General features: G+C 31.5%; 5 protein-coding genes across 9 annotated transcripts; 2 read left to right on the forward strand and 3 right to left on the reverse strand.

Annotated features, from left to right (window-relative positions):
• Positions 1-2,433: 2,433 nt before the first annotated feature.
• On the reverse strand, positions 2,434-6,662 carry LOC101223110 (G-box-binding factor 4). Its single transcript, XM_004140916.3, has 4 exons — positions 5,636-6,662; positions 5,446-5,517; positions 3,959-3,988; positions 2,434-3,141 (listed from the first exon to the last, which is right to left on the reverse strand). Exons 1-4 carry the CDS (start codon positions 6,395-6,397, stop codon positions 3,061-3,063), a joined length of 945 nt encoding a protein of 314 aa, XP_004140964.1. The 5' UTR covers positions 6,398-6,662; the 3' UTR covers positions 2,434-3,060.
• Positions 6,663-10,432: 3,770 nt separating this feature from the next.
• LOC101214553 (UPF0496 protein At3g49070) lies at positions 10,433-11,709 on the forward strand. The gene has a single exon (XM_011660088.2). The coding sequence runs from the start codon at positions 10,534-10,536 to the stop codon at positions 11,575-11,577; it is 1,044 nt and encodes a 347-aa protein (XP_011658390.1). The 5' UTR covers positions 10,433-10,533; the 3' UTR covers positions 11,578-11,709.
• A 3,502-nt stretch (positions 11,710-15,211) lies between these two features.
• On the forward strand, positions 15,212-30,844 carry LOC101214796 (sterol 3-beta-glucosyltransferase UGT80B1). Of its 3 annotated transcripts, none has more exons than XM_031887472.1 (16): positions 15,212-15,486; positions 15,616-15,677; positions 17,067-17,283; positions 17,368-17,516; positions 17,612-17,854; positions 18,316-18,427; positions 19,790-19,960; positions 24,852-24,942; positions 25,876-25,933; positions 26,054-26,231; positions 27,315-27,445; positions 28,089-28,191; positions 29,433-29,509; positions 29,748-29,795; positions 30,089-30,238; positions 30,374-30,844. In XM_031887472.1, the coding sequence occupies exons 4-16, from the start codon at positions 17,451-17,453 to the stop codon at positions 30,578-30,580; spliced, it is 1,635 nt and encodes a 544-aa protein (XP_031743332.1). In that variant the 5' UTR covers positions 15,212-15,486; positions 15,616-15,677; positions 17,067-17,283; positions 17,368-17,450; the 3' UTR covers positions 30,581-30,844. The 3 variants fall into 3 exon arrangements, with proteins under 3 accessions (XP_031743332.1, XP_011656634.1, XP_031743333.1); XM_011658332.2 differs by having other exon boundaries at positions 24,879-24,942; XM_031887473.1 differs by having other exon boundaries at positions 15,222-15,486; positions 17,010-17,283.
• Positions 30,845-34,966: 4,122 nt separating this feature from the next.
• Positions 34,967-39,140, reverse strand: LOC101203074 (tubby-like F-box protein 8). Of its 3 annotated transcripts, XM_011658334.2 has the most exons (6): positions 38,991-39,081; positions 38,425-38,495; positions 37,274-37,714; positions 36,871-36,958; positions 36,048-36,180; positions 34,967-35,930 (listed from the first exon to the last, which is right to left on the reverse strand). In XM_011658334.2, the coding sequence occupies exons 3-6, from the start codon at positions 37,619-37,621 to the stop codon at positions 35,201-35,203; spliced, it is 1,299 nt and encodes a 432-aa protein (XP_011656636.1). In that variant the 5' UTR covers positions 37,622-37,714; positions 38,425-38,495; positions 38,991-39,081; the 3' UTR covers positions 34,967-35,200. The 3 variants fall into 3 exon arrangements, with proteins under 3 accessions (XP_011656636.1, XP_004140966.1, XP_031743283.1); XM_004140918.3 differs by lacking the exon at positions 38,425-38,495 and having other exon boundaries at positions 38,991-39,140; XM_031887423.1 differs by lacking the exons at positions 38,425-38,495; positions 38,991-39,081 and adding an exon at positions 38,664-38,984.
• Positions 39,141-50,948: 11,808 nt separating this feature from the next.
• Positions 50,949-53,195, reverse strand: LOC101215033 (WAT1-related protein At1g43650). Its single transcript, XM_004140965.3, has 7 exons — positions 52,934-53,195; positions 52,779-52,841; positions 52,576-52,692; positions 52,232-52,475; positions 51,973-52,131; positions 51,482-51,633; positions 50,949-51,350 (listed from the first exon to the last, which is right to left on the reverse strand). The coding sequence occupies exons 1-7, from the start codon at positions 53,137-53,139 to the stop codon at positions 51,194-51,196; spliced, it is 1,098 nt and encodes a 365-aa protein (XP_004141013.1). The 5' UTR covers positions 53,140-53,195; the 3' UTR covers positions 50,949-51,193.
• Between the last annotated feature and the right edge of the window lie 18,894 nt (positions 53,196-72,089).

Here is a 72,089-nt window from a genome sequence, read left to right on the forward strand (position 1 = left end):
GCATTTTTATACCATTATTTATACTTTCTTTCTTTTCTTCTATTATTTTAATATTTGAAGACTCAAAAGTGACTTTGACCCTTTTCCAAAACTTTCAAAAGAAGATGAAGGAAAAACACAGCATGGTTTAGATGAGAACACTAGATTGTATTATGTCATATCACAATGAACAATTCTAGATCAGTAAAAGATATAAATAAGTCTACGAGAATTACCCAATTTAAAAAGCAAACTCAAAGTTGGCAAATAGGAGAGGATGCAATTGGGCCTTCAACATATACTAGAACATCCCTGGTAGCTCAATATCTAGCTCTTGGGGTTGATGTTTCAAATGGAAAAAGCAACTAAAATTGTAACTCTGTAGAGATAAGGAAGACCTCTTAACTCCACTATAAGTAGAAGCTCAATTCCTCTTAACAACAAAAGTTTAATTTCATATTGCAAGTTTGGGGTTTTGTTATGATTAAAAGAGCTAGCCAGGTAGGTAGGAATTAGCATGTGTGTTTTGTTGTTGTTGAAATGAAAGAATGTAAGGCTGAAATGATAAAGACTCATTTGAACAATGAACAAGTATTGTTTACGATTGGGTGCCAAAGAGAATTAGGAAGTTTTTCTTGGTGTTGGTGAGTTTTTGGCCATATCTAATATTGAATATTGAAAAGAAGAAAAAGAATAGATAAAGTATCTCTGTGTATTGTGCAATGTGCAATGTGCAATGTGCAATGTGCATGCTCTTAGAAACTTGACCCAACTACTGCATTTTTTTAAAATATAAATCATTATATATGCATACATACATACATATATATATATATATAATAAAAAATCATTATTAGTGTATAATAATAAATCCTAAAGTTAAACTATCTGTTGTCACCATTTCTGACACATTTTATTCTTCCCCAACAAAGTAGAAATTGCAGAATAGAATGGTGACAAATCAACTAATTCAATTTCCCTCAAAAGATGGGATTTCCCTTCCCATTTCCTACTCTTCTTTTCTTCTTCTTCTTCTTATTATCTGTAAAATAAATAAATTGTAATTACAATATTTAATCATGAAATAATAATAGTATATAATCTTAGAAAAGTTTCTAATTTACTTTCAAAGGTTATACCTAGTCTATATATATATATACAATAAGTTTCTTGCGGTTACCAACTTCTTTTAAAATTTTGATATTAATATTCATAAAAGTCGATAAAACAACCTAACAATCTAACATCATTTTCTTTGAAGAATAAAGGATAAAATAGGAAGAGGAAGAAGTTTTATAAGAAGAAAAAATCTCACATGAAGAAGTGAAAGTTGCTAGATTATGACTAACTTTGTTACAAACTTATTTGAACACGATCTTCTATAGATTTTCGTCCTTGAGTTCTAAAGATTATGATCAAATTTGTTCTCTTCTATAGAAATTTTACCAAACATTTACAATAATGAAAGTGAGAGAGCATCAACAAATAAACTTAGGATAATATAAAATTCTCATAATTCAAAAGTTTGATAGCTTTGCATTGAAGACATGATATCTATGCATGAAAACAATATTGAATTTTGAAGGTGGTTGTAAATTTTTAATTTTAATTAATAAAAAACTAGTGAAAATCCAATATATTCTTTTTCATTTGTTGTTTTTGTTTTGTTATAAATGATTGATTTTCGTGCCACAGCAATTGACCTCACTTTCTACCCTTTTTTGCTTCTCATAAAACACACACACACACACACACATATATGTATCTCCTAAATGTTCTCCCTTTTGACTCCTTTCCATGTTTTTCATATAATCAAAAAGTTGTAATCAAATATATATATGTATATATATTAAAAAAAGAATACCTATGTGGATACATCCAACCTCTAATTTTCAATTAATCACCACATTATGTATTTGCTTTCACTGATTGTTTCCTAATTAACAATTTCATAGTTCAAACTTTAAAGGTTAAAATAAACAAGACCTATATGATAATGATGTGATATAATTAAAACATATATCATAAAAGTTATATAGCATAATTTAAGCATGCACTTATCTAGGCTGTTTTATTTAAATAAAGTTAAATAAAAAGATTGAAACCCGTAGTAAATATAGAGGAGATTTTGTCTACTATTTTTATAATTGAACCTTGATAAAAACAATATTTAAAAATCAAAATCAAGTTACCACTTAAAAATTGAATTAATTTTCTTTTAATAGAAAAAGAAAGAACAAAAAAGGATCAACAAAACCAAACTATCATTTGAAATTGAGTATAGTAAAATATATGTTGGGGGTTAAGAAAATGAAAATGTATCACAAAATTAAAGGATGAGAATAAATAATGAAATGAAGTTAGGGGGCAGTATGGTAAAACATGAAATTAAGACATCAATGAACAAAAGAGTAATTCTATTATTATATGCTCTAACCTTGGGACTTAAACATCTTTCAAAAATATTAATTCAACTACTTTATATTAAATGAAAATATAAAGGTACCCAAAGCATTCTCCAACTGCTTAAAAAAAGGTAAGAACTTGGAGGAAAAGTAGAAATAACTAATAATAAATAATATATACCTCTATTACCACCACCCACCAACACTATTCTAGCAAGTATGTATTAACAAAACAAGGAATAGTTTTGTCATATGTTGTTAGATTTCCACTATCCAACAAAACCATATAAAATTTCTAAAACTCGAACTCAGCTTCTTCCTCTATTTACTCCTCCCTCATGCATTTAGAAAATAAGAAAAAAAAATGTGAGACAGAGACTAAGTTGGGCATCTCAAGTTTCTACCTTCTTTTATTTGCTCTGATCCACTTTGTTGTAATAACACCTATAAATCATCTGTTTTTTCATGTATCTTGTTGCTGTTGTTGTCGTCTCTGCCAATCAGTTCTTTGATAAAAGGATTGTAGTTTATATTCCCTGCACTTTTCCTTTCATCACCGAAGAATATGTTTTTAAGTAACTGTTAAATACTCTATTGCCTATCTCTCTCTTTCTGTTTCTTCTTACCCCTACTGCTTTCGCTATCGGCTGTACCTGTCTCGTGGAAGATGCACAATTCACCATTGCATGGAATTAACTCGCCGAATCACTCGTTGGGGTCGTCGCTTTTCAACCACAGGAATCACCTTGTCCATTAGCTGCACCAGGAAAAAAAATATATCAAACCAGCAATAAATGGAGTGATGTAGTTTAACTTTAAACTTAGTCCCCTAGACTGAAAACTGAAACGTCGAGCAAACTGATGAATAACCGGTTTGTGAATATATGCATAAAGTTGTTTTCTAAATGCTTAAAAACGCTTTGTGTACTTAAGAACACGCTTTTAGAGACATTCAAAAAGTCACTCCAAACGTATCAAGAGCACATATGTCAATGAACACCTCAAAGAGAAAGAAATACTAGGTTTAATACATTCTTGCCAATACTCACATCAACGACATGGACATCATTCGGATTGAACCTAGTGAACTACAATAACTTACATCTTCAGTTGCCAAAAGAAAACATTGATTTTGCAACCCTAAAGTTCTTTTTAACAAAAATACAATTCTAAAGAACATTAGACGATGGAGAATAGAGATTGTCCATGTAGAATTGTTTGTCACTTCCAACACGTTACAACTATATGTAATGCAATCAAATATTCAATAAGCCAATATTTGATGAACTTCAATTGATTCCAGACCCAAGAGGACTAAATTTAATGACGTCCTCGGTAACAGCAAAGTACACTTCAATTAGGTTGATGAAATTCAAATATTGATCAAAGATTTCTCACCAACGTGGAGCAAGAAAATCAATTACAACTGTTCTAACAAGACATCTAGATTCCAGAATTCACAGTACTCTACCTTTTCTAAAAGAAAACAAGAAAGACAGCACAAGAGAACTGAAAGATAATACTCAACGCACACAGCAATAATAGTTATTAGGATCGGAATTTAAAACCAATACCTGCTTGAGCCTCTCTTTAGTCCTCTCGGCCTGCAAAAGAGAGAAACTTTAAATGCTACTATATAATCAATACAACTGAAAACAGACAATAGTGCTCTGTTTACATAGCTACAAGATTGTCACTCTACAACCACTCTGCACAGAACCATAAAAATAATATGAAAGAGGGAGGCAAGACTTTTTTTAGTACAACAAATAAGGTAGGAAGATTTGAACCTCTGATCTCAATAGGAGTGTACATGACAGTTATAGCTAAGCTATGCCACAATTAAGAATTAAATGTTAGAAGTAATAATCTAAACACAAAGTAAATAAGTTTGTTATAAAATTGTTTGGGTGGCCTTTGACTCGTGAAGGTTTATATAGCACTCAGTTGTGAAGTTGAGCAAATTTCAACGGTAGTCCAAACCCCAAGGTTCATGCAAACATTCACTTGCACAACCTAAACAGAGACTGCAAATCTTTACTTCCCAATCCTAGCCTATACTAAGTTGGATCCTACTCATCCACGTCTCTCCTTTCAGAAATTGGTTATGTCCAGTCCTCTAGAACTTTGAAATAACAGCACACATTATAAGAGTTTTTCTGTTCATTACCTACATATCAAACTAACAAATCACCAAATTTTAATCATACTTTAATTATGGCTCACAAGTACACAGCAAACAAAGAATGCTCTCGAGTCTCCACTCCAAATAATAATTTTCATCCATATGACCCAGCATTAGTCCAATTCAAACAATTGATTATTCACTATGCATTGCAGCAAAGTTATGGCTCAAGATCTAACTTGGAGGTAACATAAGAAAAGAGGTTTGATGCACCCAATCGTAGTTAGATGCACAAGGTAACTCAAATTACTTAGTAGTTTTGTTTAACAATAAACTGCAAGGATGATGAATTATTTGATTCAATAACGTGACAGAAAATCATTGCACCAACGAATTAAAATTATATAACAGTATATTGGAAACTAAGAACAGGGGGTTAGAGTGGAACTGATCAGGAGACTTCAGGGAGGTCTGAAGGCTTTTAGGGAAGAAGCTTATCGTGCTTCAACTATAATGTGGTTTTCCGAAATGACCCTATAATTCTTTTGAATATGCTCCTTATTGGCCTCAACGTTCGAGAATGAGAAAGTGGTCTTGTAGACCTTCATCATCAAAGTTTACTTTTGGTTCATTTGGAATGAAAGAATCAAATGGAGGAAGAAAAGCTAAGGGTCCAACATATTATAAGGTCTCTCTGGATCAAAATAATGTATAGCTTGTAACTTGCATAAGAAGAAAAGCAATCTCTGACACGACCTGCATTGGAATCCCACTTTGAGGTTCTCCATGACTTTACAAATTCTCAAGCAACTTTCTGATCCCACAAGCGATTAAAACGAATGCAAGCATTAACAAAAAGATCCCAAATCCATAGAAAATTGCATCAGAAAGACGTTCTCATATCTATAAATGAATATCCAAAGAAAAAAGGAGTACCTTTTCCCTCAAAAGTTGCTCATTCTCCTCTTCTAATCTCACAGCTAACGACTCTAATTCCACTTGATAAGCCTGATATCCCAAAACCAAAAAAGCAAAAAGTAGACATCAAACACATTAGCAGACCAAAATATAGAATCAAACAAGTAGTGGGAAATGAAAATTATTTAGAAAGAGAAGATTCAATCACCTGCTTCCGTTCCCTAGACCTTGCTGCAGACTCCCTGTTCTTGATCATCCTCCTCTGTCTTTGCTCTGCAGCTTTATCTAAAGGTTCCAAAGCAGCTCGACCTCTTTTACCTCTCCCCCCACTTCCACCACTACCAATCAAATCAACCCCATTAGCAAACCCAATAATGGATCCCTCAATCTTATCCAATGCCTGGAATGTGGTGGAAGGAATTGGATCAAAAGAAAAAATCCCACCACTGAGCCTCTCAGTCTGAGGGAATTTAACATCCTCAACAGGCACAGCTCCAGATTTCATAAGAAAATCCTCAAGGGTTATGATCTCATTAGCAACCTCCTCCTTCAATTCCTTCCTCTCACCAGAAACAATCTCCCTCCACACATCATCCACAGTTTTAGGGGGAGGTGCAACAGAGGAAGAATTGTGATTACTATCGATGACGGCAGAGGAATTAGTGGTGGTGGGGGTGGTTGTATCGATGTGAAGAGAAGAGGGGTTAGGAGAATCAACAAGAGTAATCTGAGCATCTAAGAGAATAGAGGATTCAGTGGGATTAGAATCGAAGGCATTAGGAAGTAAGCCATCGACGGTCATTGTATGGGGTGGTGGATTACGAGATGGAGTGTCATAATTCCTCGAATGATTGGAGAGAAATTGGGGTTTTAAAAGGGAAGCAGAAGAGGAGGAGGAAGAAGAAGAAGAACCTCGAGATAGATCCGAATTTCGCGAATTGGAAGAAGGGAAGAGCTTGGATGAAGCCATGTTGGACGTCAAAATAGGCAAGGAAAAAGGAGAGATTCTCTCGAAAGTCGAGTAGGAATGTTGTAGAATTTAGTGGAGGAAGAAAGAGTTTTGGGGAATTGAGAGAGGGGGAGGTTTAGTGGTTTATTGTTGTGATGATGGGTGTGAAGTGGGAGAGACGAGAGAGCATTGGGTTTGGAACAGAGAGGAAGAGAGAAAGATGGGGAGTGAGAGCGCGTGAGAAGTTGCAGGGAAGTGAAGGAGGAAGATAGAACCGGGAATAGCCGGTTGCCGGTGAATGAGGGGCTTTATAATAAAATGAATATATTTATATTTTAATGTATTACGAAGTTTCTAGAGGGTTTAGGGAAACTCTAAACCTACGGCCGGCCTCCACTGCCCATCACCCAAATGCCCCTTTTTTTCTTGTTCTCTTAAAATAATAACATTTTCCATTTTAATACTTCTTAATTTCCACTTATTTATACTTGTTTCTTCTTTATGCTTTAAAAAACAATCATTTTTTTTACTATTCTAAATCAATCTACCATTAGATATAGTTGAATGCTACAAATGAATGTTCTTTAATAGCGTACTGATTCAACTTAGGCTTTGATCTACTTCTATCTCTCTCTGTAGGTCTAGTATTGATTAAGATAAACTTGAGCTAGCCTAACATTTTAAACATAAGCACGAGTCCATAGTCTAATGCATGGATCTTAGTCAATAAGTCGAAAGTGAATTCGATTTAGATTCAACCCATCAAATAAAGAATAGTCAGAGGTATAACCCTCTAATCATTCAAACTTTTCAACTTTCCCCACCATCATCTCTCATTGCTTATAGATGAAAATTAGTTCGTTGTTGATTTAATTTTTAAAAATAAACATATATGGTTATGCTAAAGATACAATATTCCAATAAAACCAAAACCAAAAATAGGGGGAATAAAGAGACATTTAAACCTTCATGCCTAACATTTTTCTATAAATACTTTTAATAAATTACAAATATATATTTGCACATCAAATTCCAAAATCTGACCTCATTACTAATAAAGTTTAAATTATTAGTTTGATATTCTATCTAATAATTGCTTTAAATCGGCGTTAAACTTTTAGATGGCAAAAATAATAATAATAATAAATAAACTTAAATGAACAAGTAAAGAATTTTGTAAATTTCTTTTTTTTTTTTACTCATGAGGTTAAAATTTTGTAAATGTAATTAAAATTTATAATTATATCACCTAAAATTTATATATTAATCAATTTTAGCTTCTTACACAAAATTTATATGAGAATAGTCTGGAATTTACTTTACACGACCAATTTGTAAAATCAACATTTGAGGAAGTCTACACATGTTGAAAAAATAATGTACGGATGATTTTCGAGGACAATTGTGATGAATAATCTAAATTAATTGGTTTATAAAAATTATAAGTTCCATGCGATATTGATCAAACGAAATTTAAAGGAAGACGGACCAAAATTAATATAATTATTAGTCTAGAGTTCTAATTTACACATTCCAAAGTTACAACTTTGTTTCTCAAATTTAAAACAGTTTTCATTGTTCCAAATTGACGAATCTATCTATTTGTTTTTCTGACAAGCGCTAGATGACAATTGTGACAACGTAGACGATGTTTATCAAAGAAACAAAGGGATTAGAAGGAAAAAAAACATAAAAAGAAAATGTCCACAAACAAAAGATGGATTAACGCATTAATTATCATGCCAACATTTTACTAAGCCAACTAAATGTTGAGTATAGACAACAAAGACAACTTAAAATTCTTTTTCAAACATTACGAATTGAGGAGCGCTTAATACGACACGTTATGAACTATATACGACGAAAAATGCATTTCACCACCGGTATTTATAATAATTTTGTCCTAAGGTTTGAATTTTCAATTTTACAATTTGTCGAACATTTTAAAATGATATTAGAAAGAAGGAAGAAGTTTTCATGATCGTTCTATGAGACTAATTAATATAGTTTAAAATTGAAGATCAAGATATCCTGCCCTCAATTAGTACTCATTCTTGTTTTGACATTTTTGTTCTTCAAACATAAATGAAAAAGACTATAGACTACAACCCACCCAACCATACTGTATTAACAACCAACACAATCTTCATCTCGAAATACCCCAACTTTTATTTTCTTTCATCACTCTTCACTATTCTTTCTTTACATCTCAGATACTTTATATATATATATATATAATTAGGTCTAGTTTTGGGTGTGTCGTTTTCAACTAAATAATCATAATTAATAGTCATAATTAAATGCCTTGTACAACTTTGCTTTAATTAGGCCAAACTTTACTAATAGCTTATGAAGTCTCTTAGAAACCTTCCTAACACATAATACATATTCAAACCACACACTTCAAAATTCTTCTTCCCCCTCTCTCCTTTGCTTCCTTCCTAAATTCCACATTTCAAATTAGGACTTAGAGTATAAGTAATCAAATACTCCATGTCTAGAATACAAGGCTCAGCTTAGCTTATTGCTTTGTTCATATTATTTATATATAAACTATATTATTATAAAAACCTAATTTATTTTACATATATATTTTTTTAATAGTAGCTCATCTTTCGAGTTTTATTGGTTTTTTCAACGTGAAACTCTTAATATCTAAACAACATTAACAATTGAATTACAGTAATATATATGAAATAAGTCATGTATTAAAAGGAAATGAATTGAAGGATGGTAGATGCAAATTTATAGTTACAATAATTCAAACATAATTCGTTGAAGGAAAGTAAGAGATGGAATTTAGAAACACTTTTATGTTTCTGTTTTTAAGGGTGAAGCTTATGAAGTTATTCAACATAAATAAAGACAAAAGATGTGACCACAAAACTACAAAAGGAAATCCAACTTATGCAGTAATATTTGATCAACACCCTCAAAAACTGGAGGCTTCTTCGCCAAAATTTAATTTCCCTAATATTTGTTGATTCAACAACGAACATCTCTCTCAATTCTCAATTTAATTGCTCCCAACATAAAACTATCATTTCAAAAAATAATACTTAAAAACTTTCAAAATAACCATTATTTGAATTTAATTACATATATACATACATACATACATACATCTATACCATTATTAATTGTATTTGAAAAAAGGGTCAAAGAAAGAATCTACTACTAGGTGAAACTTGTTAACCTCTCGTCCACGAAAGATTGTGCTTCTATGAACTAGATTATTGACAATAAGAACTTCATATGGTGGATTATTGCAAATTCATTTTTACATAATTTGGGCAATTCAAACTCACACAACATGGAGATTTTTCCAACCTAAAAACTTTATGTGTATATATATATAAAGAAAAAAGTTATTGCAACTTTTGTAGACATTTGTTTTATAAAAACTTTTTGTAGCCATTGATAAAATTAAATATTTTAGAATACAACGAGTAGTGAAATATTTTAGAATACACAACCAAATATTATCCCATATAAATTAAAATTTTCTCATACAATTCTAAAGTTAAGCAAAATTTATTCTCAAAATAACAAAAAAGTTATTTTAAATAATAAATCTTATCAAAATATTTACAAGTATAACAAAGTATCTCAATATCTATCATGAATTTTAATAAATCAAGATAGATTACTATTTGCACCTTATCATATATTTTGTTTAAATATTTTTATTTATTATGCTATATTTAAAAATCTATCAAATACGAGACAATGTTAAAGAAACTCAATAAAATATAATATATAGAATTTTGTCATTTGTTGGTTTTGTTTGTAAATGTAGATAATTTAATTTTTTACTACTCTTAAATAAAACTCGAATGACTTTATACTTTTGTATTTATTGAATTTTAATTTAATAATTTTTTTTATTGTTATATTAAAAATGAGTTTTGAGACTAAATTTAAGATTTAGGGAAGGTGGAAGAGTAAAAAGTTCGAAAATAAAAAATGAAAATGAAGCCCCAAAAACATAGAATCATGATGAATATTCATAATTAACAAAACAACATTAAAAGCTTAAGGGCTTCATTATTGTTTCTTGCAAGGTTGATATTCCATTATATATAAACAAGTTTCATTTTTTTTGTATACTAAATACACACAATTATCGGCTTGTGATCCCATCTCAAGTTTCAATAATGTGGACAAAATTTAGCCCTTCAAAAATCATTAATACTACCAAACTTTCTCAATCATTCTTAGAACAAGAAATTATCAGAAAGAAGCACAAAAAAAGCTTCAATGTTGATGACGAATACCTTTGTACATTGAGGACCCAATCCTTCGCTGAATTCTTCATAAATCCTGAATCGCCGCCCTCCTCCGCCTCAACCGCCGTTGATTGCTGCTGGAGATTCTCGGAAACAATCTTGTTGCAGCCTGGTCAGTTAGAACCCGCTCCTTCAATTCTCGAATCCTCGTTTATTCTGATGTTGCCGGAGCTTAAAGGTCTGTTCACCGATTACTTCAATCTCAGTGCCAAAGCTTCAAATCTCTGCACTCGTCTTCTCTCGAACTTCAAATTAACTCGATCTACATCCCGCTGCATTCAAGAATCGCTCGATTCGATCGAGAAATGTTTTTCGTCAGAGACGGTTGAATCGATCGCCTCTAACGTTCTCGCATTGAGACCGCCATTTTCCGATCTGGAAAAACGCGATTTCGCGTTAATCCACGACGATTACACGGCGATTTCTCATCGACTAAACTGCACGAGGAAGAAGGTAGCGAGAAAAATGAGATGGATGAAAATCATCGATGGAATTACCTGTGGATTGAACGCTATTACAACTCGCACTCTGACAGACTTAGTAAAGGCAGCAGATGGAGGTCCAGGAGTTTTCGGGAGAAAGCTTCTCCGTCATGAGATGCTTCGAAATGGGGGTCTTGAGAAAGTAGGAGAAAAACTGGAGGCGGCGGCGAAGGGGAGTTATATACTGAAGAGAGAGTTGGAGACGACGAGTAGACTGGTGGTACGGCTGGGGGACGCGGTGGATAATGGGAAGGCGATGGTGCGGTTGTTTGGGGGAAGGAAGAAGGAGGATAAATTTGGAGTGGGGGTGGCGATGGATGAGGTGAAGAAGAACAATGTGAAGATTAGAAAGCGAGTTGAAGATGTTGAAGAGCATTTGTGTTTGTGCATTGTGGCCATTAATAGAAGCAAAGCTTCTATGATTAACTAATTGTAGAAGACAACAGAATTAGGGATTTGTTTGAGCGGGAAATATTTAATCACTTTTTTATCCAATTCGATATGGAATTATGTAAATATTTATTAAAATGTTGATCTCCATCGATATTATTTTTCTTTTTTTCCTTTTTCTTTTTGTGTTCTATGAACATAATAAAAATATAAACTCATCCTTCCTCTCTCCATTTTAAATTTATGAAAATGTAAAAATGTTAGTAAAAAATGAGATTATACATTTTCGTTTGTTAATATCAAACATTTCTCATATCTTTTATTACGATATTTAGAATTTAAAAAATCATTAATGATTAATCAACAATATTTTAAGTAAAAATAAATTAGATAACTATTTTGATAGGCTAAACAAAAAATCGAAATGATTTTATATTTTTCTAAAATCAATTTTAGTTTAGGTCAAACATTATCCTTTGAAGCAAAAATGATTTTGGCGAGAAAAAAAATAAAGATTTTGACGAGAGAAAAAAATGATTTTGACCATCTCAAAAGCACTACCAAACACACTTTTAATAAGTTTTTGTTGATCTACTAATCATTATAGATCTTGATTGCAAATGCAATTAGATTACCTTTTTTATCACGTTTATTTGGATAGTTTGCAAGCTTAATTTGATTACCCTTTGAAGTTGTTTATTATGCATTGTCTTGTATCGTTGTCTTGTTACCTTTACTATTATGGTTAACGTTTCAGGGTCAATCAATAACAGAAACAATAATTGTGATGATTTCTTAATTGAAAATTTGTTTAAAAGTATCTAAAAAACTAGCGAGTCTTATGTAATTGTCAAATATATACAATCATATCGATCACTTTTAGCTCATTGAATGAATAATATTTGCTAATTATAAAGAGAATGTTGGCTCCATTAGGATTACAGAACACAAATAGCACAATAAAAAATTTAATCAGATAAGGTTCACTTTTCAAATTACCTTTCATTTAGTAGATTTCACGTAACATGAAGATGATTTATAAAATCAACTTTAAATTTAGCAAAAAAAAAAAAGTTGATGCCAAAAAAATTGGATCCACCATAGAATTTTCTTTTTACGAGGAGATTCGCTCGAGTGCCTGCAAAACAAAAGAAGGTAAACGTGGACAAGAAGTCTAACCACACACTCTGACCCCCAAGCCAAGTTAAAAAATTTTTTATTTGGTTTCCATTGGTGCTCTTCTAAGGCTTCTTTTGATCTTCTCTTGAACTTACCTCATGGATCCCATTTAGATGCCTTAGCTTTCTCCATGAGTTCTCCTCTTAAGTTCTCTTCTAGGTTCATTGGAGCTTCTTCGATCCTACCTCGTAGGTCCCATTGAGTTGTCCCCTACACGTTCTTAAGCTCTCTTCTAAGCTTGTTTAGACTCCCCTCATTGGTCCATCGAGCTCTCACTAAGGCTTGCTTAGCCTCACATTATAAAACTATTGAGCTACCACACTAAGTTTTCTTAGGCTCTCCCATGGACCATCAAGCTCTCACTAGACTCACTTAGGTTATCCCATATGTTCTCTTAAGCTCTCTCTTAGGCTCCTCTTGAGCCCACCTCATGAATTCTATGGAGTTGTTTGAGGTCTTTCTTGTGGGTGTCCCTCTCGAGCTCTCTCTTAGTTTCATATGAACTTTTCTTGTATATGCTAAAATTCATCCACAACAGTAATAATAATAATTATAGTATGTTATCTACCAATTTATTATTTTTAGGTTTAAATATTACTTTTGTGCCCTTACTTTCACTTTCATTTTATTTTTTGTCACCTTCTTTCAATTGTCTCTATTTTCCCCCTATTACTAGTATGTTTTCCAAAAGCATTAGTGATTTTTATTTCGAATTCTATTAAAAAATTACTTTTCGAGTGTTACCAAATAAATATTACATTTTTTACAACAAATTGTAAAAAGTAATTTAAGAAAAAAAATTAAAATTCTCAAATAAAATAAGCCATCAATTTTTTTAACTTTATAACTAATGACACAATAAAGTGAACTAGTGGACAAATTGAGCTCTATTTTCTTGAGATTGGTGGGACAAACATTTTTATTTGATTTTTCTCATAAGACATGATTGCTCATTACTCATTAATGTGATGAACAAATGAAGGTAATGTAATAAGGACAAAATTTTAATATATTGTCCTTTCACTTAACAAATGGCACGTTGTTAGATTTTTGTTTTTGATTAATTTAATAGGCCCACCACAGAATTCTAAATAGATATGATTTTTCATTTAAATTTAAATTAGGGTAGTACTATATATATATGTATATATATATGTAAATATGTAAATAGCCCACGTGTAATGTTATTTATTATTTTTTCAATAAAGCACCAATGCTTTAAAAGGTATAGTGTATTATTATTATTATTATAATTAAATACCAATGCCATCAAAATTAATGATTCTCAACTGTCGCAGTTTGCCACCACACCTCACCTTTATATATCCAAACAAGATAGAATTCATTGCCTTCAAAAAAAATTATTGCTTAAAAAAATTATGGTCCAATCCATGATTTAAATGATATTAGAAAAGGTTAGTCTAATTTCGCTACAATAAAATTCACTTCTCATGCATGGGAAAAATGTCACTCAAACCATGTTACCCTATTTGTGTGATTAGAAGTTTTAGTAATCAAAGTTGCACATGTTGTAAAACCTATGATTTAGAGACACATGTAAGATTTTTAAAAAAGATCAATGTTATCGCTCTAAAATTTTGGTTAATTTTCATAAATATAACGGTAAAATATGTACGCTATATATAACCGAATGGAAAACGCATGAAACTGACTATTTCTTTAAAAAAAATACAGGTTCCTCCTTTCTTTCATCATCTTTCTTATTTTTCTCTTTTGCAATATTCTTTCCTTTCATTGCAATTTTTTTAAATATTTTCATTTGTTCTTTTTTTTATTCTTTCTTAAGCAATTTTTTTTCTTTAAATTGCGTGCAACTACCAAATATAAAAGATCGTAAAAAAAATAACTATTCAAATTCAAACGATTGTATATCAAATTTAAACAAAAATAATTTGGATATCAATTAGTTACAGGACATTCTTTTTTATTTTTTATTGTATGCTTGTGAATTTTTTCATTTTCGAAAATGTTTTATAGCGTATGAATATTTTCCAAACCTTAAAATGTATTTGTAATTGTTGAATGTTGTCGAGGTAATTTATTAGATCTTAAAATCTAAACATGCATCTGTGAAAAAACAAAATACATACTTAGTTGTTAAAAAGGCAGTTTCATGAAATCCAAAGATTAAAAAAAATACAAAAAAGAAGAAGAAGAATTTAATGGAATGAAAGCGGTAATTAATGGATTATTTCATGTGAACTTAGAGTAGACTTGGAATAATTTATTATATTCTAAAAAATTACTATTTAGAGAAATTAGAACGTTTTCAATTACCGATTGAAGAAAATGAACCATTAAATTAGACGGATTCGATAATGTCCAGAGAAAATTTTGTGTAGAGTTCTTATAAAAAGTTGAGGGTTTAAGAGATATGATTATGGTTTATGTTAAAATTGTATGAAGTGTTGAATCTTAAAATAAAAAGAATATGGATAATGCGAAAATGAAAAAGAAAAAACAAAAAGGAACTTTCTACGAAGAAAAAGTCTTAACACAAAAATTACGAGTCCATAGGTTCAAGAGCAAACGATAAAAATTGAATCTCAAATTTCCATTCCGATTCACTTTCGCCGACATTTCAGTTTTCATTTTTCTCCTTCCAAGCACAGCGCCAACATTCAATAGTATACCCAAATTATGATTCACGTGATCCATTTCAAAGATTAATAAATTACGTCTTTCAAGTTTATTGGAACCATAATTTCAGTACCACAGACGACCCACCCAGAACGCCAGATTATCCCCCGTCGGTGCCTTCAATTTCTGTTTCTGTTTTCTGTTTTCTGTTTAATCCCTTTACCCATTCTGAATGCTGACTTTTTACGTTCAACTGGGTTACTGTGCTTAATCCCTGTTTTTGTGCTGCTTCTCGCAGTTTGTTTTCTGGGTATCTCTCTAATTCGCTGCTCTTGGGAGTTTTGATTGGCAGTGTATTGGGTTAGTTTTCTTTTCCCTTCTTATTGGTTTTCAACGTTGAAGGGACTCTTTAAATGTATTTGAACTTTGGTGTACGCTTTAGACGAAGATTGTTTGCCTTAAGTGCGAATAACCCATGTTATTCTCTTATGTTTTCAGCTCAAACTTTGCTAAATTTAATGATTTGGGACTTAGGAATGTTGCTTGAGATTTTTTGTAATGTGGGGTTCTTCTATTTGGGTCGTTCTTAAACCATATGCTGATATTGAAATTTGAAATTTGAAATTTGAGAATTGACACAATTGGGTGAAATAGAAGTGAAGAAGGGTGTGTCTGTGGCCTATGGTGTACATAGATTTTTACTTAGTAAGCATCTGGATTAAATTTTTTACTGAGTCTATATGGATGGTAGCAGATGAAACATATCCGATTCAGTTGTTATTAACTTTTGTGATCTTTGAGTTCAAGAATATTGGTTCCTTTACTTGAAGAGGTTAGTGTACAGCAATCTCAAGTTCTACTGTTCTTTATGGTTTACATGTATTTTGAGCATTGAAACTAATCACATTGGGTATTGGAACTACTGGTTTTGGAATTTCTTTTGAGTTTATATTTTATTGTTGGTTGCTTTTAGTTCATAACATTTTGATAAGTTTCCTCTTGTAAGTATAACTATAAGAAATAATTTACGTGAATTACTTGATCACTCTTTGATGAAATTAGTTTGTTATTTATACGTTGAAGTCTCAGTGTATAGTAGGAATCCTAGGTCATTAAGAGTTTTGTTATTTTTGTTTTCATTTATTACATTTATTATTATTTTTTAATGTATCTATAACTTATCTCATTTATTTTCACCGTGCTTTGTTAAGTTATAATATTCAGATGCTGAACAATTTTCATGTTAGTGTAACTGTAAATATATCAGCATCATGCTTATTCATGAAAATAATGATTATTCCGGGATTACTTGAATTTTTTTTGTTTGGCATCCAATATTTCAAACATTTTGTATAACACTTTTCTATGGTTGATCTTTTCTATCGTATCTGTTAAAATCTTAGGGCACCTGATAGCAGTAGCCGAATTTTTAATTGAACTGGTTTAAATCTCAATGTTGTGCCAAGAATTGGAACTAAATAGTTTAGGTTGGTTGTGCCTCCAAGAACTTGCTCTGTTTTTTGTCCTATGGCAACATCTTTTAGGGTTATCTCCTTTCCTCTATCTCAGTAAAAGCTTGATTTCTTATTTACAAAAAATGGTTATCTTGATATCATACTTTGATTGTCTGAGATCTGTACTTGCAAACGTTTGAAAAATGTTGCATTATTGTTATTTCTATAACTCTTGCAGTTTAGACTACTAGTTGCAATAGGTTGAGATGGAACAAAAAATGGTCATGTTTTGCAGAGTACTGCAGCATATGGAGGACACAGGCAATAGATTAATTTACTTTCACATCAGTGATAAAGAGATGCACGATAGGTCATTTACTTGATTCTCCAGAAAAGAAATCTGAATTTTCTCCACATGCAAGGAACTAACTACTCCGTTGCACTTCAATCATATTCAAATGACTGTGTAATGATCAACCATGATGTGAATAACATGTGTCCAGAAATTGGAGGTTAGATTGCTTGGAAAGCCGTTTTCATCATAATTTGAGAGTGCAAGATATCCCGTTCATGGAATTGTGTTATGGAAATTGTAGGTTAGGAAGAGTGTGCTAGTGCTTCTATCAGCAGTGGAAGAAATCTACTACCAGAGGAGGAGAACGCCACCTTTTTCAGATCCATGACAGAGTGGATAGGTACACAGAGGCCTGACCTAAAATTTGATGAATTGTCAGGGGACAAACAGGTACTTACTTGCTCTTTTATTATTCTTTCTTTTTGCTCCATGTTCCTTACTCTATATATGATTTCACTGTGATGCTTATTATTTTTGGCTGGTAGAAACAACTAGTTGCAGATCTAGTGAAGATACAACGTGATGGGACTGTAGAAGTTGATATAGAGAATGCCCCTGCTGCTTCGGAACTGTTAAAGCTTCATCCTACCTTGGAAGGGTCATCACCCATAGTTGATGACGTTGTTTCTGAGTCCAAAAAACTGATTCCAAGGTTGAAGATTGCAATACTTGTGGTTGGAACAAGAGGAGACGTGCAGCCTTTCTTAGCCATTGCAAGGAGGCTTCAGGCATGTTTGAAATATTTCACTAGTTTTCACTATTGGCACTTTATTTTATTGTCTCTCTGTTTCACTTCAGCATATACTTTTGAACTCTTGATTTGGCCATCACCCAACTGTGGTTGTATATTGATCTTGGAGATGAGAGTGAGTGTGCAGATAATTTGTTTTACTGGATTTTGTTAAAGAATATTTTCCCATCATGAAATTTTTACAATAGAGAGTTGTCCTGATTGAAAAAATGTGGTGTACTGAATTTGAGTTCTCTAGCATTGCTTCTATAGTCTATCTCATCTATTTTCAACTTTTCAGGTATTAAATAGATTTTTTTCAATCCATTTGCATTTACTAAAAGATCAAAATTATTAATAAAAACTCAATGTGGTTGATGTTCTATAGTGATTTCTTCTTCTTGCCTTTTCTTTCCTTTTTTTTGTTTACACTGTATAATTCTCTGAGCCTGCCTGCAGGAATTTGGCCATCACGTTAGGCTTGCCACTCATACTAATTTCAGCAACTTTGTGAGGTCTGCTGGTGTTAACTTTTATCCTCTGGCTGGCGATTCTCGTGAATTGGCTGAATGTAAGAAGCTCCAACCCTTGAAGACTTTGAGGACACTAACTTCATGGCACAATTTAAACGATTTACACACTTCTTTACCTGTTCTTTAGTTGGAGACTCATAGAACAAGGGATAGTTGCATCATTATTATAGAATTTATCAGATAAGCGGTTTGCAAAATTTTGGTAAATGTAAAACAAAATTTTGGTCATGTTTATTCATTAAGGGTCTTAGTATAAAATACTTTTATTGACAAGTTTATGTCTCCATCTTCTGAAAGGTTAGTGACACTTTTGAGGTGACCAATTGTGTCAGAAGGCAATCATTTAGACATTATTTAGTTCATAAAATGAAGTGCAGAATAAGATGGATTTTCGTTCTTTTTATCTGACAGAAAAGTTATGATAAAATTCACGAACATCTTAAACTACATCATGGATCACGAGAATCTATTCGTTTAGTACTTCACTACCTCTTATTGACCAGAAGTATCTTCCCCATAAGGAAATCTTCTGATCTAGCAATGTGTCAAGACTGATATTGTGGCTACTGCTCACCAGAAGCTCTTTAATTGATTTAATAATCCACGATCTTGCATTCTTGCTTAATTATGCTTGGATCTTTCTACATTTGAGTTTCATGTTGTGATTTATCATTAATGCCTTCGCCTTTATAGGCAACTGACTTTAATTTCATTGACATGATGAAATTTTCATAGACAAAAGCCAAATGACAAGAACCCTCTGCAGAACTGGTGCAAATAGTAGCAAAACCAAACGACTAACTCTTATGAAGAGTCTCCAAGAGGAGAAAATAACGTTATTGTTTTAAACTTCCCCATTGATGAACCCAACCTTGAAATAATATCCACCCCATTTTTCTCTAGTCACGCTTCTCAATAGTAACTCTAATTGCATTGAGCCACCAAATTTAGCTATCCACATTAGAGGAAACCCACTTGCAAATGGAAGTGAACAGAAACTTTCTTCTAAATGAATAAGTGATCAGTTGATTTATCTTGTCCACTAGGGCGTCTTGGTTGAATCTTGTCTCGAGCATTCAATCTCCCCAGTCCAGACAATTTTTTTTCCTAATTTTCTGAGGACAAGGATGTTCAAAATGCCTCTCTTAATCTCTTAGGTAGCTGATCTATCGCCGTAATTGGTATAGTCATTCCTATGAACTTTGATATTCTTATGGGAGTCTTGTTGAAGGAAAAAACTGTCAATACTATTATATTTCTCTAATTATACCCGATATGATTTGGTACACTCATTTGAGCTTTCTCTTCTTATCCAAAAAAATTACAGCTTACTCTCTGACTATCTTTTTATTCTCTCAGTTGCTTGTTTTGCATTAATGATTCTGTAAAATTCGTTTTAGATATGACCAGAAACAGAGGTTTCATTCCATCTGGACCGGGAGAAATATCTGTCCAAAGGAAGCATCTTAAGGTGATTATAGAGTCCACACTTCCTGCTTGCACTGAACCAGATCCAGATACTGGGATGCCTTTTAGGGCTCAGGCAATTATTGCAAATGCTCCTGCTTATGGTGAGTGATTGTAGGCAAAGTTAAGCATCTCACTTCAATGTCATTCATCAGGTGTGTTTTCCAACAGATGCTTATCAACCATTTCAAAATTTTCTTAACGTATAAAATTTTTTGTTGGAAATTAGGTCCAGGTCATTAGTATCATTTTGTTAGTTGTTATTCAACTACACTTTTATTTATTTATTTTTTAGAAAAATCTTGCTTGCAGATTTAATATGAGACACGCTATGAAAGTTTAGATAAAGTAACCATAAATTATGAGCAAAGCATCTCTTAAGATTTTAGTAGCTTTAAATAATTAACCTCTTAACTATAGTAAACGATTATTAATCAATACAATAAGATAGACAGAAATAAAAATAATCAATAAGATAAGCAGACAATTTTCCTCAATAAACTTTATTATTGAATATTCTATTCATACAATTGTTTACTAAATTATTAATTGATAGGTAGACCAGAACTTCTATTTAAGGGTTATGTTAGAGTTAGTGGGCTTAGCCCCTTGGGAGATTTGCCCTAAATATTTTTTCCTTTTTTTATCTCTTTGTACTGTTCTATTTATTCCCCCTCTTATATCTATTGTATTTTATAAAAAATAATAAGAGCAGAAATATTGTGGTTTTTCTCTCGGTACTTGGGTTTCCATGTAAGTCGGTTTTTCGTGTTTTATTGCTTTCAATATAGTATCGGAGCAAAGCAACAACGAAACCCTAGATAATAGTTTAGGAGAAACCTAAACCGAACCAAAAGCCGCTGCCGCCGCCATGGACGCTGTCGCCACCATGGAAAAATTACTCTACTAGCTTCAGAAGTCATCGACAGTTACAATGGGAGCACCCTCACCATCGTCCGTGCAGCCTAGTGACCGGAGTCTCCCTCACATCGCCTTTGTCAGGCGCGTGGGTCCACGCGCTGCCGTCCAATCATCTCACCGCCCAACCCAGTTTCTTTTATGCACCGTTGCTTGTCCAACCGTTGCACCCTTTTGGTCAGCTGAACCCAGTAACTTCGCTCCCTAAGTGGAAAACCAATCCTTGGATGTGAGCACTGCAAGAAACAAAGGACGTGCAAGAAACAATGGCACACCAAGGATCAATGTTTGAAACTCCATGGTCGTCTCTTAGGAGGTAAGAAACGTTTCTCCAATGAGAAATAGAACTCAGGGCGTGCCAATGTTAGTGAGACTGCGACACCTCTCAGTTAACTGGCCCTACTACAAGCCAGACCAACCCTCTTACTCTGAGCACCATTGCTCAGTTAGGTATGCCTAAGTCCCTTGGCTTTATTAGTGTTGATGGGAAGAATCTCTAGATTTTGGACTAGGGGGCTACAGATCACTTGACAGGTTCTTCGGAGCACTTTGTCTCTTATAAACCTGTGCCGGTAATGAGAAAATCCGGATAGCCGATGGCTCTTTAGCCCTAGTTGCTGGCAAAGGACAAATAGTTCTATCTTATGGTCTCACTCTCCATAATGTTTTGCATGTGCCTAAGCTCTCTTACAATTTGTTATCTATCAGCAAGATTACCCGCGAGCTGTACAGTAAAGCTACTTTCTTACCTGAATTTGTTTTCTTTCAGGAGTTAAGCTTCGGGAGGATGATTGCTATGTCGGGTACTTTACATCCTTGATGATGATACCTCCGGTAGTAGTCTTTAGGACTAGTTTATTGTCTTCTTATTTTAGCACTTATGAACATGACGATATGTTATGGCATTTTCGGTTGGGTCACTCGAACTTTACTTATATGAAGTATTTGTTTTCCCATCTATTTTCTAAAATTGATGTCTCCTCTCTATCGTGTGATGTGTGTATTCAGACAAAACAACATCGGGTTTCATTTCCCTCATAACTATATAAACCCACACAACCGTTTACCCTTACCTATAGTGACGTTTGAGATCCATCCAAGGTCACCTCCTTATTTAGGAAATGGTGGTTTGTAACTTTTATTGATGATCATACCCGTCTTACTTAGGTCTACCTTATCATCGATAAATCTGAGGTTTCCTTTATTTTTCAAAACTTTTATCACACCATTGAAACACAGTTCCATATAAAATTGCAATTCTTTGGAGTGATAATGGTTGAGAATTCCAAAACCATAAGCTTAGTGAGTTCTTAGTCTCCAAGGGGATTGTTCACCATAGCTCGTGCGCCTACACTCCTCAACAAAACGGGGTGGCCAAGTGGAAAAACCGTCATCTTCTAGAAGTAGCCCATTCTCTTATGCTATCTACTTCCCTTCCGTCACACCTGTGGGGAGATGCTATTCTTACAACAACTTATTTAATCAATAGAATGCCTTCTCGTATCCTCCACCTTCAGACTTCCTTAGAGTGTCTTAAAGAGTCCTACCCTTCTGCTTGTCTAATTTCTAAGGTTCCCCTTTGTGTGTTTGGGTGTACCGCATATGTCCATAACTTCGGCCCTAATCAGACCAAATTTACCACTCAGGCTCAGGCTTGTGTGTTTGTTGGGTATCCCCTTCATTAGTGCAGTTATAAATGTTTTCATCCGCCCTCCAAAAAATACTATCACTATGGATGTTACTTTCTGTGAGGATCAACCTTACTTTCCCATTATCCATCTTCAGTGGGAGAGTGTGAGTGAAGAGTCTAACTGTACCTTAGAGTTTATCGAACCTACTCCTAGTACTGTCTGACTTCGATCCTCATCCTATAGTCCTCCACAAACTTAGTCCTAAGAAAACGTATTACAAGAGGAATCTTAGGAAGGAAGTTGAGACCCCTACTAGTCAGCCAGCTCAAATCCAAGAATCTGAACCTCCTCGAGATCAAGGTATGGAACACCCTACTGAACCTTGTACTGATAATAAGATGAGTGAGAACGACAAGTCTGATGTTGCTGTTCTTGAAAATGTGGAAGAAAAGGATAGTGGTGATAAGACTGAGGTCAGAGCAGAAACCAAGAATAATGAAGCTAAACAAGGTTATATTAGGAAAACTTGATGAGTATGATCCCTCTCTATATATTCTCATTGCATCAAGAAAAGATTCCAGGTCTTGTACAAAACATCCCATTTGTAACTATGTTTCCTATGATAATCTCTCTCCACAGTTCAAAGCTTTTACAACAAACCTTGATTCTACCATAATATCGAAAAGTATCCACATTGTTTTAGAGTGTCTTGAATGGAAGAATGTTGTCATGGAAGAGATGAAGACTTTTGAAAAGAATAAAACTTGGGAGATTTGTGCCCTACCCAAGGGACACAAAACTGTGGGATCCAAATGGGTGTTCACTCTCAAATATAAAGCAGATGGAACACTTGACAGACACAAGGCAAGGTTAGTTGCAAAGGAGTTTACTCAAGCCTATGGTGTTGATTGTTCTAAAACTTTTTCTCCAGTTGCTAAGTTGAATACTGTTAGAGTTCCGCTATATATTGCTGTAAACAAAGATTGGCCTCTATACCAGCTGGATGTTAAGAATGATTTTCTGAATGAAGACCTAGTGGAAGAAGTCTACATGAGCCCCTGCCTAGATTTGAAGTCCAGTTTGGTCAACAAGTATGTAAACTACAAAAATCCCTATATGATCAGAAACGGTCACCCAGAGCATGGCTTGACAGGTTCGCTACTTTTGTCAAGTCCCAAGGGTACACTTAGAGGCATTCTAATCATATTTTATTTACAAAGGTTTCCAAAACAGGGAAGATTGTTGTTCTAATAGTGTATGTTGATTACATCGTTTTGTCTGGAGGTGATCAAGCAGAAATCAGTCAACTAAAGAAGAGAATGAGTGATGAATTTGAGATCAAGGATTTAGGAAATTTGAAATATTTCTTTGGAATGGAGGTGACTAGATCTAAAGAAGGGATCTTCGTATCTTAGAGAAAATACACTTTTGAGTTGCTGGCTTGGACAGGTATGCTGGGATGTCGTTCTGCTGACATCCCTATTGAATTTAACTGTAAACTAGAAAACTCTAGTGATTAAGTTCCAATTGATAAAGAACAATATCAGTGCCTTGTGGGAAATTGATTTACTTATCCCATACTTGTCTTGATATTTCCTTTGTGTGAGTGTTGTCGGCCAGTTTATGTAGGCTCCCTATGAAGAATACATGGAAGCTGTCAAGTTGGCAACAAAATCTTGAGATACTTGAAAACACACCTGGTAAATGGTTGATGTTGAGAAAGACAGACAGAAAAACCATTGAGGTCTATACTGACTCAGATTGCGCAAAATCTGTTGTTGATAGAAAATCTACCTCCAGTTACTGCACCTTTGTATGGTGCAATCTTGTAACTTGGAGAAGTAAGAAGCAAAGTGTTGTCGCCAGGAGCAGTGCTGAGGCCGAATACCATGCTATGAGTTTGGAAATATGTGAGAAAATTTGACTCCAGAAAGTCCTGTATGATCTTCATCAGAAGTGTAAAACACCAATAAAGCTATTATGTGATAATAAAGGCGTCATTAGTATTGCCAACAACCCAGTTTAACATGATAGAACCAAACATGTTGAGATTGATTGATATTTCATCAAAGAAAGACTTGATAGTGTGAGCATGTGCATTCCGTACATTCCTTCAAGACAACAGGTTGCTGATGTTCTCAACAAGGGCTGCTTATACCAAACTTTGACTTTGTGTTAGCAAGTTGGGTCTCATTGATATTTACGTCTCAACTTGAGGGGAGGTTAGAGTTAGTTGGCTTAGCCCATTGGGTGATTTTCCCTAAATATTTTTTCCTTTTTTTATCTCTTTGTACTATTCTATTTATTCCCTTTCTTGTACCTATTGTATTTTATACGAAAATAATAAGAACAAAAATATCGTGGTTTTTCTCCCGGTACTTGGATTTCCACGTAAGTCAGTGTTTCGTGTTTTATTGCTTTCAATAAGTTAGTTTCCAAATTTCAGGTTGTGCTTGTTTGATTTGGGTTGCAGGACATACACATGTTGCTGAAGCACTTCATGTACCGTTACATATCTTCTTTACAATGCCTTGGACGTAAGTTGATTATAATTGTCATGTCATATTGTGCTGATGTTGCTAGATTCAATTATACATTTTGGGAAAAAGATATCAGTTCTAATTTCTTTTTAAAAGAGACCACTGACCTTCCATTTAAGATCTCTCATAAGGTGTTTGGTTTGAACCATGTTCACTTTTTTTTCTTAAAATAAGAACTCAACACATTTACAAAAGCTCCCAAATAGAAAAGAGGAAGATAAGAAATCTTCCAAGCAGCCATATAGCTTACAAAATGGCACTGCACTTGACCAGACTGCAAGTTAGAACATAGTTATAAATAAATTTTGTTTGCAATGCACCAACTAGAGTCTGAGTGTCTAAAAGAATCTCAAATCTCAGGGGAGCTCCAAAGATTTTATTTGAACATTTCTCTAATTTACAATTGGAGATCGTTTTTGTATTCCTCCATTGGTGGCCATTCATTTAACAGTGAAGTTCTTGCTTAGTTTTCACAAAATATTTCTCTGTTTCTCTCATACATGTCTTCCAAAGAATAGCGAAATAGCATTTGAGGAAAGGACTTTTGAGTTTGGCTTCTATTCAGTGTTCTGGATTGCATTCTTATGAAGAACACTTGCTGTTTTACACACGTGAATTCTTATTTCTAAAATCTCTCTTTTAGATGCCTCATTATGGTAAAAAGAAAATAAGGCGTCTGTTTTGGCTGCTGATAGTGAGTCATATTTAACATGCAACCTACACAATGTAATTGACTAAGTAGTTAATATACGTCAGTCTTAGTTGCATAGGTTGGGCATCAATTCAAGCTGGGAATGGGCCAAAAGTTTAAAGAAGGAAAATGACCTATAACCTTTTAAGCTTATTAAGGTTTTCGTCTCCTACTTTTCTCAATTAACTTAATATGGATAAAATTTTTAATATCACACCTTACATTTTTTTGATATGCAGGCCAACAAATGAGTTTCCTCATCCACTGGCACGTGTACCCCAAAATACAGGCTATTGGGTATTTACTTTTGTTTGGAGTCTAAAGTTTCTTTCTCATGCAAAATTTTCTTTTCATGTGTCCGCCGTTTAGCTGATTTCACTAGTAACAATGTTCCATCACCATTATTGCATTGTCCAGCTTTCTTATATCATTGTGGAACTATTGATATGGTGGGGAATAAGGGGATCCATTAACGAGTTCAGGAGGAAGAAGTTGAATCTTCCACCAATTGCATATTTTAGTACATATCGTGGATCAATTTCTCATTTGCCCACTGCCTATATGTGGAGTCCCTCTGTTGTGCCAAAGCCAAAGGGTACGATGCAATCTCTGATTTAGTTAAATATTTTGGAGAATTATTTTTTTATTGATCTTTGCTTTTATATGATTTACTGTATTAGCTAACACTGATATGGTGGTATCACCTATTGAATATTCATTAATGGTTGTTTAGTTAGTAATTGGATGTAAGGGTGTTCACATTTTGATTCGATTTGGAAATATACCTAACTGAACCATTTGCTTGGTCCAAACCGAGACACAAATATTTTGTTCAGTTTTTGGTTTTATATGTATATGGTTCGTTTTGGTTTGGGGTTATATATATTATACATAGACAGCTTAGTAAAAATCCTGAGATTTCTGTTTGGTTTGGTCGTTTTAGTGCGCACCCTAAATTGTATGGATGATCATGTCTCACGGGCAAAGCTATTAGGAGAGAGGTCAATTGAAATTTTGGCAAAGTGGTCATACGTTCTTCTCTAATTGCTGGCTGATGTTTTTTGAACAATTTGGTTAACTCTCTGGAGAAGTGAGGTAGGAAGAAAAACCTTGGACTCTGTCGTAGGTGCCGCTACTGGGGTTGATTTCTCTCAATCATTGCACAATGCTGTGGGTTTTATTATTATGACTTGGTATTTATAGCAATTAGATGATCAAATTTTCTACTGGTATGCTACTAATCATATTTACATTTGTAGTCTGAAGAGAACAGATTGAACTCATATTGATTAGAGCCCAATAGGCAGTACTGAGGAACAATAAGATTATTAAAGAAAGAGACGATTAGAGCTTGGCTAGGAAGGATTATCTGGTCGAGGTGTTCAAAATTAATGTTTGCTTTAACTTCTAAACTAGGTTTCTTTTTGTATTCTACTCTCAATATAGAGTAGAAAACTTAGATATAATAGTTTAGTAACCATTATTCATGTGACTTTTTCATTGGTTTTGGAAATCGAACTTCTACTTTTGCTCACCTTTTATTTTAATAGTTTATGATACCTTACGTCACTGCCAACTCTGATTTTCTACCTATATTCTTAATTCGCCTTGCTTGGAGTTTGTGAATACTTGTAATTATGTTTTATACATATGGTTTATTGGTGTAACTTTTTTGCAGATTGGGGGCCTCTAGTAGATGTTGTTGGATATTGTTTCCTGGACCGTGGATTCAAGTATCAACCTGAAGAATTGGTCCTCAAGTGGATTAAAAAAGGAACAAAACCCATATATGTAGGATTCGGGAGTATGGTATGGTGACCTCAGCATAATATGTATTTGTAACATTTTTGGTCAAAATGTCAAATGTCATACATTCCATTTTATGTTCAATCATTGGATAGGATCCTTGGTTGTAAGTATACGATTTTAAAATTTCTGATAAAAGTTGTAGGGCATCATTAAAAATTAAGGTTCTGATAAAAGTTGTAGGGCATCATTAAAAATTAAGGGTTGTTGCAAATATAACAATCATGTCCAAAGTATTAGCAGATAGTATACAAAGCAAAAGAATTTGCAAACATAACAAAATTTAGATTTAGCTTTTAGATTCTATCAGTGATAGGCTATATTGCTATAGAGTCTATTAGCAATGGAGTCTATCACTAACAGGAATCTTTTGTCAACGGTAGAGTTTATCATTAATAGATTATGCTATATTTGTCATTTTTAATGTTGTTATAGACCTAATTATTATCCCTAATAAGACTTCCTATTGCAATTACCCTATAAATTATAGCTATTCTAATCCACTAGGCGTTAGCTTAAACTTTTGAATCTAATAGTGACTTAACTCTTCTTAATTACTATTCAATGAGCCCATTGACTTTTATTTAATATTTCTCAAGTGTGTGAACCTTTGGTATTTATTGGACTTTTCTTTTTGCTTGATCAGCCTCTTGCCGAGCCTCAGAGAACAACTCATATCATATTGGAGGCCTTAAAGGATACAGGGCAAAGAGGAATACTTGACCGGGGTTTGGGAGGCCTAGGCAATTGTGCGTATACTCTTCCCTTTTGTTTTTATAAATGTTCCAATCAGTGGTTTTATTCTATTATCTCTTCACTGCTTTTAGTTAATACAGAAACTCTAGCTATCTTTTTCTTTGACACCACAAGCTATTGATTTCATAATAATTGTCAATGGTGTTGGTTTAGACTGCTGCTCTAGCAAGAATACATTACATTACTTGCGTATCTCTTTCTTTCAAACACAAACAATTATTCTTGCGACACTGGAGAGACCCATTATTCTTAGTATTGTGATAGACAATAGACATTTATAGCATTGTTGGTTCTTGAAGGGGGAACTGGAAAGGAAGGGGGAGGATGCAGTAGGTCATGAGTACCACTCATGGAGACAAGATAGCTCACTCCCTGGTTCCACTCTCTTGAAGAAATTGAAAATGGCTATTCTAGGCGAATATGCTTTAAGCATGGCACTCTGGTCTTTACAAGGCATGTCATTCACCTTCATTATTAAAATTTGGGGAGTGAAATGGATAAAATGCATATCAAATATAGATTGAAACACAAAACTCAGGCAAATGTACCACTCAAGCATAGTGTTAGAATAAATTCTACAACTATGTTACATGTTGGGTGTCCTTTTCTTCCTCACACAAGTGAAAAAAGTTGTAAATTCTGTAACTACTCTTTTGTTTATTTTTTCATTTAGTATGAATGAGAAAGTTGGATTAAGAGATATTTTACTGATTGGAAAAGCTGGCATCTTGGTGAATCAGGACTGGAAGTACGGAGGAGCAGGATCATCACTTAAGACTTGAATTGTAACCTACAAGTTAGAAATTAAACAAATAAATAAATAAAGGAAGAACAATTACACAGCTCGTCAACATACTGTAGAATCATGGCAAGTGATTTGAAAAGTGATGGCATAATATTTAGACAATTTCATGATGAGAAATCTGAAATATTTAAGTTCGTTGATGCTGATATGCTCAACTAAAAAGATGTTGATTTTGTTCGTCTTATTTATGTTATGCCTAAATTTATTTCTTGTACTTGTCAATAGCGAGAATATCTCCATGCTGTGTTGCCCTAACAAAGTTACAATGTGATAAGTATTGTTGATGAATGATGATGCAACAAAAACTAATAAGAATCTTCCAGATTTGAACTGCTGATATTATTCTGATGCTATTAACTTTGTTGAGTTTGGGGGTTGTAGCTATGCAGTTTAGAGAGAGAAGTTCCTGAATAGCACTGTGTTGTACAGGTACAGAACTTCCTGAAGATGTACTCCTTATACAAGACTGTCCTCATGATTGGTTATTTCGTCATTGTTCAGCTGTGGTGAGTACTGCCTTACTTTCTAAAACGCCATCCATGAAGCAGACTCCAAAGGCTTAACCTTTTCACCATTCTGTCATGCTCTGTTCACTTCCCTAAATTACACTGCTCACAAACCACCCTCAATATACATTATTTTTGGAGGATAGGCTATCACCAAATGCTTTAAAATATGATATCTTAAGGAATTTTGTATTCAAGCATTTTGAGTCATCTGTTTTATGTTATATCTGGGCTGCAGGTTCATCATGGTGGTGCTGGAACTACAAGCACAGGACTTAGAGCTGGGGTAAGAAGTGTCCTGATGATTTAAGTTTTGACTTCTGATGTTTCCACTTTCCTTGCTGTCAAAGAATATGGTTTAACTAGGTTTAGTATTATTTCCTTAATACCAAAATGTTGTAGGATCAGACGGGTTGTCTAGTGAAATTAGTCTAAGTGTGCTTAAATTGACCTTGACATTCATGGTTATCCAAAAAAAAAAAAAAACTAGGTTTAGTGTTAACAAGGCAGCTGATAGATGTGGAAACTGTTTTATAATGTATATTTTCTTCTGTTGTAATTTTGAAATTTGAAATCCAGTGCCCAACGACCATAGTACCATTCTTCGGAGATCAATTTTTCTGGGGTGAGACAACTCATCAGAAAGGCCTTGGACTTGCACCGATTCCTATATCTCAGCTAAACCCCACGAATCTGTCGAATGCGATTAATTTTATGCTCCAACCTGAGGTGGGATCATTGATAACGATTATTATTACAATTAAAAGTTGCATGTTGTGTTCTTGTTTTCTTTTTGTTAATGTTAGAATGGAATGTTCAATTTTGTAAAACATATTAAATCTTAGTGAGAGTCTAATGACTCAGGTTAAACGTCGAGCAACCGAAATAGCAAAAATTATCGATAGCGAGGATGGTGTTGTGGCAGCTGTTAATGCATTTCATCATCATTTACCTTCAGAGCTGCCTCTTCCACCTGCATCTGAAGAGGATGAAGACTTTGCGAACCCTCTGCAATGGTTGCTTCTAAAAGTGGAAAAGTGGTGCTGCGTTCCTTGTGGTCTTAGGCTTTGATCTCCACTGCCATTTGAAGTTTAGGTACAACAATGTATTCTTTTCATTCTTAGCCTTTTTTGTATTTCATTCATTCAAATATCTAATTAATAAAACTTGTTTGATGAAAAATAAAACATCATATTCTTGTAGTATTGTCTTCTCAGTGGTAGTTCAGAATAAGCAAAAGGTAGAAAGTTTGGTATTTAGTGAAATAGTATTCTTTGACAAGCACTTGGAATTCTCAAAATATAGATGAAGTACATAAACTGATTGTAGCTAGAAGGCCTATAGTTATTCTATTGCAAAGATCTCTTTACTTCTCAAGGAGCAAGACCTTCAGGCTGAATGGATGGTGGAAATGAAGTTGATGGTGGTGTTGGATGATTGATACCAGTAGTATCACAATAGATCGCTAGAACGTTAGCTTCATCTGCTGTATATCCCAACGAGCCGAGTAACGCTGGCCAACACTTATGTTGGATGATTTTGACCGATTGACAACACTTAGGACTTAAGTTAATCTTTCCGTTGAGAAAGAATGTGATAATTTCACTGCTACATGCTTCGAGTTGAAACAACGAACCCCAACAGTCTGATGCATTGCTTTCTAAGTTCAACCGTGTCGCCAGGCTTACTTCAGGGTTTGGCCTAGACTCAACCATGTATGAGAAGGCAAAAATTAGAAGGCATGTGAGAATTAAGAGCTTTGAAAGGTAAGCCATTTTGTTTTTTCTTTGAAGAAGCTAAGTAATGGATGACAAGGACTAAATTTCTGTGTGTTGCCATGGATTGTATGAAGCTTTTATATAGGGGGATGGAGATTTTGTTTATTTTGTGTAACATATAAATGGAAAAATGAACAGATTTTATTTAATTATGAAGTGAAGTTAATGAGTTTATGTAACTCACCATGAAGTCGTGCCCTTAATTATCTTTAACTTCTAATTAACTCTATCAGTCACAATCATTTTCTTTGCAGTTTCTTTTCCTTTTTCCTTTGAGCTTCCCAACCTTTCAAGTTTCAATTTCTCAACCTAAAGATTTTTCTAAATTAGGACAAATTTTTTTCGCTTATTAATTGGTACATTTTGCATTGAATTGTACCTTTGAATAAAAATTGCATATGGCATTAGCATTGTTTTTAATAATTAGATGGAAGATCAAAGTCTACTTTGACAGTATTTTTATCATTGGCAACAAATTAAAGCATTTAGAGGAAGGATTTGATTTGTCCATTACGGTCTCACATATGTATACTTAGGTTAGATTGTAATTTGTAATCATACAATTATTGTCATATTTAAAAAAGTTATGTGAATATCTTTCGACTAAATTTGCTGCTTTAATTATATTAAATAATTATGAATTAATTGCATTACAAGGATGACACATAACTGCCCTTGGGGTTTTAATATGATCATGATTATTGCTTCACTGTTACCAATAGGTTGATTAATTATATTATTATATGATTAAGAGATAATTGGGTTGGTTTAATTTAAGGCTAATGGAGTTCATATGGCATCACCTTTAAGAAATTTTAAAAAACCAAAATCTATGCTAAAGCAACTTTGGATATTTGGAAACTCCATTAAAATCCTTAGAATTTAGAACTGCATTATCAGAAAATTATTTAATTAGTCATTTTCTTTAATGTAATTAAACACTAATCATACCAATAATGAAGATTATTCTCTCTAAACCCTAACAGGCCACTATCTATTTTAAATTAGTCTTATTATGGGGATTTGATATTAAAGAATCTAAACTTTAATTTTTGTGAGATTGGTTGGCTCCTTGGCCAAAATGTTCTTATAAATGATGATGATTATTATTTGTTTAGCTAATCAGTGGGGTTTTTCTTTTCTTCCTTATATTTCTTTTGGATTCAACTTGTCAATATCAATATCTAGACCCAATCAAATAATTTGGATAGAATGCATTTATCACTATACATTCTATATTAGAGATAAATTTATCACATGATGAATTATGATTGGAATGGACACAAAAATAAGTGCATCTAAGAATTCGTTGAGTATTTTTTTAAAATAGAACCCATGATCAATCAAGCATAGAAATTGTAATAACAATTTCTATTTCGTTTTTAGTCTTCCAAAATTGTCTAATACATACCTGGAGGAATATAATTTTAAAAGGATTGAAAAAACTTAAAAAGAACAAATTTTGCAAAAATTTAAAAATTTGAAATTGACTAAAAATAATTAATATTATAAGTTAAGCTAAATATCGTCATCGCAATAATAAAATCACAATCAACCACTTTCATTAATATATGTTGTCAACAACTGATGAATGTGATGGTAATGATATGAATGGAAACTTTTGTTTTTCCAATTAATTAGTCCAAGCTTTTATTAAACTATTATATAAATAAAGGTGGCGAAATGATGAAACAAACTCAATGTTTGGTATATAAATTCATTTAGCAGCTTTGACTATTTCTTGTGGTTCATTATTCATATGGTGGAAGAAACTACAATACTGACAGAGAAGAGGAGAATTGACCATGAAAATTAAACAGCAAAGAAGAAGAAGAAGAAGAAGCTTTTTGAGGTTTGTTAATGGCAGAAAAATAATTGAATGATGATTTGAATTTAGAGTTCTAATTATGTATATGTATATCATATATGGTGCTCACTTCTCATGAGTCTGTCACACTACTACTACTCTTGTATTCATATGCATGTTTTCAAACATCATTTTTGTATTTGTATTCATATTATATATATATATATATATATATTTTATTTGTATCTTATAGTTTTCTTCGAAATGGACGGTACAAGTTTTGTGTAAGTTGAACTATGTATATTCATTTCGATGTATGTATATCTCTAGAAAGTTTTTCTGTTTGTATCTACGAAATTATACTAATTTTTTAAAAATAATTAACCTTAAAAATAAGAATATCGTACCTACTAATTATTGTTTAAGCTAAGTTTATTTTAACTATTTGAAAATGGATCAATGAGATATTGTTACACTTAGAATAGCATTTCGACTCAAACACACGCAAATACAAGTTCAAACCATAGGTAAGTAATATGTAATTGTAATATAAATCTTTAAAATTATGACATGTTTTGAACTTTGTGTATGGTTGTGTCTATTTGATTCATCAAAATTTAAAATTCTAACATGAAATATTAATTTTTCTAAAAGATCTCAAATCTATTTGGTATATATATTTAAAAATTCACATATCTAATAAACACAAGTGTTGAAATCTATTTTACAATTTTAGAGTGCAAAAACCTATTAGATATAATACTAATTTTTTCTGGGACTAAACTTCTAATATAAGGGAGATAATGTATTAAAAAAAGTTGAACCAACCTAAAATAACCTTGATGTAATAATCATAGTAGAGAAAACTTTGGACAAATCAAAATTAATCTCTTAATCTTAAGACTTGAGAGGGATCTATAGGGTTATAGTGATTTAAAAAAGAAAGCTCACATTTGTTTGCTACATAGTAATAACAACATCAATTATCCTATAGTGTTCTTAATAATGACCTTTATTTTATAATATTTAATCTTCTCTTTTAAGTGTAACAAAAGTTTTTAAATATGAACTAATTCCATAATATGCCAAAATAAACATATAAGTCGATTGACATAATAACTCTAATTATTTGAGCATTAGTTTTATTACACGTCAACTAAACATTTACCTGTTATATCATTTCTAACTAAGGAATGACACATTATCAAATTATTTATAAAATCGAGTGACTAAGAAGGATCAACATAAACTAAATTATATGGTATTTCTTAAAAATCCACCATTCATAGCTAAGTGGGTGGCAAGAAAATAGTTGCCATTTTTATTAGAATTCCTTAATTTCAGGTTTGAAAACGATGAACATAAGAGTAGTAATGCACAAGAAAATTATATGGTGAAGGTATTGTTTTTAATCATAATCTTCAAAACTTGAGCATACTAATTTTTGGCTTTACTTTCCACCAAACAATTATTACCCATCTAAAGACTGAAGATCCAACAATGAGTTCTATGTGTTGACTCTATGAGTCTATCATTTTCCTTTTTCAATACAAAATGGATTAGGAGCAATACAAATTCTATCAAAATTATCAAGATTTTAGACTTGTGTTCCGTGGTCATCTTTTTAGTATTACACATTTACATCTTATAATCTAACAAAATCAAATCCCATCCGAAGATTTATTAACTAATGATAACGTGAGTTTTTCAAAATGTTCATCTATATCAATTAGAAGATCAATGTATCTTTTCTCCTTCAAACATTGGAAATGACAATCAGATAGGGACAAAAAGCATAAGAAGAGTTTTAAAAAAATCAATGAAATAAAATTTGAATAATTAAAAAAAGAGAGAGGGAGAGAGAATGAGAGAGAGAGAAAAGGTGACCTCCATGAGTGATGAGAGAGAGGTTCAAAGAAATGGTTCTAATTCTTTGGAGTGAGTGAGAGTTTCTAATTTAATACAAACTGCATTCAAACATCACCCTATAAAAAAAAAAAAACACTACGGAAAACCCCACTAATTCCCAACTCAAATTCTTTTCTTCATTTCTTACCATTATCTCAATTCTTCAATTTTTCATGTTTCTTCTTTTCTCTTTCTTGTCTATTCACATGCCAATTTAGTGTCAAAGCTGCTTAGACATATAGCAAAAGCCTGGAATGCAGACAGCGGGTATCGATAATCCATCGTGAACATGTCCTTGCCAACCTTTCCGAACTGAAGAATGATCTTGTCGTGGTCAGAATGGGTAGGTTGGGCGGGCTGGGGAGGTGGCTGCGACGGTACGGGGGCTTCGGCAGCAGGTGAGGTTGCAGCAATCAGTTGAAAGTTCTTTACAGATGCAACCGTCACCCTCCCACGAAAGTTGAGACACCAACACTGTAACTGCTCGTGCCATCTAGGTGCCTTGTTCCGGAGAATCAAGGGTCGATCCTTCCCCTCGCCATCTTCATCAACCAGCATGCCCGCAACATCGGAGAAACGGGAACTGCTGAACTCAGTGGAATGGTCGATCGACTTGGAGAATGAGATACTACGAAACGAGTCTTCAAGAGGGCGAGGATTGAGCTCGGGCTGGCCTGGAACTGAGCAACCTGGCTCAAGAGATGAAGTGGGGATTGAGTACATGGTGCAGTTCATTCTCCGAGGCCCCCTTGTACCTAATACATTCAACTCATACGCAATTTGTGCAATGCTGTAGCTTCCAGCTGGGACCTTTGGTGAGACCTTTTTGGAGTAGAATCTTCGGCTTCGCCCTAGGGTTGGAATTTGGTTGCTGTTGTAAGGAGGCTGTGTATCATATATAATGAACTTGGTTCCCAGAAAGTTTGATCTGAAAACAAAACCAAGCACAGTTCATTTACATTTTCCAAAATGGAAATTTATCCGTTTCTTTTGTTGCAACAAATTTGTGTGGAGTGATAATGATCATAGTTCGGCAGAAGCATACCTTAGCTTTCCAATATAACCGTTGCTCGATCTTGATATATCGTCTGCAGCCAATGATATAACATACTCTGTAGAAGTAGTTCTCCTGGTTCTTTTTGCAGAAAGAAGAAATTTCCCATTTTCAACAAGTAAAGCTGCATGGTCATTGCAATGGTTTAGTGTTCAATTCACTATATTAAGGGCTAGTTAAAACACTAATATATATATATGTGTGTGTGTGTGTTTGTGTAAATAAGAAAAGCAACTAAAGGAAATTGTAACTGAAAGCAAAATTACTTGTAAAATTGTGTTGGATACGTTAGTTTTTGTTAAGCCCATGAAACTCACAAAACTGAAGTTCAAATGTTAAAATTTGTCCACTTATTTCTCATATTATAGTTTCTTGGTTCGATTTTGATAGTACGTGCAGTCAAAACTTGTCTAAACATTCAACTTCTCATTGAAAGACAGACATGCCGCTTCTCACAACTGTGCTACCATCCTTGCAGAAACGCTAGTTTCTTTCCAAAATTACAAGCAAAAATTCGTCTTAAGTCTTGTCAGAGGCTTTCTCAAGCTTTCTTTCAATATTACTCTGTGACCACATGTTAAGCCAAGGGATAGAGCGCGGAAGGCTGCCCATTTACAATGCTGACTCTCTAATAATATGAAAAATCCCGATTCTGGGATTCAAAAGAGATTGTGAATCGACATATCGTTGAGAAAAGACCAATACAGCAAAGCAATAAGGAACGTTCATAATTGTAAAAGTTCAAACTTAAAAGAAAAATTTGCTTTTAGCTACATTACATATAATTTTGGCATGGTTAAGAACATGAACTTACCAGGACTCAGACAAAGATAAAGATGATAAGTTAAATTAGATTTGTTCCTCTTGATAAAGCATTGAATAGTGCCATCACGCGGCCCAGGCTGCAAAAGAAAAAGAGCGCATATCAGCACAGTTAAGCTATACAAAAGTGTAGGTCACCACATGGTCAACGAGCAGCTAAGCAGATACGAATAGACCAAAAATGACCAAGACAAAGTAAATCCACAATATGATAAACATTTCCTTGTCCTAGCGTGAAGGACGAATAGTTTATTGCTTTAAAAAATTACCCTTCATTTGTACATATGTACATCCACATACAAAACCCAGCTAAAAGAGTGTGCAGTACACAAACAGAAAAGCTATTCTATATGAAAAATGCATCACAGCCATTAAAGATAAAACCATGTACCCACCTGCTTCAAGGCAATTGGGAAGGTAATCTTCCCAGATAATTCAGGGCATTTGACCATTTCTTTGCACATGTCCCTCCATGACCTACATACAGCAGCACAAGCAACAACATTTCTCCGAGAAGGCCAAGTATTCTCACTTGCCTCCAGTCTTCGGACCACATCACATAATAATTCGGGTGGAAGGCTAGCCCAACGGCTAGTCTGAATTAGCAGAGGCTCATCATTAAACTCATGAACTGGTCCATGAGATTTACCCCTGGAATTTCCAGACAGCCTCACCTCAAAACTACGTCTTGACAAGCTTCCAAATCCATCCCTCACATCACGAAGTATGCTACGGAATGACATTTAACTGGTTTTACAAAAGCCCCCTTCGTGTTAATGTATCTTTGAGGAGAGAGTACAGACAAAAAGGCGTTTGAAGAATGACCAGAAATCCATCTGCACAGCCATTAAACATTGACTAGTTTCCATCCACTATACTTAATAAACAAGAAATAAAAGAAAGGAGACACATAGAGTAAAGCAAAAAGCAAGGAAAGAAGATTCTTCAAAAGAACAAAAAGCAAACCTCACATGGACCTAAAGCACCATAAAATACCACTCTTTTGTTAGAAACATCTTTTCGTTGGCTCTCTATTTTGTTAGAAACTACTTGATATCAAACTTTCTCCATAACAGCATTATATTCAAATAGGGAATCTTATTATAAGTAAGAACCATGCTAATGGTCAAGAATCAACTAAAAAATTCACAAGAGAAAAGTGCATCCAGCACAAATATCGCCAAATTTCCGGACCCCGTTTGAACTGTCAACATTTCTTCCGGATAAGAACTTTCCCAGAGATTGAAGACTAAGAAAACTTCAACATCGGGTATTATGTCTTTTACTTTGATTCATTTATTCAATAATTAGACAAAGAAAATAACAAAAAGATAAAGATGAAATTGACAAAAAAAGAAAAAAGAACTGACAATTAGTGAAGCCGCCATAGATTCTCATGGTCTAAGAATTCATATGATCATTCAAAACAGAATGCAAAATCTGATTCTAATAACTAATCAGAGAAACCATGAAGAAAAGCACAAACCACAGTCCAAAAAGACTAAAGAAACAAGCCTCAATAATGCTCAAAAACATGTAATTTTACCACAAAATCTCCCACAGATCGACAAGCAACACTCGAGAAAAGGGAAAAGATCAAAGCCTCGAAATGAAACCCTGCAACAATGCTAGCTTCTAAACACAAACTAAATCTCTAACAGAGAGAAAACATTCCAGGAAACAAAATTGAAAGAAATGGCCTCAGATTTCAGAAAGTATTTGATGAACTTGGAAAGCCACAAAAAAGCAAAAGCACTAAGGAAATTTGTGGAATCATTGCAATACCAAGAGGATTGAAGCAGGACCCAGTTGAAGATAACCCACTAAGAAGCTCCACAAACGAGAATCACAAAAGAAAATTGAGAGTAAAATCAATTGATAACAACAAACACAAGGGCTTGAGATGAAAAATTCAGTGATTAGAAGAAAAACAAGAGATGGGGTATGAGGGTGTGAAGATGTTATGGCAGAGAAAACACAGAATCAAGAAGGGAACAAGAAAAGAATTAAAAACCCGAGTTGAAAAAGATGAAATTGTTGAAAAAAATTGGAACCCAGTAGAGGGAGGCCATTGCTTAAAGGGTTAGAAGCGAAAAGGAAGCTACTACTCACCATTTTTTCTATGTTCTTTAGCTTGGAAGGGAACCCAAAGCAGAGCAAAGCCCCAACTTTTTGCGCTTTCTCTCTCTCCAAGACCGAAATTCACCAATTCCTTTCTCTTAAATCGAACCCATGAACTGTGTATGTCTATAATCAAATAATAAAGTTGCTTCTTTTAATTACTTTATTGTCTTCTTGTTAATTAAACCAACTTTCATTAAGATATCTATAATTTTCTTTCACTATTGGGTTTGCTCTTTCTTTTTCTTTTTCCTTTTCATTTTCATTTTTGTAATTTTGCTTTCTTAATACTTTTAAAAACATTTGAATTTTTAGTTACCAAAACCTCTCTTCTCAATATATATATCAATTTATCTCTTAAATTTTAGATTTAATTAATTTAAGCATTTAACTAAAAATCATTCTCCTAAATTTTATAAATTAGATGAAACATACAATCATATCAATTTAGACTTTTAATCATTGTTTTCTTTCAAAATTGTTTAAGTAAAATCAAGGTTTAAAAGCTTAATGCACCAAAAGTAATCGTAATGATAAACCTAATTAATAATGGATTGAGTTATGAAAGTTTAGAAGTTCAATCGACTTAAATCATAATTTTCACTTGTTGGTTTAATAAAATATGGAGAATTGTGTAAATTCATACACTTTCACGGTTTAATTTGATACAATTTTTAATTTTTGGTTTAGGGTTTCCATTTATACATCCCTCAAAATTTTGAGTATACATTAATATTCATCTTAACGACAATTGACCTAACCTCTTTAAAAGTTGGAGGTTCTCCCCACCTTGCAAGTACATATACATATGTATATATATATGGACATTTTTTCTAAGATTGGGATTATCACTTTTTTTTTCTTGAAAAATGTTTAAATTCTCGATTAAATTTGAGAGATAAAACAAAATTTTAAAAGTCACTCGTTCTAATTTTCACTTCACTTTTTATAGAAAACAACGTGGAGTGAACTTTTATAAAGGGATGCTTATAAATTTATTTATAAAAAATCCCTAAAGAAGCAAATAAGTTACATTTTATTTGGTATTCTATTAGTTTTTTAAAATTAAAGTTAGAAATCATATTCTTCTAATAATTTTCATCCAACTTTTTTTTGTTACTTATTTTTAGGTGGGTTTTTTTAAATAGAAAAATGATATATTTATTTACAAGTTATAATAAAAATTTTCACAATTTTTACAACCAAGTAAAACGATGATCAAGTTTATCAATAATTAGTGATAAAAACTTATACAAGTTTGTCAGTGGTACATATAGAAGTTTATCATTTTATATTAATAATAAAAACTGATAAAAGTTTATTATTCATACTATTAAGAAATTTGTATAAGTTTATCATTATACGTCGATAGAAGTCTATAATTGATTTTTAATATTTTTTCTTTTACTTTTATCTATACATAGTTTGTGTGAAAATTTCTCTATTTTAAAACATGCAAGAAAGGCTTATGAATGATGAGTAACCAACCACACATAAACTTTAAAAACAAAATGGCTCTTAGTCTTTAATTAATTTTATGAATACTAATTAGCAACTATTCTACTAATGATAAATAAATCCAATCTAAAATCTGAAAAAAAATATTTTAAAAGTTTATTACGTATTAAAATTTTGGAAACTGAATTTTAAATTGATATATAAAGTAAATTTTTAAAATTTAAAATTAAGCTGATATATAAAAAATAACAATAGTATACAGAAATTGAAGTAAGGCAAATTGGATTGGTAAAGCTATTTGAATCAATATACCAAAGAGCTCAACCCAAACACAAATATATTAAATAGAAACATAAGAAAAGAAACTGCTTTGTCCATTTTTTAGAATTTTTTCTAAACAAAAAAACAGAAACAGTTATTAAACAAGTTGTTTCTTAAAAAAAAAAAACGTTATCAAACGAGCTCTAAAGATTCAAGTGCATTTTATATCTTCCGAAATAGAAGAATAAAAAAACAAAGAAGTTGCAAAACCTTCTAGCATATTTGGTTGTACAGTGAGCAATAATATTACAAACTCGAGGACAAAAACGGGAAGAAGACATGACCTAACTATTCATCAAATTCCTTATTTTGACGATGTTGTCTTTTAGCTCCATCAAATCTTCTTAGTAGGTGTTTTGTAAGTTTACTACCTATCTCACATAAGATATTTCAACCATTAAGGAAAAATAAGGAAATAAACAAGATGATGAAAGAGAAGTTAAATCATTGAGATAGTTTGAGCCTCGAGCAACTTTATGGGTCAACTCAAGACAAACTATGTTGTAACCTACACTTTTCAAAGATCTTAAAGAGTCATGCACTGCCCACCTCACACCACCACAACATATCTCCTTTCAAGAAACATCAACATTCATCATTCAATCGTTAATTTACGGTAGACTCTGCGAAAACGTGAAACATGACTTGTCAACAATCAATTTCTAAAATAAAGTCTCCCATAGATAGCTATAACAATCGGTGCAAAAATAAAAAATAAAAAACAAAATGGTTACAAAACACTGACAAATTTAGTACTGATGTAAGGACTTAAGTTTCCTTTCAACTTTATGTTCTCTATACAAATAAGACATTACTAATAGTAGTAGTTGGTCTAATGGTAAACTTGTCAATCAATTTTTCTTTAAAATCAGGTTTAAAATTCACTCCTTGCATTTTTTTTTTCTATCGATTATAAAGTTTCTATTCGTGAAGAGAAGATACATAGAGATAAAATGAAGTCAAATGATTAGGAAGAAGGTGTGTTATATTTATATATTGAAAACTATGTTGGCCCTTTTTCTTTTCGTTGGGTTTGCCTCTATATACAAAGAAATTATTTGTTACATTTCTTAGAAATAGATAGGAAGAAGAAAAAGGTGATTGAAATTACGATAGTGACACCATATTATTTATTTGTGAGTGAGATAATATACATATACATATACATATATATAAATAAAGAGATAGAAGTTAGGAGAAATAAAAGTATTGGTAGTTGAAGAAATGATTCTCTTAAATAAAAAGATTTTTTTAGAAATGAATTTACAAGATTAGCCTTGGACGGTTGACAGTTAAACCCTTGCACTTCCTCCGTTAACGCCTAACGACGCGTTGTATCCTAAACGACGTTAGAGCAGGTGTGGGGAGGAAGGGAGCAGTTATCATGTACGTTTCAGGCCATTGTTTTTTTCTGTGTGGAAGCATCTTCTTTGTCGTTCATTTTACCACTTATGACGTCAATCTTATTCAATCATACGGTTATTTTTCTACGTAAAGTGCATTGATTATGTTTGTACCATTCTCACTTTAAAAATCATCCATTTATATCTTTTAACTCAAATTAATAATAATTATATCAGTTTAAATATTTTATATGTTGTTTTCTAAAGACAAAAGCAAACAATCAAACTTACTAGTGACTTTTTTTCCTATTAATTACTAAAAAAACACACACATATATATAGACTTAAATTTTTAATAAAAATTTCAACATATTTAAGTTTATTATTATAAATGACGAAACAGGTAGATATCTATAAGTGTTTACCAATAATACATAATGATATTTGGCTAGATTTTGTATCTTTTAGGATTGCTATCAAATATATCAAAATGAATAAAAATATCTACAGAATATAACAAAATTTTAGAATCTATCAATAATAGATACCGATAGGCTTCCATCGGTGTTTATCAATGTTACCGATAGATTCTAAAAATAAAAGTATAGTATGATTAAAATGGATGAGAATGAAAATACAAAGACTAGAATCGTACGTTATCTTAACGACTAAAAATGAAATTTTAAGAACCTAAATAGTTACTTTCGAGAGTATAGAACTAAAATGATGAATATGTAGAAAGGTCGGAGGGGAAATAGAATAGACATAAAGTTAGACTTTTATTTATTTTTTTGTTTTTGAGAATGAAGTTGGCATTTTATAGTTTTTAGTATTTATATATTTCTATATTATATATTATCCTAAGCTATATAATTTCAAACGTGCTACATTACATCACTTATGGAGTAAATCTTCAAACCTAATTCTCTTCATTGATTTTTATTAACTCTCACTATGATATATATCATGTTGAATTTTACAAAATTAATGGCTATGTTTATGTTACCTCAACTATAAAGGTTAAACATTATTCATATAACATCACATTTGCTTTTTTATAAATGCCAATAGATTTTACATATCATACATAAACATTATTATAACGAATGAATTAACCGATAATAATAATTGAGAGTCAACGATTTATTGACAAATGAGTTTACTACGTTATTTTTTTCTTTATAATGTAGTTAAGGTTTTAGAATAGAAAAAGCTCTACAAAATGAATGTTTGGTTGTTAGTATTTTTTCTTTTTCTTAATTGTTGGTAAGAAAAAAAATGTTTTTCATTCCATTATAAATTTGAAAGTTACAAATATAGTGAAGTAAATGGTGCTTTATTTTTGTTTATAATTATTCCTTAACTAAGAGAATTAAATGTAACTCATATTGATATAATAAAAAAACAAAACTGATCAATTAAATTTTTATAATTGTATGTTATTTACCATCTTCACTTTCATAACAGTCTCGCCAATAAATTTCTTGTGAAGTTACGCATGAATATATATAACAAACCACGTAGTGAAGTTGAAAAGCGAAATAGACAAGAAAAACTCATATAATATCTATCAAAATCAAATGAGAATAAAGGCGAGCTATTCGACTGGAGCGCTATTAGTGATGACGGTGCTCTCATTACTTGTAGTAGACTCGTTGGCCTTAGTTCAACCTTCTACAGTAGACGACGATGGCATATCACCAATATGGAGTGATTGGGTAGATGAAAATAGAGAGCTGTACTCTAGCACCGTGTTTATCCATGATGAGGAGTGAGAAGTGGAACTTTATAATTATTACTTCAATATAAACAAGAAGGAAGTGGATCTAATTTGTTGCCGATATATTAATTTCATCGGCAAGGAATGTGCTGCAATAGTTGAGCTTTGGTTCTCGTTTCTTGGTTTAGAAGCCTTAAAGCCTAATCCAATGAAGCTTCTCAACAGTTGTTTTATGAGATTGAGCCTCCCCGCACCATCACCACTCTAAGCCTTACGTTTATTCTATGTTTTTAGATTATTTGATAAATAAATTTAAGTTAATAGCTGTTTGAGACTAATTTAATGTCACGGTTAAAAAATCATCTTTTATTCTTTTCTTTATGATCATCTCACATTTATACGTTAGAATGTATTTAGCCCATATGGAGTTGCTTAACCATACATGCAAAATTTGCAAAATTGAAATCATCTAAAATATATAACGTATTCTTACTTTGATTAAAAATTCAAATCCTTATATTTCAATTGTATGCACAAAGAAAACGACAACAACATTTATAGTAAGAACACAAATCCTTTAATTAAACCGGAAAAGAGAAGAAATTTAATTGTAATTGAGTAACTCTAACCACAAGTCCATAATTTCGTGGAAGCATGTATGCTTACCGAACAAATCATTTAATTTGTTAACACTTGGGTGTAGGCATTATATTGATTTGTTAATATATTAATATTCTCTTTTTACTTTACATCATCGCTTATTTTTTTCTTTTCAAGTGATGAAATTTCGTTAATGTGTTAAGGTTTTAGAATAGAAAAAGCTTTACAAAATGAATGACAAATTTAGTTATTGGTATTTTTTCTTTTTCTTAATTGTTTGTAAGAAAAAAATGTTTTTCATTCATTTGTAAATTTGAAGGCTACTGACACTCTAGGTTGTGGTTTTTCTTTGTGCGATATTCTTTATACAAAGAGTCCTTCGTGAGTATGTCATGGAAGGCTCTAATAATGCCACTTAACATGGCATCTAGGCTAGGATTATGTGATAAAAGGTGCTCATCCCACCTATGTGTTGCTACATGCATGATGTTGAGCGTTAGTACATGTTTTCCTCTTTCTCGCTCACGTGCAAGCGGCAAAAAAAGTTTTTTGTTAAGTCCACGGTCGAACACAAAAAATTAGTTTTCGAAAATGAATTTATCTCACGTTACACAATCTTATGTGGTGGGTATATTCTATAAGATATGCATAGTGTGATTTTCTAACTATTTAGATTAATGGTGCACATAAGAGCAATAAGGTGATATGATGGTGAAATGTGATGAAACATAAACTCAGTTTTTTGGCGTGGAAATGAAGGAAAATTTTGCTAATCATATGTAAAATGTAAAAGTCGTTTAACACTTCGAGGCAATACAAAGCATCTATCAACTTCAAAATTAAGGTGAGCAATCTCTCGGTGCTTTCTTCGTAGTTGCTTGCCTCTCAGGATTCAAATACTTGAAGTTAATCTATTATTTGTATCTTTTCTGCTTGTTTGGATTATAAGTAATTTGCTCTTATTAAGGCGAGCAACCTCTCAGTGCTTTTTCCACACATATCGTTCTTCTAAGAGATATGTGCAAGAAACAAATTCAACGACAAAATTATATTGCTACAATCTCTTTGCCGTATAGTTAGCAAGATACGGGTCATCATGTGTCAAATGATGATAGTCACTACTTTATCTTTTCTCTCGAAGATGACAAGGTATTGATGGTCGTATGTGACTAAGCATGATTTATAATGCATTCAAGCGAAATTTCTAGTATTAAAGCAACCTGCATTATGCAAATAATTAACTAAACATGCAATGAAAGGTGAGATAAAGAAATATGGGAGAAGGATAGAAAGAAAACATCAATATCATAAATAGAGCTTTAGACCTATCGACCGTAGAGTCAATATTACATCTCAATGTTATAAAATATACAAATGGAATACATAAAAGGTAAGCAAGCCGCATAGGCGCAAAGTATGAGTGTTCGTACTCTTTGACTTTAGGTTTTTGCCAAATAAGGCACTAAAACGTTATAAATAGGCATAAGGCTCTTTTAGTCAATTCTTTTCCTTTCCTATGCTTCAATTGCTTATAGCCTAGGAGAGGTTGGTTTATAATATTTCCTCGTCCTTTAGTTCCTCTAACTTGCTTCGAGTCGTCCAGACCCACAAATATGTCTTCTTCCTCCCTCCTTTTCAAATTGCCAGATTCCATTGCTGAGCTCGTTCTTAAATATGTCTATCAGAACGCACAATTGAGGGTTATCAAAAGTGTTGGGCTTGGTAAGATCTAACTTCCTCGCAGAGCCCTCAGATCTGGTACTGTACGAGGAGGATGCGCCTGGTCTTTGGTAAGAAAGTATGACGGGTCTTTCTGGGTTGGGGTATATGATGATTCCACCCTCATTTTAAGGAATTTGGAATATTTGGTAGATTCCTGAGTAGATTTCTAGTGATCGGCCATTTGGAATGAAAGAAAAAAAAGAAAGGTTTGAAGTTTTGGGTGAGTTTTTCGATGAAGCTTGAGAACATAGAGATGAAGGTCTGAGAGGCTTGAATTATTAGCATGGAGAGAGCATTAATGAGCCCTTGCATTTTGGGCGACGCATCTGTTCGAAAGTGGGGAATGAACTGATTAGGGTATATAGAGCATATATTAAACGCATCACTTCAAACTCCACCCTGTGAGACACAACTTCTTAATTACCCCAAATTTTGAGTGTGAACTAATTATTGATCTTCTCGCCTAAGTGTATCTTGCATACCTCTTATCGAGTCGTATTTCAAATTGAAACAAACGTAAACACGAGTTAAAGATGTTACAATGAAGTGAGACGATACCAATAAGTTAGATTAATTTTGAAAGTTTAAATTTTAAGATGATTGGACGTGGATAGAGTAATTTTATTTAAAAAAACAATTTAAGCAACATTACCTAAGCTAGGCCACTAATTATGAAAAATGAGATGGGGGGATGGTGTGAAATGACGTAGAGTACCCCCGCATGAGATAAGCAGGTGGGTGTAAGGAAGAATAGCGCATGAGGGATTGTGTTGGAAATTGGAAAATAATTTAATATTTAAGTGTCAGCTCAAAACAAGGATTCAAACCCACAATTTCAGTGCTTCTATTCCATCCATCTACTCAATTATCATTTTTATTTCAATCTTTTAAAACCCTTTCATTAATTTATTAATCAATACCAAAGTTTAGTGCTATACCCCAACAACAATTCATATATAGGATAGCTAGGCTTTTTGATACTAACAAATGGAGCTGGAGGGGAAGAAAAAAGTAAAAGTTAAAAACACTTTTGTATACATACATTTCAACCTTGGTTTCTGTTTCATCTTTTTATATTTTCCAAATTTATTCTTTTTGGACCTTTTACATTTTAATTTAACATAAAGATTTGGTTCAACCCTAACTATATACTCATTCAATCCCAATCCATACAACAAACCCTTTCTTAATCTCATATTGCATCCTTCGCTAGTAACATCAATGTTGGTATTTCGTCATTGGTGTGGATAAAAATATATAACTATTTCTATTTAGATATTTTAAATTTCATAAGAATTTAATGTGTTCACACATTGATCAATAAGAAATGATGATACTACATGTCTATTTCAATTGTGATGTCTTTTCCCTTAAAAAAAAAGAAGACATATATTCTGCTACATTTAAGTCTCGAACATGATTTATTAGAATTGGCATAGAAAAGGGTTTAGTTAATATTATAAGCTTCTCAATTTTAAATAGATTCTATTATACTTCCTATTATTTATTTTATTTTTGTTACCTTTAAAATATATTGATTTATATTTCAAATTTTACATGGGTGAAGAAGTAAGAATCAAAATTTTGATGATCATGTATAACCAAAATGGTGCTATGGTTCTTGGAACTTTGTGGATGACTTTCTCCAAGTGTTATAGAAGTTGTAATTTGTGGTTGTGCTTTCCTGTGTCATTCGTCGTCTTTGTTTTGGAGAAATGCTTTTGGACAATGGTGATTTTCGTAATTGAGTGTAATATACTATATATTATATATTAGTGTTTGTAAGATAAGATGAATAACTTTATGTATAAATTTAGTAAATAAATATAGTGTTACGTAATATTGAGTATGGAATTGAATGCTTTTTTTGAAAGAAAGAAGCATGAATCAAGCAAGGCTGCCACACTTGCCTTTTGTCTACTTTGACTTTTCAATTATTATTAGGGTATAAAGTGAGCAACAAGCTAAGTACAAAAATCACATACTTCCTATTTTTATTACAATAACAGATTCATTAGTTCATCCCTAACCTTTATCATGTTCTGGTTCTTAAACTATGAATCTTATTCTATTTTAGTATTTAAACTTTTAAAAACATTTAATTTTTATCGTTGAACTTTTAAAAAAATGTTTATTTTGATCTCTACCGTTAAGTTTTTGTTAACTCTTTAAGAAAATAGTAATGATGAGATGATTGTATTTTCATACGACACTGCTCTACAAATAAATTAAAATCTCCTACCAAATCAATGAAAATTCAATAAAATCAAATGAGTAGAGATGTAAATAGGTTGGGTTGTAGACATCTTTTGGACCAACTCGAAGTTTTGGGTCGGTCAAATTCACAACCCACATAACCTAAATAAGATCGTCAACCCAATCCAACCCAACCGGTTGGATTGTCAAATTATTTATTTATTTTTTAAGTATATTATTCATTAACTTAAAATACTTAAATTTGTCTACAACATGTCATTTTAATAACTAAAATTTCATAAAACTCAAATGAAACTCAATGCTAAATATCAAAATTCAACATATCTTTTACAAACTAAATAAAAAATTTTAAATAATATTTATAAGTTGTAATATATATTTTAATATTAAAAATTTGGGTTGGGTCAACAAACCAATCTAACCCTTCCTCCCAAAGTTGAACCCAATTCAAAATAAAAACTAACACAACTTCACAATTGTGAGCCATGTGTAGTCCAAATTGATTAGTTACTTGAGATATGCAACTCTCATCTAACAAAATCAACTCTAGAAAAAGAAAATAATATATAACCTTAATGAATCACATAATTGAGTTCATTAAAAACAAAAAAAAGGAATGAAAGGGAAAAAAAAGGTCTTAATGAATCACCAAAATATCCTAAGATAATAAATGACTTGAAGTTGGTGAAGTAGAATACCAACAACCAAAAGATCAGAATAGCAAACGACCAAAGTCTTGAACCTAAATTGATTTTTGAGTTCTCCTATGCAAATTGATTTTTGACCAACTTTTTTCCATGCTACTCATCTAAATAATACAATTCGACTCCCAATTTTAACGATAAAAATCAAATCCAATTTTTTTTTTAAAAGTTTAGAGATCAAAATAGAACTAAAATGAAAGTTTAGGAATTAAAATCGAATTTAAACATAAAGTTAATTATTTGGAGGGATCTTATAGTATCGTAGATATAGTCGCATCTAATTTCTTTTAACTTTGTTCGTTCTTTTAGTTAAAATATTATTTAATTTTTGGTTTATGTACTTTAGAAATTGTTTTATTTTAATCATCCTATTTTTATGTATCCAATTTTAATTATTATATATTATTAAAATTTAATTTTAGTCCTTCCTTAGTTAAATAAGACCAATCATTTTCATTTAAAAAAAATTAAAGTAGAAATGCCACTGGATAATTCTTTTTTTCTTTTTTTAAATATCGACAATAAATCAATAATAAAGACTAAATTTAAAATTTATGGAAAGTATATAGATTGATATTGAGCAAGTTTCAAATAACACCAAATTCCTTAATTAAGAATGTTACGTCTTCCTACACAATAATGTTATATATGTCATTTCTACTCGAACAAACTACTTTCAACCCACAATTGTGAAGACGTTTTTAGGAGGATGAAAGTTGTAATGGAAGAAAGGATAATAATAATATTATTATTATGTTTCACAAATATTAGTTAATTTTTTTTTTTTTGAATTAACATAAGGGAAAAAGAATAAAGTGAGGAATGAGAATATGCAAAGTAGGTGTTTTTGATAAATGGTAGATGAGAAAGCATATGAGTGTTATTAAATAGGGGCATTTTGGGAAATATTTATCTCTTAAAAAATGAAAGGTCCACTAGTTTTTCTATAACATGTCTTCAGTGAGAAGTTATTAATTGTCATAAATAGTATATTATTTTCAAAATAGTTTCATTTCAATATAATCATAGTGTATATACAATGGACAAACTCCACTGCCCAAGGAATATGTCTACAAATATCAATATGCCATATGCTTTTACCAACCTTACATAAAATAAAGAACGCCAATGGCTAAAAAAAGCATTATATTTGGGTAATTTCAGCTTCAATCATTTTTTGTTTTATATATATATAACTTTATTTTTGGATTATGTGGAGTTGGATTGGTGGATAAACCCTCTAATTTTACTCCATATCAGCTAATTACTTGATCAAGAGATTAATTATGTGTCAAATTTCTAAAGTTTGAATGCATTCTTATTTACTTTCTTTTTCAAATAAGGTTTGTATTTCATTATATATATTTTTCAATCAATTGAAATTGCATAAAAATTGGACTTTTTATGATATTTGTTATACATATTTACAAACCCAAAGGCAGAGCCAACTCATTTGGGTCATAAACACTTTATTCACAAATGGAATCTTTTATGGCCCATATTACACACACATATATACACACATATGATCCACATACTAAATTGCAAGGAATATATTCTTTATCTATAAACTCACTTTTAATTCAAATATACATATAAATTTGCTTTTGAATTTTGTTACATGTTGGATTTTTTTTTTCCACAACTATTTTGGAAGGGCTTAGTTCCCAACCACAAACCTCATATTTTAGTCAAAAAAAGAAAAAAAAAGTTTACACAGTACAGTATATCTCACCTTATTCTTATGCGTACATTCGATAATATGATATTGACTAATCAAATAGAATTTTAAAAAACTATTTCATTTCATTGTCTTATTTATAAAAATATCTTTTAACACTTTTTTTTCTTCTAGAAATATATATATAGTTAATTTTCATTTTATCATTTACAATAGTAGACCCAAGTCCTTGATGGATATACAAAGAGAAAACAAACTATAATCTAAAGCAATGACGACTTAAGTCATCCATTAAGCTTCAAAAGAGATTAGAAAAGAGGTACATTCATTAGTGAGGTATGAAATATTATGAGATTAATGATGGTATATATTTACCATGATGGGAATTTAGGAGAAAATGGAGAGTGAATTGGACGATATTTAAAATATCATTGATGTGTTGTAATGCACTCCAAAATGGTTTCGTCTTTAGTGTCATGTCGTTGTTCATCAATTATCTTGGCTTTAGCTGCTGCTCCTTCTTCTCTCTTCTTTCCCCATAGAACGAAATAAAGTCCCAGCACAAGCAAAATACCTCCACCAACACTGCCACATTAAATCAAAAACCTTTTCAGCACACACTCACTTGAAAAAATGAAAAATAAATAATATCTATAGATCATATATAGTATAATGGTAGAGGGTAAAAAGTTATAAAGGAATATATTTCATCTCACCTTCCCCAATGAAGGGATTCTTTCCACAGCAATGCTGAAAAGATTGCTGTTATGATGAGTGCTAATGGTGTAAACATAGCTGTGAAAACTGGTCCTTTCTTCTCCACACACCATATTTGTAGCCAATACGTCATTCCCGTCACAATTACACCCTATCATTTCAAACGTTTATTCTTTGTTAAATTATATTGTTTGATCCAAAAGCTTGAGTTTGATAAAATTTATTTTAAGTTGAGATTTATCCATGTTAATTAAGTTGGAGTGGTAATAACATTGTTATAGAGTTTGATGAAGCGTTATCGTTTGCGTTAATATATAAGTTGTAATTAGAGGTTGTGATATTATAAGATTCTTTTTCTCTCATGTTAAACCGACTCAATTTTGTTTATAAGTTTAATCTACTAATTACTATCGATTATTTAAGAAACTAAACTAAGTTTTGAAAACTAAAAGTGAGCACTACAGGGAGAGAAGAAGATAGAGATATTTACACAATAGGCAACAGAGAAGAGTTGAAGATTCCATCCAAGCTTCCAAGCTTGTGGGTTTCTTTCCATTACCAAAGCCCACAAAGCTGATTGTATTAAGCTAAAGAAACATTGCAAAGTTGTAATTCTCAACTTTGCTGGGTATTCCTTCACAATCGAACCCTTGAGGAAAAAAATAAAAGGAATAAACCATGCATTATTATTATTATTATTATTCTATAAATGAAAATAAAAAAGAAGAAGAAAATAATAATTTAATTACCTGCAAAACAAGCCAAAAAGACCAAGCAATGTTGGCTGAAAGCATAGTGAATGCTCCCTTAATCCATTCCAATGTGGAATAAGGTTGAAATGAATTAGTAATGTTCTTTGTTTGTGGATACCAATTCATGAATTTCATTGGTGGACCTTTCACAAAGGCAAATACTAAAGCCCCTGAAAAACCTATTATTGCTCCCACCAATTTTGCCATCCCTTCAACTTTTCTTATGCAAATGCTTTCATATCTGTTCAAATTCAAGACAAAAAATAATTAGAGGTGAAAACAATATATATTTTTGAAGCCTTACTTTAAAAAAAAAACTAAAAAGCAACCAAGTTAAATACCTGAAAAGGAGAGCCAAAAGAAGGGTAATGGCAGGGATGGTATTGGTAGTGGCAGCAGCAAATGTTGCTGATGTATGGTTGATTGCTATATAATAAAGGTTTAAACTCAAAGTGACCCTGAAAAAGAAATCATTTTTAATATATAAGTTGAGACATAAAACATAGACGAATATAATATAATATAAAAAACTCACATTACATACCCAATTAGAGAAACCACGAACACTTTGGAATGGAACTTGAAAGATAATGGAACTTCCTTTTTTCTGCATAACAGTATATAAATGTCAGTTTAGGAAAAAAAAGTTGAAATATAGAGAAAAGTAAAATATGGATTCTGGGCATGAAATCAACGAACCGTTCGAATAAGAAGGCGAGAGGAGCCATGGCAACGGTAGCAAAAGCTTGACGATAGAAGACGAAGATGGCTGGGTTCATTCCTTTTTGAGAAATGGCTGCTTTAGAGAACAAAGCCATTCCTGAATAAACACATTGAACAAATAACATTGCAATATAGGGCTTGTGGACCCTCATGGCCTCTACATAACCTACAAAGCTCTTCATGTTTTATGGTTCTTCTTTTTTTTTTCCCTCTAAAACACTTTGGTAGTTGAAAATGTGAGAAGTTGGTTGAGGAATTTATAGGGAAAATAAGATCAAAGGTAAAATAAAATAGTCCTCTTTGGTTTGTTTTCAACACCATAATCTTTGGGGCCTTCATTCCACTAATTTGTGCACTACATAATTGGTTGGTGAACTATTTCTTTGCTTTTTTGGTTCTTTTAGCTTATTATCTTTATGTTATTCCAAAAAAAGAAAAAAGAAAAAAAAGAAATCTAAATAGACATGTGTTCTCTAGGCTTCTTTTTCTTTAAAGTACTTTTACACTAATCAATAGTTTCACAAGTAACTCAAAAAAGTTTTTATTTTAAAAACCAATACTCTTTTACAGAGATTTTTTTGAAATAGTTTTTCACTTCTTTTCTTAACGTATCTTGAAAATTTTAATGTTTTATACTTTTTAAATTTAGGATTGTATGTAGTCCTTCCCAATGGTTATTTATTTTGACTAAGACTAAATTAAACTTATTTTCATGTTTAGTTAATTTTAATTTTAAACTAAGATAAATTATGTCACGTAGTTTTTGTTATAGGGAAGGAAATTGGACATATTCCTTCAATTATTGTTATATAGATATTTAATATCTATTCTACTATTATAAATTATTTAAAAATTTGTATGATTTAAATAACAAGTTAGCTTTTAAAGTGAGTTAGAGAATAATGATAATTGATAAGATCTAGAAATTGAACATTTTGATCTAGAATTGTTTTGTTTTAGTTAGATTGAGATTTGACCTGTCCATAATGTTGTAAAAAATCTAATTAAATTATTGAGTATAAATAAATTTGAAGGAAAAGAATTATTGGAGAAGTTGGAATCAATCAAAATTGTTTAGGCATAGGAATATATAGAATATAAAATACATAAAAGGAAAAGGAAAAGGAAAGTCTATAAAATCATAGGATAGGAATTTTAAATTTTTTTGAAAAGAATTTCGTGTATTAAATCACTTTTTAGTTTTATGGTAATTTTTTTTGTTGTAATATAATTAATTATGGAATTCACTCTCTTCTACTATTTTTGTTTTAATGTGAAAAGTTGAAAGGTAAATAATTTTTATTTACATTATTTTAGAAATTAATTAAAAATTAAATATCTTATAAAACTATCCATATCTTTCTATCTCCCATTAATTCATATTCCCTTCTCTCATCTTTCTTTCAACTTTCCAAATTCTTTTACCTCTTCAAATCGTTGGGTATATATATCTCATTCTTTTTCTTTTCTATTCATGTTCACAAGTCACGATAAAAAAGTTTAGGGTGTGAAGAAAAAATCAAATCTAAGCTTTTTATTCTCTTTTGATTTCTTTTCTTAATTTTGTTTTGTTATCTATTTTTTATATAGAAATATGTTTATGTATATTCCTTCACTTATAGATTTTTGCAATGTCCAGAAGCAAGCAATTGACCCAAAAAAACATGTAGAGAAATTGACGAGAATTCAAAGATGAAGAATGTAAAAGTGGAAGACTAAAAGAGAGAATGGTTAAAAGTGTCATTTTTCAAAAATAACAAAGTGACACGAGGATGTCAAAAAACTAGGTTTTTCTATTTTTTTATTATTGATTTGTAATTAAGTACGTTTTTGATGTAAAGATGTATGATGTACATACCACACAACAATATATTATGGATCTTATAGTTGAGGGATTGAAGAAAAAAAATGTTAAATAATATAATTTTATTTAAATTTAATTATTAATTTCAAAACAATAACTAATTATAATTCTTGGAAAATTTGTTAAATAATCACACTTCTTGAATACGGTAGAAATACATAAAATATATAGATTTAGTACAAATGTCTAAATAATAATCAAGTCAATACTCATGTCCAAAATTCAAATCCATTTAAACATTCCAAAGGTAATTGATACATATAATAAAAACATACTCATCGATAAAGTTTGATTGAATGAATTGTTTCATAGTTATATTATCAAATTCTATATATCTTTTAGCCAATTTGATTTATATATCGCGTCTAACAAGTCTTGAGTAAGAAGTCCCTCCAGAATTAAGCTGAAAAATATATTTTAAAAAATTATAAGCAAATAAATATAACTTCATAATTACTTTCTTTTTATTTAGTTAAAAAAGATAAAAAAAAATTAAACACGCCTTACCAATTAGTTCTTTTTTTTTTTTAAATGCTACTAGTTAAAAAGTGATTTTTAAACAATTAGTTTTACCAAATGAGTTAAATATGTATGGTGAATTATTCTAATCAAAATTGATAAATTAATATTACCATTTTTATTTAAAAAATTTATTGACTAAATTATAAAAATGTCCCTCAACTTTTCATTTTGGGTAAGAAATAATCTTAAAGTTTTAAGACTTTCAAATAGCCTTAAATTTTTAAAAAGATTTCAATAATTATTTTAGATGGAAACAATTACTCAAACTATTAATTTTAAAAAAATTTCTTTAAGAAATACCTATGAACTATTAAAATTTTTCAAAATTACCATTGAGCTTAAAAAAAAAGTTCAAATACTACTTTCACCATTAGTATACGAAATAATATTATTAATATCTTGTAAAAATTAACTCTAGACTTGAAGTTGCTAGGTTTTATATGATTGACAATATTTATTCCATTGCTTCATTTATCTGAAGTTTCATTGCATTACTATTGTTTTGGAAAAGGGATGGTCTACAAAAATGTTGATTATGCAAGATATTTTCCTTATCGGTGGTTGCCCTTTGTATTTCTTCTACTGACATCTTCCTTTGTTCAATGTGCGGTTGCTATGGAAGGTTGAGTTGCTCATTGTGATTTTGCCGTGTATATTATCCCAAGACACCTAATCTTTCGGTTAGGGTTGAACAACGTTTAGTTTGTCGTAAGAGTAACATTCACATTATCTTGTTGTAGTTGTTTTGACTTGTATTAGAAGAAAGAGAACGTTACATGTATTGGAGACATAGTTCATTCTCCCTACTACTGCACAATATTGTGATTCATTAAGAAGAAATTCTCTAGGATTAGGGGGAACCTAAGTCATTCAAACAGAAGAGGTTTTGTTCAACGGAAAGATAAAACACTGGGGGGGAGTCACAATAATGTGCAGTCGTAGGGAGAATACTTTAACGATTTCCTTCCAAAACTAACAATAAGAGTATTTTTGAACGTTTTTTGAGAACATTTTGAGAGTTTTAAAAGTTTATTGGTATTATTGACATAATGCAAAGTTGAGGATTGCTAATTAATTGAATGAACATTGATCAATATAACCTAGGATTGAATTGCATGCATATTTAGTTAGGCAAATGAAATCTAAATATTCGACCTAACTAGCCGACGTAGATCTTAATGCAATTGATATGATTTGGATTTTATGCTTCTCATCGATTCAATTGGTGTCAATTAGTTACTTAGGACAAATCTATTAGCTAATTTTCCAATTAAATTGGTTAGATGAAAGTAACTTTTGGAATTTTTATAGTAATATTGAGAAACACATGATTGAATACATTGAATAGAGAATTCTACTTACTCCAAGCTAGGGTTCTTTTAATATTGAATTCACTCCAATTTACTTCTATTGCAATTCACTATTTCTCGCAATTGAAAACCATTACAAATCCCCCCATCGGCTAGCCTCGAGTTAGAAGCTATGTAGTAGAGAAATCTACATGCTTCTTGTGTTTGACCAAAACTTACCACTAAGACTAATTCTTGATATATAAGTGATTCAATTAATTATTTGGTTTAGATTTGGGTTTATATTAAGATATGGAAAAATGTTGTATATCTAACTTTAATTTTTTATAGTTAGAAATATTTCAAGTGTAAGTACACTTATTCTAGTTAAATCATTTTTTACTCTAGTTTGAGAGTGATATTAAAAGGTGTTGAACAGTACAAAAGTTTGAGAGGACGCTCTTGTAATTAAAATTTGGGACAAAATTATTATTTATCATTGTAATACTTTATACTTGATTTCTTTCTAATAGTCGTGTTTTTTTCTTTTTCGAGTTAACTTTTCCACGTAATCTTTTATATCTTTCTTTCATTTATATCTTGTCACTGAAGGCGAGGGTAAAATAACAATATACATGAAAAAAAGGAAATATTATAATTAGTTTTTGAAAGATCACTACTACAAAAACAGGCTCTCTTGACGTTTTTAAACTGTCAAGAGAAGGCTCTCTTGACGGTTTTAAAAACGTCGTTGAAGCCAGCGTCAAGAAAGGCAAAGTTCTTGACGGTTGATTAAACGTCAAGAATAGTGAACGTTGACGTTTTATAAACGTCAAGTATACTTATGTTCATGACGTTTTAGAATCGTCAAGACTGGTATTGTTTATGACATTTTAAAACCGTCAAGGATGAACTGATTTATGACATTTTAAACCCGTCAAGAATTTTAATATTCGTGACATTTTAAAAATGTCAAGAATGTAATTGTTCTTGACATTTGTCAACCGTCAAAAATGCAATTGTTCATGATAGTTTAAAACCGTCAAGCTTGCAATTGTTCATGACATTTTAAAACCGTCAAGCAGTTTTTATTTTTTTTAAAAAAAGAATTTGTAATTGAATTATGCTGTAATGGAAAGATGATTGTCTTGTAATTGTCGAGCAACAGTTTCGTAGATATTTGATGAATATCAAATATAGTTTCAAATCTAAAAAATATATAAATAAAACCATTCACCATATATATTCAATTTCAAGACTTTACATATACATAATGAATATTACAACCTCTCTTTTATTAGATGTTTTGGTTGTATTGTATCAAGTAATATTCATCATTTTAACAAATATTGACATTATTATAGATGGTCAAAATATGTTAGTATACATATCATGGAATCATTCATGTTATATATATAAAAAAAGTTAATGCAAACTAATTGGGAAAAAGAAAGTATAACTAATTTTAGAAAAAGAAGAAGAAGAAGAAAAAAGAAGATAAGTTCAATTGGGGCACTATGAGTCTTTTAGTCAAATCCCACTTCTTCTTTTTTTTTTTTCCTTTAAATGTATAGGGAACAAACACACAAGAGAGCCTTTATTAGAAATTTTAAAAAGAGTCTCTTATCTTATAAACTTTTATTTATTTATTTTTCCTTCCTATCCTCTCATATCTTGTCAATGATGAAGAACAAATGCACAAAAAGAAAAAAAAAAGAAAAAAAGAAAAACTATGTATTGTTACTTTAATTTTTTTTTTTTTTTTAATTTCTCCTCCTCTCATTTCTTTTCAATGTTTGAAGAAAAGCAAAAAATGTGTATAAACATATATTCCATGATGAATGATCCAAAGTAATTAAGGTGGATGAAGAGACATTTTTTAGTGTTAAATTTAAACATGTGACTCATTTAATTAAATAGTTTAATCCCACTTTAATAGTATTTCAAACCTTAACTAGTCATTACTTATTACTATGATAATGGATGGTATGATCATAGGGAAGAAATATTTGAAATTATATTATCGTGTATAACTTAAGAAAGTACTTCATTGAATATAATATATAATACATAGTTGAAGTTAAGATATAAATCACATGTTAGATCAAAGAGTGTTTGCATAGATTTCTTTCGGGAGGAAGAACTGTAATATGTGCATACATGAAAACATCAAATTAGGTAGAAGTGACAAAAATTTTTTACATTATATTTTTGGTAGCTCATCTATTTCTTTTCCCTAACAAAACTAATATATATTATACTTTTTCTTTCAACATAGACACAAAGTTTAAATATTTATTCATTTTCATAATTATTGTAAATGTTAAAGCTATATAAAATATTTACAAAATCACTATAAGGAAACACCAATTTTCTGGTGCATGAAGTCATCGAAAAATGTTCAAAAACATGTCAGGAGTTTGGTCGGAATATTCTCAATGGAAGACTATCTCCCAGTTCACAAATATCAACCCTTGAAAGTTATGGATCAACACCAACATACGACGTTTGGAGTTAGGGATCTCCCGATGATTCTAAAGATTGTCGAGAGTTTGGTCGATTTTTTAAAAATACTTTGTATCATGTCAATTAAAATGTAACAATTTTTATCTCATAATAGAAATTTTGTAATTTATTACATAACATATTTAGTAATAATGTCTAATACAATGAAAGAAAGTCACAAAGTAATTTTAAACAAAACACAAAGATTCAGTAAGTCTTGACTATTAAAGTAATGAACATAACTACAATAATACACCAACAAAAAATTCAAATACAGATTGAAAGTTGAAGGACGACAACACAAACTTAAAAATTTAGATGAGATTGTAACTTAATCTAAATTAGTTTAGCTTTGTTTACAATCATAACCTCCAAGGAAGATGCAAGTAACATAAGTCGACGGTGGCACATGTAACAATCTAAGACTGCTATCATACCATTAGTCAGATTCAGTTTGATTCTACTCGCAAGTTCTTTTTCTTTTCATCTTTGTCAAAATATAGGACCTTGTTTCCTCAATAATCCAAATCCAACACAATTGTCAACGCAAGAAAACTATTGAAAGACTACAAAGTATACCAAATTACCAAGTGGCAGAGAGAAATTTTGTCGTCCAAATTTGTGCCGAATAATAATTTGAATCGCACACTAAGAACTAGTCTTAGTGGTGGGTATGGATCGATTACAGAGAACACACTAATTCACAATCAAACTAATTCTCAACTCGAGGTAACCGATAGGGGTGGGAGGTTTTGTGTCAAAATTGTCTAAGAAAATAAATTGCAAAGAAGGAAAGTATGTAAAACTTGAGAAAATCTCTATGTTAAAAGACTCTAGCTTGAGTTATGACGACTTCTCCCTCATTCAAAGAATTTATTCATTGAACTATCTTTACTCAGCGTTATGAAATTTTCACCTAACCAATTTAATTGGAACAATCAGTTAAACAATCAGTTAAATTGTCTTAAGATTCTAATTGTTCTAGCTAGCTAACCCAATATAATTTAAAATGCAATTTGAGTTTTCCAAAAAAAACATTAAGTTTATTTAGGTGGAATCACAATTTATCAACGTCATCTAATTGACATTTCATTGTTCAATTCTAAGTTAGTTAGAATCACTGTCCATCAAAATAGATTTACATGCTAACCTTATCTATTGCTTCTAACCAATTCTTATCTAATTGTCACGAGTTAAAGTATTTAGTGCACGCATAATTTATACATTCCCTAACATCTAACATACAACAAAATATCAATAACATTAAGAGTTGAATCAAAGATTACATTAAAGCTAAGTTTAAGTTTTCATAAATTCTAAAGAATAAAGGGAGAATCTAAAAAACCCAAGCTAGAAACTGAGTACCTTAGCCTTTCATCCACATGTCAGATGATGAGGAGATGTTTGAGATTGAAATCAATATGAAAAGATATAGAGAATTGAGAGAAAGTAAGTGTAAAGAGGTTGAAAATCAAGGTCCAATTCGGTTGGCAATAGACATGCATGTTTATAAATTTGATGAGGCGCTATAGTGTTGACAGACGAAGACGCGCACCTTAATTTCGGAGCACCGGGGAGCCCAAAGGCAGCATCGTGGTGCTTGGACCTTTTTTTGAGGTAGTAGCTCTCTGCTTTACAGTAGCTCTATGTTTTAAGGCAGTAGCTCTTCACCTTATAGTGTCGCGCTAGACGCGGCAAGGCAGAAGCCTTTTGGTTTTTTTTTGCACCTCCAAATGCTTTGATTTGCTCAGATTTTCCTCGGTTGACATCGTATGACTCTATAATGGCTCAAATTTTCTTCAAAATGACATCGACTCCAAATGACACTATGAATTGCTCAAAACTTATAACACACTCAAATAATATCGTAAAATCATGAAACAAACTCAAATTAAGTGAAAAGAAATAGCATATTTCATACGCTATCACCAAGCATAACAAAAACATCCTAGAGACGGCCATTGAAAGGCAAAGCGATGAAAACTCAACCTCTCCACAACACAGAGAAATAATGCAAAACAAACCATCAAAATTCCAAAAAGCATCAACCACTATCCTCGTTTGACATCTCTAAATATACTTTTCATCAAAGAAGTTTCAAACTAAAAATAATCATACAGAACCATAAAAGGAGTAAATTTGAGTATAACTAAAATATGCAAATCTACATACCTAGTGTAATGCTCCAAGCCCAAGATTCAGACCAAGATCTAGATTTGGCAACTAATATATGGCTCTGACATTCCCTGCAGGCTGACAATATTGTCTTACTCACATGCATCCTAGGAAAATTACCAAGGGGTCACCCTTACATAGAATTGTTCCACACTGAGCAAGCTTAACTTTGACGTTCCTATGACTGAGTCATCGAAAGGAAGGTGTACTTTATTGGTGTAGGTAGTAACTTTCAATTCTTTCAATCATTTATTAATCATACTTACATGTCCTCAGAATCCCTCTCATTCAAGATGTGATATTGATCGTTAATTCATGTCCCCTTCTTAAACTCAGGTCGTATTACCCAAATTCATAAAAACGAAACTCAAATAAAATATGCAAAAAAAATGGAAAAAGAGGTGAAGAAGTACCTTTAAACAAAGTACGCTAAAGAGATGGAGAAGGAGGAGACAAGTAGAGATCCTAATCCAATGGGATCTAAATGCAGACAACATACGGGCACTAAATCGACGAACAAAAAAAAAAAAAAAAAATCATAGAGACAAACAACGAAGGTAGAGGGACAACTAGATATAGAGACGAAATTGCGGTTAGGGACATGCATAAAGGTTGATTGAGATACATATCAAAGAGAGGAAACGACGAGGAGTTGCTCGTGATTTGCAATCAAAATTTCAAATTTAGGGTTTTTAAAATGTAACTCTCGACTATTGTGATACTTGAAAATTTTCTTTTATTCCCTATCTCCCGACGCCTTAAAATACGGTGTTGGGAGATAACGCTATATTGTATACATTGTCAAGAAATGGTATTTCTCCCGACCACTCAACTCTCTAAGGGTTTTTTAGCATTGGGGAGAGTCCCTTTTTTAGTAGTGAATATAGCAAAATTTCATATACTCTATCAATGATGAATATTGATAGACTTTTATTAGAGTCTATCAATGTCACTAATAGATATAGATAGAGATATGAAATCTTACTATATTGTGTAAATATTTCGATTTATTTTATTGTATTTGAAAACGTTCCTATAAAAAAAAGTTATTGGAGGAAATATAAAGTATTTATTTTTCAAGGGAAGAACTCATAATTACTTACAAAGGAAATTCCAAGCCTAACCCTGATTGGTGTTTTCATAATATAAGAATTAAGAGTGTGTTTGTAGTCCAACTTCTGCTAGACTTTGTTGTTATCAATTATCACTAATTAATGGATAAAGATGCGTCTAAAATATATATATTCGTTCATTTGTGAAAAAGAATAAAACATTATATAAAGATAATGAAATATTAATTTGAGTGATAGTGTATTGCTAAACGTGAAAAATGAAGCATAGTTTTGTCACTTATGAGATTATTCTAAAATAATAAAAATAATAAAAACCCAAAATTTAGAAGAATAGTGTTGAGCAATTGACAAGACCAAAGGAGGCCCCAACATCAAATCTTAATGGCTAATCAATATGTATAGGACATTGATTTTATTTCTCGTGTTCATTCAAGCCTATCGTCCATGTTAACTTAAACATGAACATCAAAATCTCAAACATGGGTTGAGTGTATTATGCATTATTCAAAAAAGATTTTGGATTGTTTAAAAGAAATATGTCGTTAAGGAAGTTCATTTATTTTTTTTGAAAAGTCCTTGTAATACAACTAGAGAGTGGGTATTTAAATCTACAACATCTTTTGTCCTCAGGTACAAACAGGTGACAGTTGATGACAGTTGAGCTGTGTTCATGATGGCTAGCTAAGGACAATCATTTTCAAATAAGATGTTGTTCTAAATAACAAAGTTGTTGAAAATATTTATAAATTTAATCTATTAGCGATAAACTACTACTTTAATTTGACATATGTGTCGCGATAAACCCAAATACTATTTTACAAATATAGAAAGTAAAAAAATATTGTTATATTTGTAAATATTTTGATTTATTTTACTATTTTTAAAAATAATCGTATATGTAAATATATTAACATGAAATATCATATAATAATAATAATAATAATAGGCTTGAGAAATTCTAAACTATTTTTTTTAATACAACTTGAATAACATAATATATATTTAAAAATAGTTAAATGTGATCTTCACTCATCTAAAAGTATATCTACCCTAAGTATATATACATATGCTTTCTTTAGCTCCTATAAGCATCAATTAGGATGATTTGAAATTATACTTTAGAGAGTTCTTTCACATCATGAAAATATATGTACGAGTTTTTAGTAATTGATTAAGTGTTACCACTAATTCATTTACTAAAAAGTTGGATCTATTTTTGTTTTTTTGTAGGGTTACAGCCCTCAAACATGAGATTGCTTTGCTTCAATTTTTTCTCCTTTTGAAAGACATTGACACCTATGATTGTTTATAAGTCACCTCAGGTCATTTTTCATTTACTTTCACAAACTCAACTTAGCTTAAAAATAATTAGCCTCACTTCCATTTGAAAGGTATGACAAGTTAATTTCCTTCTCTCATTTTTACTATTGTTGCAATAATTTAAAAACAATTTTGTTTAATACTAACTATTCTATTATATTTTGTTATCATATTCAAAATTTGTGAAAGATTATATATTAAAACAATCTAGCTTGGGTTATTGTGATTGCTTCCTTATTCTAAGAACTTATTCGTCGAACTATCATTACTTAGTCATACGTAATCTTCACCTAACCAATTTAATTGGAACTGCCAATTAAATTATCCCAAGGATCTAATTGATCTAACCCAATAGCATGTAATATCGAAGTTTCCAATTAACATTAAGTTTTCTTATATGGAAGGCTTAATTTTGTAGCATTTATTTGATATTCAATACGTTCAATTCTAGGTTGGTTTAAATCAATGAGCATCAAATTAGATTTTCAAGCTAACCTAACCTATTGCCTCTAACCAATTCTTATCTAATCGTGACAAGTTAAAGAATTTAGTGCAAGCTATAATCATACATTCTCATGCATCCAACATATAACAATAAATCAATAATATTCAGAATTGAACCAAAGATTACATTGAAACAAGTTTAAGTTCTCGTAAAATTTTAAAGAACAAAAAGAGAATATAAGAAAATCCAAACTAGAAAAGAGTACCTTGACCTTTCATCCACATGTCAATGATATGAGGGATAGTTCTGGAACTCAAAGAACATGAAAAACATACTGAAAATAGAGAGAAATGGTGTAAAAATTAGCTAGAATTGAGTTTGGGTTTGGTTGATGGTGAAACTTCTTTTTTTTTAAAAAAACAAAATGTCAAAATGTCGTGGCACTCAAGGAAGCATCGTAGTGCTTGACCTTTTTTTTTGATAAAATAGAGCTCACGACCTTATAGCGTCACAATTGCATGGTAGAAGCTAAAAGACTTCTTTTGCTCCTCCAAACGCCTCGGTTTGCTCTAGTCGATGTCATATTACTCCAAATATGCCAAAATCACCATCGAAATGAGATAATCACCACATTCATCCATGAATTGTTCAAACCCTATAAAATATCCAACGAAGATCGTAAAATCACAAAACGAGCTCGAATTAAGCAAAAAATAAATAGCATATTTCATACACTATCACAAATTTTGAACAAGGAAAAATGCATATATTCTTCACGTGGCGACAAAGGCAAATATGTAATTTAGAAAAAAACATTACTGTCAAGATGAAAAATCTATGCACTGTGTAGTGCTTGCTACGAAGGCTTTGATGCTTAAGTTATAAAGTGTACACATGTAGCTAGTAAATAGTTTGAACATTAGAATAAACTTACCTTTCTAAAGGTTATAATGGAATCCCAAACTAGGGCATCCTTTATTTGAGTTTCGATCTAGTCATATTAAATTATGTATCGAGCTAAATGAGTCGAGACATGCCGTGTTCTTTAATTTTTTTAAAAATTTTGCTATGTTAGCTCATCAATTTAATTTTTTCAATTATTTATGGTTTTGATTACCAAACTTATTTCATATGAATGATGAAGCTTTTTGATGTGCTACATTTTCCAATTTTCTAATTTTCTCATTTTTTGATTACCAAATTTTTGGCTTGCATTTGACATTCACACATGGTAAATTATAGTGTAATTAAGACATAATAAAAATTTCAATAACTAATTATAACAATTTTTTTTATAAAATTTTGTGAAATTTTCTTGAATATGGATATTTTGATAAAAGAAGGTTAGTATGTAAGGTGAGATGAGTGGTTTAGATGGTTGTTTGGATAGTGGAGAGACGCTTTTTGATTGGCCTATATGTTAAACTCAATATCACTTAATTTATAAAAGATTAATAGATATATATGTCACTTTCATTTAGTTTTTTTAGTGGTAGTCTTTTATTTATCACAATTTTAAATTTAGCTTCTCTCTTTTTCTTAGGTTTTTAAGGATTAATATTATTAGATGAAAACTTTAAGGGAATCAACTTTTTATTTTATAACCCTCTTTATAATGTGTACTTTTTAAAAACATTTAAGGGTTACTTTATTTCCATGTCAAACTTTTTTTTAGGTGTTATTTTACTTTATTTTTTAATTGGGTGTTATTTATTATTGTAACAACTTGACTTTTTCATAACTAAGTTAGGGTTATTACTAATCTAACTATCTTAACTTTTTGAAAACAATAGTGGAAATATAAACCAAACAGTTTTTCATATGTCTGGTTATGGGTTCTTTTTCTTGTTACTCGCCAACTTGCCTTTTTTATTACCGTTGCCTGAAAGGTTAAACATTATAGAAAGGGTAAGCATAAAGATACCTAATAAGGGACCCACCACTGGTTGTGCTAGATGAGCTGTTAACTTCTCATTACAAGGTATTCTCAGTCATATCAATCTTGTGTTCTCGAATAAACACACACCAATCATATTAGTCTGGTAATCCCATAAGAACACACATTATCAGTCATATCATTTTGGTGATCCTGTAGGAACACACATCAATCATATTAGTGTGGTGATTCCGTACAAACATAGATAAACCATATCAGCCTTGTGATCCTGTAGGAACACACATAGGTCATATAAGTCTGGTGATCCTGAAGAACACCTACATGCAAGGTACACTAGCCTAATAGCTAAAGTTAACAACTACCTTCAGTCCAAATAAGCCTATTGCAGTCAAACTTAGTTCAATAATAGGCATAAGCATAACATGCAAACATCATCCAACAAACTCCATAATTACATATTTGGTCAAATAAGCTGTAAATCAACACTATTTCAGTGCATACACTAATCAATGCATTTTAAATCTGTCTATAATCGTTTGTCAATCGATACAATACAACTTTAATCTTAAATTGAATGTTTGGTAGAAGAAATCTCTTACCCAAAAAAGAATTTCTTGTGCAGAATTCCTTGATGCAAATAAAACAACAAATTAACCTAAACATAAGGAAACTAATTAATAATTTTACTTAATAAAATTATCAATTATGCCAAAACAGTAGTCCCTTATAGGCATGCAAAGAATCATCATACTTTTCACAATAAGCATTCCCAAGTATGAACAATTGACATTAAAACAACGCATTATCGACGTCAAGAGAAGGGCACTGTCGATGTCCTGTTCAAACTTTGGGAGAGGGCTTCTCACAATGTCGCATCGGAAAACCCTTTCATTGATGCGTTCACCACATCGAGGACAGCGTTAGTCCGACAATTTTCTGCATGGGGAGATATTTTTAATATATTTTTCCAATTTATTGAATTTTTAATCGTGTGGTACTCTTTTCGATTTCGATTCAATTTAAACGGAATAAAATTGTAAAGAATAAGCAACATAAAATTAATAAATAATTATATAAAATACGAAATCAGAATTTATATTATAAACAACAATTTCTAATTGTTGCAAAGAAATTACATAGATAAGAAAAAAATTCATTAATCCCCCAATGGCCGCAAATGCCATATTCTCACAAGTCCATCGCTACAATGACATAAAAGTAAATTTAGATATACATCACCGAAGGAAAATTGAACAGCTTAAAAGTTAAAAAATACGTACTACAAGTGTTCACAGTCCTCTCTGTGCCCAACTCATTTCCTCAATCATCTTTTTCATTTCTTCCACCTGTCAGACATTTTCTTGCTTTTGTCTGGTATGTATCTTTGACGTTATTCTTCATTCTTCAATCAAAAGTTTAGCTTCTTCAAGCTCGCTTCTTTGTTCCTTAATTAAGCATTTAATTTATCTTCGACCTCCCTATAGTGTATTTCTTGTGAACATGAGGTCAAAGAATTAGCCCTCTTCTGGGACTTGGGACTTGGAGCCTGAACCAAGACCTTTTGAGTAGTTTCGATCGTATACCCATATCTCGCATATCTTGTCCCAAGAGAGTGGTTGAAAACCTTTTGAGGTGGATTGGGACTGGACTTCACGTATTTGATTTTGCACCAAAAGTTATAAGTTATGAGTAGTTGACAATTAAAAGTAGACAGTATAAGAAAATGTTTTCATAAACTTACATGCATATATGTGGCCGCTTGTGGAACGAATTAGCTAGTCTTGATGGCGTGTGTTTCTCTAAACAACTTCACAAGGTTTACTAACTGACCTTGGTGTTCAGCGAGCTCATGTTGTCGTTGTATGAACAACTTGGACTCGCTTTTGTGGTTGTAAGGCTGCTACGCTTTAGCAACCCTTATTGGTCCTTGATTGCTCCTACATGCAAACAATAAAAAATGTTACATACAAACAACAAAAATGAATTAACGTCAAGGAACATTAAAATATATAAATCATCTGAAATTGTGGACTAAAGTAGTAATCATAGAGAAAGTCTCAATCTTCCACACGATTCACTAATCTGGGGGGTGGGTTGGCACATGCTTGTTCAGGATCACTGAACTTCTTAAAATGTCTATGGTTTTCTCCCCTGAACTCTTTTCACGTGTTGAGCATTTGATGCTCAACAAATCGAGTAAATGCTTGATCAATAAAATCAATCACGAATCATTGCTACAAAAGGAACAACACACATATTAAATTTATATACATACATACATACATATATATATATATACATACATACATATATATATATATATATATATATATATATATATATATATATATAGGTTTAACATATATGTATGGTAATTTAAAAACTTACCTGTAGATCGTCATTCACAGTCTTGATGTACTCAAGAGTAACATTATCTCACTTAAGGAAGCAAACTGGAAATGTATCTTGCATTCACACACCGATGGTGTTGTTGAAGCGAACAACATGTGGCGAGATAGGCTTATTTGCTCTTGGGACAATGGATATTAAGATCTTTCCATTTTGTTGTACGTATATCTCTAACTCTAAATTTCTAGAGTGTTGTCGTCTCCTAGGATTGTGAGTATTTGGATGAGAGATATCTACGAAAACATAACACTATAGAAAACAGAACTCCATGTTTATGAAATTTGTTTATGTAATGGGAATAACCTGAATGTCGCCCATCGAGGATGTTCCTCCCACGTTATTGAATGCGTCATCATCGAAATCAAACAAAGCATTTGTCTTTCCGAAACCTTTGGGGAATGACATAGTACCTGGGGACATAAAAACCAGTGGATTGTCGGAACACTTGGCGTGGGTTGTCTAAATGTAGCTTGTCGTAGGTAGTCACCAGTTGTCATTAGTTGCCGTTGGCCGAAATGTGGCCGGCTGATGAGAAGGAGAGGGTTGAGCACTTGGGATTTGTTGTCGGTTGAAGAGAGGGTTAGGGATTTGGTGTTTTTTTTTTTAATTTTTTGGTCGTGGAAGAGGAAGAAAAATTAAGGCTTAGAAAAAAAATTATATATTTAATAAATGATTGAATGAAAAGTTGGAGGGAAATTGGAAGAGAGAAATTTTGATAAAGTTTTAGCAACACTTTTATTTGTTGCTAAAACTATTTAACTTTTAGTGACATTATTTCGTGTGTTACTAATTCTTTTAGTGACAGAGATTAAAAATATGTTGCTAATAAGAATATTTTGTGACAATTTTTTTTTGTTGCTAAAAATGATCATTTACTAACAAAAATTAATTGCGTCACTAAAAATTTGTCACTGAATAATAAATTTCTTGTAGTGACAACATTTTCAAATATAATAATCACAAGATCCATAAGCTCATATAATTCACATAGCATCATATCACAATCACAAACTTGTATCGCATCAAGCATAGTCACAGTAATCACAATCATTCCAGGTGATTCAAGTCATTAAAGCATTCACAAAGCATCACAAGGATATGGAATTCTTCCATCGCTTGGACCTGGGATTCACTTCACTAGCGTCTCACGATTTTTCTGTGATTTTTACTAGCATCTTGTAATACTTATTCTTTCTCAAATATGGGATTCATTTTCACTAGCATGCATCTCATTGCCTAGACTTGAGATTCACATTCACTAGTGTCACGCGATAGACCTGAGATTCACTTTCACTAACGTCTCACACATCATTCCTCACCTAGATCTGAGATTCGCATTCACCAGCATCCAACATCCAAGTACATCAACAACACATCTCATACTCACTCAGATATGGGATCACTTCTACCAACATCTCATCACCTAGATCTGGCATTCATATTCACCAACATCTCGCAATAGACTTTGGATTTCCACCAACGTCTTGCGACAGATCATACCACACCACAATCAACGACAAGAAGATATTAAGTAATAGTTCTAAATAATAAACATTAAGCATATGATCATAAGAAGTTACAAAGAATACTCTTCATACAATATTAATAAAACACTTTCCTTATCTGTAAGGATCATAAATTACAATGTATCAAAGATAAACATTATGCATTAATGTAGAAAAATATGAAATTATTCTCAACAATCATTTGGATTAAAACACATTTTCGAAAGCCATTTTTATTTGGAAATACTCCGCAAGAAAAACCATTCACAACAAACATTTATTTATAAAGAAATCACTCATAACAAACATGTGTTTATAAGGATCACTCACAAAAATACTTAGCCTCAACTCTTTTTCCCTTTGGCTTCCGACTTCTTCTTCTTGCCCAACGATTCCTCTCAACCAGAAGTTCAACACTCAGAACTTTCTCTTGACAATTTACCTGAATGTCTAACATTTCATGCCATTTTTCTTTCGACACTTGGTTCTATTTATAGTGACATTTCTCATCTAAGGGTCATCTCCATGTTTTACACGTGTCACTTTCCCATTTTGTTGTGCTATGGAGCCTGTAGCCTATTTTTATCCTACCAATAATTTTCTCTAATACTTATATTAGTAATAATTGCTAAATTATTTATTTATTTATTTACTTTAAAAAAGGTACAAAAATTAATAATAACATAATATCTTATAATATTTCATTTTTATCATTTTAAAAAACAAAAATAAATCAATTTATTTTTTAAAAATCTTTTAATATTATATTTGTACTATTTTAGAAAAAAAGAAATGAATTTGTTTTAAATAAAATCTTCTAATATCAATTTTGACTTACTTAAATCATTTTAGGAAAAAAGAAAATCAATTTTAAATAAAAGTATTTTAATATTCATTTGATGTATTAATATATTTTTCACAAAATCTCAAAATATCTCATTTTAGGAAAATGAAAATTTGTTTTATTAATATAATATCAAAATTTGATTTTACTCTTATTATTTTTTCCTAATTTGTGGTACACTCTGGGTCTATAAATAGGGACCATTGTCATTTAAAAAAATGGTGAGGAAGAGTTTTTTTGAAACAAAGAATTCTTTGGAAAAAAATTTCTTACAAAAAGTCTCGAGAGAAAACGTTAGAAATTTTTTAGAGAGAATCTCTTAAAGGTGAGTTTTCTTATTCATTTCATTACGTTAGTGTTTTACTTTTGTCGTTTTTGTTTTTGTTCCTCCCTAGCAAATTAAATTTCATTTTAAAATACACTTTGTTGGAGGTTCATGTGGTAGGGATTTACTCCCAAGGATCCGCACCTCATCGACGAGTAAATTTTATTTGGGATTTGAAAATTTGTTTTTTTTTTTTCTTTTCTTTTACGTTAATTATTTTTGTGTATCATTATTTTATTAATATTATTATCATTATTATTATTATTATTATTATATATATGGGTGGCGGCAAGATTTAAAAAAAAAACTTCCTTTTCTTTTCCTTTTATTTTTTTTATTATTTATATATTTATTTATTGTAGTTGTCTACCATTTGTATTTTCCTTTTTTATATTTATTATTTTAACGTGTTTTTCTTGCATGCATAATAATTATTATCATGTAATATTAAATTTATGAATATTTTTTACACTTTGCAATATTACCATGGTATTTCATATCAATTATTTAATTTTTTCTCCTTACATCATATTTATTTTTACATTTTTTCATTCTAAAAACAAATCTGACGATGGAATTAGAAATATCTGAGAGTCCGTTATTTCTAAATTCTTGAGGTGAGTGAATCGATTCTTTGGGAATCCAAGATTCGATTCCCAATATTTTTTTAAAAAAATAAAAAGTTATCTTACTTGCTTAATTTATGGTATATTATATTTGATTTCATTGTGCATTATTTCCTATTGACCTAATTTTGAAGATCTTTCTTAAATTTTCTTTTTTAACTGTTTAGAAATTTTTACTTTACAACTGTTCCTTTTAATTTTTTTTTAAATGTTTAAAATATAAATCTATATTTCATATGTTTTCCTTAATCAACTTTTTTAATAACTAAATTCTATTTCACTAAAAATATTCATATGATGGAATCTAGGAAATTTGGGAGTCTGATTTCCTAG

The sequence above is a fragment of the Cucumis sativus genome, chromosome 6 (assembly GCF_000004075.3).
Source record: "Cucumis sativus cultivar 9930 chromosome 6, Cucumber_9930_V3, whole genome shotgun sequence".
NCBI lineage: Eukaryota > Viridiplantae > Streptophyta > Magnoliopsida > Cucurbitales > Cucurbitaceae > Cucumis > Cucumis sativus.

Excerpts from the sequence above, each read along its gene's own strand:
- LOC101223110 (XM_004140916.3), bottom strand. The coding sequence starts at position 6,397 with ATGGCTTCATCCAAGCTCTTCCCTTCTTCCAATTCGCGAAATTCGGAT. Across the intron at positions 5,518-5,635 it reads GGTCTAGGGAACGGAAGCAG|GCTTATCAAGTGGAATTAGA; the intron begins GTGATTGAATCT and ends TTGGGATATCAG. Across the intron at positions 3,142-3,958 it reads CTAAAGAGAGGCTCAAGCAG|CTAATGGACAAGGTGATTCC; the intron begins GTATTGGTTTTA and ends TTCCTGGTGCAG.
- LOC101214553 (XM_011660088.2), top strand. The coding sequence starts at position 10,534 with ATGTGGACAAAATTTAGCCCTTCAAAAATCATTAATACTACCAAACTT.
- LOC101214796 (XM_031887472.1), top strand. The coding sequence starts at position 17,451 with ATGACAGAGTGGATAGGTACACAGAGGCCTGACCTAAAATTTGATGAA. Across the intron at positions 24,943-25,875 it reads TTCTTTACAATGCCTTGGAC|GCCAACAAATGAGTTTCCTC; the intron begins GTAAGTTGATTA and ends TTTGATATGCAG. Across the intron at positions 26,232-27,314 it reads TGTTGTGCCAAAGCCAAAGG|ATTGGGGGCCTCTAGTAGAT; the intron begins GTACGATGCAAT and ends ACTTTTTTGCAG.
- LOC101203074 (XM_004140918.3), bottom strand. The coding sequence starts at position 37,621 with ATGTCATTCCGTAGCATACTTCGTGATGTGAGGGATGGATTTGGAAGC. Across the intron at positions 36,181-36,870 it reads TTATCTTTGTCTGAGTCCTG|CTTTACTTGTTGAAAATGGG; the intron begins GTAAGTTCATGT and ends ATGACCATGCAG. Across the intron at positions 35,931-36,047 it reads GGTTATATTGGAAAGCTAAG|ATCAAACTTTCTGGGAACCA; the intron begins GTATGCTTCTGC and ends TTTTGTTTTCAG.
- LOC101215033 (XM_004140965.3), bottom strand. The coding sequence starts at position 53,139 with ATGAAGAGCTTTGTAGGTTATGTAGAGGCCATGAGGGTCCACAAGCCC. Across the intron at positions 52,132-52,231 it reads CTTTTTGGCTTGTTTTGCAG|GGTTCGATTGTGAAGGAATA; the intron begins GTAATTAAATTA and ends TTTTTCCTCAAG. Across the intron at positions 51,351-51,481 it reads GAATCCCTTCATTGGGGAAG|TGTTGGTGGAGGTATTTTGC; the intron begins GTGAGATGAAAT and ends TTAATGTGGCAG.